The sequence below is a fragment of the Arachis hypogaea genome, chromosome 9 (genome assembly GCF_003086295.3).
Source record: "Arachis hypogaea cultivar Tifrunner chromosome 9, arahy.Tifrunner.gnm2.J5K5, whole genome shotgun sequence".
NCBI lineage: Eukaryota > Viridiplantae > Streptophyta > Magnoliopsida > Fabales > Fabaceae > Arachis > Arachis hypogaea.
The window spans coordinates 59,046,842-59,118,930 of NC_092044.1; the positions used below are offsets into that span (position 1 = coordinate 59,046,842).

General features: G+C 37.0%; 2 protein-coding genes across 3 annotated transcripts; one reads left to right on the plus strand and one right to left on the minus strand.

Moving 5' to 3' along the window:
• The first annotated feature begins 27,912 nt into the window (after window positions 1–27,912).
• Window positions 27,913–41,742, plus strand: LOC112710977 (myosin-11). Of its 2 annotated transcripts, XM_025763481.3 has the most exons (38): window positions 27,913–28,453; window positions 29,288–29,416; window positions 29,926–30,069; window positions 30,157–30,302; window positions 30,387–30,543; window positions 30,659–30,717; window positions 31,299–31,458; window positions 31,534–31,683; window positions 31,782–31,918; window positions 31,998–32,144; window positions 32,259–32,360; window positions 32,504–32,561; window positions 32,646–32,747; window positions 33,060–33,097; window positions 33,324–33,450; window positions 33,533–33,703; window positions 33,824–33,955; window positions 34,072–34,181; window positions 34,307–34,367; window positions 34,575–34,752; window positions 34,859–35,064; window positions 35,151–35,270; window positions 36,040–36,138; window positions 36,334–36,555; window positions 37,406–37,545; window positions 37,799–37,901; window positions 38,008–38,067; window positions 38,151–38,417; window positions 38,513–38,668; window positions 38,746–38,952; window positions 39,033–39,176; window positions 39,529–39,599; window positions 39,699–39,798; window positions 39,903–39,959; window positions 40,064–40,120; window positions 40,219–40,299; window positions 40,370–40,452; window positions 41,201–41,742. In XM_025763481.3, the coding sequence occupies exons 1-38, from the start codon at window positions 28,451–28,453 to the stop codon at window positions 41,322–41,324; spliced, it is 4,608 nt and encodes a 1,535-aa protein (XP_025619266.2). In that variant the 5' UTR covers window positions 27,913–28,450; the 3' UTR covers window positions 41,325–41,742. The 2 variants fall into 2 exon arrangements, 1 of the variants encoding a protein (XP_025619266.2); XR_011865764.1 differs by lacking the exons at window positions 27,913–28,453; window positions 29,288–29,416; window positions 29,926–30,069 and having other exon boundaries at window positions 30,143–30,302; window positions 40,205–40,299.
• Window positions 41,743–43,357: 1,615 nt separating this feature from the next.
• On the minus strand, window positions 43,358–44,607 carry LOC112709162 (uncharacterized mitochondrial protein AtMg00810-like). The gene is made up of 2 exons (XM_025761057.1): window positions 44,593–44,607; window positions 43,358–44,068 (listed from the first exon to the last, which is right to left on the minus strand). The coding sequence occupies exons 1-2, from the start codon at window positions 44,605–44,607 to the stop codon at window positions 43,358–43,360; spliced, it is 726 nt and encodes a 241-aa protein (XP_025616842.1).
• Between the last annotated feature and the right edge of the window lie 27,482 nt (window positions 44,608–72,089).

Genomic DNA, 72,089 nt, shown 5'->3' on the forward strand with positions numbered 1-72,089 from the left:
CCATAGCGTGCTTCATACCAACAATCTCTGTGGGATCGACCCTTACTTACGTAAGGTATTACTTGGACGACCCAGTACACTTGCTGGTTAGTTGTGCGGAGTTGTGACAAAGTGAGATTCACGTTTGAGAGCACCAAATATTTGGAGCCATTGTTGATGATTACAATTTCGTCCACCAAGTTTTTGGCACCATTGCCGGGGATTGTTCGAGTATGGACAACTGACGGTTCATCTTGTTGCTCAGATTAGGTAATTTTCTTTTTATTTTCCTTTCAAAAAAGCTTTCAAAAATCTTTCAAAAATTTTTTCTTTATTTTCGTTTTTCAAAAATATAATTTTTGTGAAAATTCTGTATAGCATTATGAATTTTTAATTATTCTATCCTTTCACTCTAATGCCTGTTTTTCACAAAACCCTTCCAAAATTTTATTAATTAAATATAATTGTCAATACAAATGTTATTGTTAGTTTGTTACGACTGATAATACATTTTAGCTTTTAATGCTTGATCAATGCTACACATGCCTTTGTCAGCATGCCAATAAACATCTTGCATTTAATTGCCTCAATATATCATGCTATATTTCCGTTGATGTGCTAATTACATGGAGTCGCGACCATGTGTTAATGACATTCTTCTTTACCTTGGCATGATTATCACTCGTACTGCCCTCTTCATTGCTCTATCCCTTTGAATTCATGTCCCTTTCTCTTCCCCCTTTTCAGGATGGCCACTAGGAAGGGTAAAGAGAGAGCCTCTAACAAGTCACCAGCAAGGAAAAGAACAAAAAGCACAAGCACCTTCAACAAATCAGCTGCTCCTTCAGATACTTCAGAGGTTGGACCGAATGGACCGGCAGGCGAAACGAATGGAGCTCCGTAACAAGCGCCAATTTACATACCTCAAGGAGCTGATTGTTGGCAACCACCCACCTGAGGAAGACCACAGGACACTCCGGACTCCACCTTACCTACCAACATCGGGAGCTGTGACGGTCCCAATTGTGGAGATGATGCTATCAGCCCCCCTTTGTTCCTGACTAATGGCACCGAGGACGGTACCAAGCTTTAAGTGTGGAGAGGTCGGTCAGTACTTGACTTCCGGAGGTAACTTTTCTCTCTTAACACCAACATTTTTAGTTTTTCTTTTGTTAGTTAGGATAGATTGCATGTTAATAACTGCTTGCATGCATGTTTTGCTTGGTTAAAGTAATGAGTTTCTTTTCAAGACCTTTTTTATAGTATTTCACAAATTTAAATTAAAAATTTTTTTGTTAAACTTGTTGAAAGTTGTATTTGGAACATGGTTTAGAGCTAAAGAACACACAACCCGTGAGATTTGAGCTTAATTACATGGTTACATTATTTAACCATAATATTTTATTCTTGTGTGTTTCCTTCTCCATGATTGTAATCTTTGCTTTGTTCCATTCTATATGTCCATTGTTTAGTGTATTTACATGCTTTCATATGATTGAGGCCATCATTTGTTATTAGCTCACTTATCCCAAATAGCCTACCATTCCACTTACCTTTGTTAGCCACTTTGAGCTTTTTAATCCCCATTTGTTCTGTATTTTACCACATCACTAGCCTTAAGCAGAAAAAAATTAATTATCCCATTGAATCTTTGGTTAGCTTAAGATATAGATTGTGTGTCAACTAAGTGTGGGGAAACTGTGGGAAACCTGGGTTAATAGGGAATGTGTTATGTTTCTACTTTATTTAAATATTGGAAATTTGGGTGCCTACTCATGTGAGATCAGAAAAATCCAAAAAAAAAATCCATATGCATTGATATGTTATGTTTGCTTATATATTTTCAAAAAAAGAGAAAAAGAAAAAGAAAAAAATATATATATATATATATGGGACAAAATTACCCCAATGTTAAGTTTAATGAAAGGTCAATGCATATGTGATAAAATTAAAAGAAATATTTGGTACATGAGTATGTGATACAAAAATGGCAATTATAGGTAGCTAGGCATGATTTTAGAGTTACATAGAATATGTGTGTGTGTTAGGTGAGAACTTAGGTTAATCAAAGATTCATATTATAGCTCACTTAGCCATACATATATCATCACCCTTACCTTAGCCCCATTACAACCCTAAAAAGACCTCATGATGTTTGCATTGGTACATTAAATACTTGTTGATTGGTTAGGTGAAGAACAAACTTTATAAAGCATGACTAGAGAAGACTAGAGTGGATTACCCTATACACTTGATTAGAATTAGTGAAATTTGAATTTATGTTTGTCTTAAAGAATTTATTTACTTTTAACCAAGTAGGTAGAATCATATACTTGCATTCATACATAGGTTGCATTGCATGAGTCTTACTTTTCCCTACTCATTTATTTTATCTCCATGAGCTAAGCATGAGGACATGCTAATGTTTAAGTGTGGGGAGTTTGATAAACCACTATTTTATGGTTTATCTTGTGTTTAATTGAGTGGCTTTTACCAAGTCTTTACCCACTAATTCAAATGATTTGCATGGCTTTACAACTCCTTCCTATTCTTGATCTATGGTTGAAAACTTGCTTCCTAGAAGTCTTTAATTTATGTATTTTAATTCTCCTTTATACCATTCGATGCCGTGATCCGTGTGTTAAGTGTTTCAGGCTTTATAGGGTAGGAATGGCTTAGAGGATAGAGAGAAAGCTTGCAAAAAATGGAAGGAACACAAGAAACTAAGGAGATAATTAGAGAGCAGAGACGCACACGCATGGCTGACGCGTGCGCGCGACATGGAGAAAATTGCAGTGACGCGTGCGCATGCCTGACGCATACGTGTGGATTAGAGTTCTGCAATATGACGCGAGCGCGTGCTTGACGCGAACGCGTGACACACCAAAACGACCAGCGACGCGAACGCGTGACTAACGCGTACGCATGACATGCGCGATCTGTAGAATTAACAGAAAATGCTGGGGCGATTTCGGGCCGTGTTTTGACCCAGTTTTTGGCCCAGAAACACAGACTAAAGTAAGGGAACATGCAGAGACTCAAGAGAAAATTCATTATTCACAATTTAGGTTTTAGATGTAGTTTTCTAGAGAGAGAGAGGCTCTCTCCTCTCTCTTAGGTTTTAGGATTTAGGATTTCTCTTCTACCTTTAATTCTTCTAGTACTCTAGTTTATTGATTTTCCCTTGTTGATTATCTGATATTGCTACTTGGTTTACGAATTCTCATGTTAGATTTGATTTCTCTATTTAATGCAATTTGAGGTATTTCATATTGATGATTTTAATTTAGCTTTTAACATTCTTAGCTTGTGTTGAGTAATTGGAGACACTTGAGTTATTAAATACCTTGTTGATTGAAAATTGATATTCTTTGCTAATTGATTTGAATTCCCCTAACTCTAGTCTTTTCTTAGGAATTAACTAGGACCTGAGGAACCAAATTGATTTATCCACTTAACAGACCTTCATAGTTAGAGGTTGACCAAGTGGGAGCAAAAGCCAATTCTCATCACAATTGATAAGGATAACTAGGATAGGACATCCAATTCTCATACCTTGCCATGAACTTTTCTAGTTATTAGTCTACTTCTTTTACCATTTACATTCCTTGTTCAAACCTTTCAAAAACCCAAAAAGATACTTTTCTCATAACCAATAATAAACACACCTCCCTGCAATTCCTTGAGAGACGACCCGAGGTTTAAATACTTCGGTTATTACTTTTATTGGGTTTGCTTTAGTGACAAACAAGTTTTTTGTATGAAAGGATTTTTGTTGGTTTAGAAGCTATACTTTCAATGAGAGCTTTTATTTGTGAATTCTAAACCGTCAAGAATGTGTTCATCATGCATGCAAGGACACTTTGAATGTCAAGATGAACACCAAGAACACTTTGAAGATCATGATGAACATCAAGGACATATTTTTGAATTTTTTTTTAAGAAAAGAAAGACATGCAAGACACCAAACTTAGAAATTTTGAATGTTCAATGGTGCACGAAATTGCAATAACACTTTTTGCAATCCGCACAACTAACCAGCAAGTGCACTGGGTCGTCCAAGTAATACCTTACGTGAGTAAGGGTCGATCCCACGGAGATTATTGGTTTGAAGCAGACTATGTTTATTTTATTAATCTTAGTCAGGATGTCAATAAGATTAATTGGATTTAATTGTAAGAAGTCAAAGTTTTTGGAATAAGAAATTGTTACTTTGTTAATAGAGAATCTGTTGGAGTTTTGGAGATGCTTTGTCTTCTGAATTCCTGCAATGTAGTATTCAACTCAATTGTTTGTAAAGTTCCATCCATGGCAAGCTGTATGTAGGGTGTCACCATTGTCAGTGGCTACTTCCCATCCTCTCAGTGAAAACGGTCCAGATGCTCTGTCACAGCACGGCTAATCAGCTGTCGGTTCTCGATCATGTTGGAATAGGATCCATTGATCCTTTTGCGTTTGTCATCACGCCCAGCAATCGCGAGTTTGAAGCTCGTCACAGCCATTCAATCCTTGAATCCTACTCGGAATACCACAGACAAGGTTTAGACTTTTCGGATCCTCAAGAATGGCCGCCATCAGTTCTAGCTTATACCACGAAGATTCTGATTAAGGAAGCTAAGAGATGCTCATCCAATCTAATGTAGAACGGAGGTGTTTGTCAGGCACACGTTCATGGATTGAGGAAGGTGATGAGTGTCACGGATCATCACCTCCTTCACAACTAAGCGCGAATGAACATCTTAGATAGGAATACACACACGTTTGAATGAAATAGAAATAATTGCATTAATTCATTGTGACGCTGCAGAGCTCCTCACCCCCAACAATGGAGTTTAGAGACTCATGCTGCCAAAAGGTACAATTTTCAGATCTAAAAATGTCATGAGGTACAAGATAAGTCTCTAAAAGTTGTTTAAATAGTAAACTAGTAACCTAGGTTTATAGAATATGAGTAAACTAAGATGATTGGTGCAGAAATCCACTTCTGGGGCCCACTTGGTGTGTGCTGGGGCTGAGACTAAAGCTATCCACGAGCCGAGGCTTTTCTTGGAGTTGAACTCCAAGTTATAACGTGTTTTGGGCGTTCAACTCCGGATCATGACGTGTTTCTGGCGTTTAACTCCAGACAGCAGCATGTACTTGGCGTTCAACGCCAAGTTACGTCGTCTATATTCGCGCAAAGTATGGACTATTATATATTGCTGGAAAGCCCTGGATGTCTACTTTCCAACGCCGTTGAGAGCTCGCCAATTGGACTCATGTAGCTCCAAAAAATCTATTCTAAGTGCAGGGAGGTCAAGATCCAACAGCATCAGCAGTCCTTTTTCAGCCTAACTCAGATTTTTGCTCAGCTCCCTCAATTTCAGCCAGAAATTACCTGAAATCACAAAAAAACACACAAACTCATAGTAAAGTCCAGAAATATGATTTTTGCCTAAAAAATAATAATATTCTACTAAAAACTAATTAAAACATACTAAAATCCACATGAAATTACCCCCAAAAAGCGTATAAAATATCCGCTCATCACAACACCAAACTTAAACTGTTGCTTGTCCTCAAGCAACTAGATGAATAAAATAGGATTAAAAGAAATTAAGAAGTAATAATATTTTAGAGTTTTTAAGTGGAGCTCAGATTCTTATTAGATGAGCGGGGCTTGTAGCTTTTTGTTTCTGAACAGTTTTGGCATCTCCCTTTATCCTTTGAAATTCAGAATGATTGGCATCCATAGGAACTCAGAATTCAGATAGTATTATTGATTCTCCTAGTGTAGTATGTTGATTCTTGAACACAGTTACTTTATGAGTCTTGGCCGTGGCCCTAAGCACTTTGTTTTCCAGTATTACCACCGGATACATAAATGCGACAGACACATGACTGGGTGAACCTTTTCAGATTATGACTCAGCTTTGCTAAAGTCCCAGTTAGAGGTGTCCAGAGCTCTTAAGCACACTCTTTTTGCTTTGGATCACGACTTTAACCACTCAGTCTCAAGCTTTTCACTTGGACCTGCATGCCACAAGCACATGGTTAGGGACAGCTTGATTTAGCCGCTTAGGCCTGGAATTACTTCCTTGGGCCCTCCTATCCACTGATGCTCAAAGCCTTGGATCCTTTTCACCCTTGCCTTTTGGTTTTAAGGGCTGTTGGCTTTTATTCCTTTTCTTGATCCAATGATTTCTTGTAAAAAATATTTTTTTTTGCTGCTTTTTCTTGCTTCAAGAATCAATTTCATGATTTTTCAGATCTTCAATAATATTTTTCGTGTTCCTCATTCTTTCAGGAGCCAACAATTTTAACATTCATAAAATTCAATATAAAAAATATGCACTGTTCAGGCAATCATTCAGAAGACAAAAAGTATTGCCACCACATATAAATAATTAGAATTTTCCTTATTAAGAACTCGAAAAAATATTGCCTCTTTATTCTAAGAATCTACTAATTTATTCATGTTTGATAATGATGAGAAAAATAAATTATAGCTTAATTGGAGATAAAATCAAAATAGAGAGACTAATTATTACTACTCCTATATAACTTCTAAGGTAAATTTCTATAAAAATACTATCACAGAGTTAAAGCTTAAAATTAGAACTTAACAACCTGTATTTTGGGAAGTGGATGTTCCTCTAGTCTGTGGGGTGCTTGGTCCTTCAAGGAATAGCTTCTGACGCTTTAGTTCCTTCAATTCACATCCTTGCTCTTCCTGTTCCCTTAGGTGCCATGATCTTGATGAGTTTTAGCTCAGTGATCATGGTAAATCACACCAAACTTAGAGGTTTGCTTGTCCTCAAGCAAAAGAAAGGGAGAGGCAATTTCGAAATCCAAAAGATATGATGAGTTGAAAAAGATTTGAAAAAGATTTGGATTAGAAAAAGATTTGTGTTTATGAATTAAGATACATTTGATATTTTTGAAAAAGGGATTTTAGAAATTAGGGTTTTTAGAAATTAGGATTAAAACTTTTGGAATTGAAGGATGATATTTTGAAACATGTTTATGCAAGAAATCATGAATTGAAACATAAAAATTAAAAAATTTGTGAAGAAAAACGAATTTTACCTCCTCCCCACCATCCTGGCGTTAAACGCCCAACTGCTGCATGTTTTGGCGTTTAACACCCAATTGTTGCTTCTCCTGGGCGTTTAACGCCCAGCTGTTGCTTCTTTCTGGCGTTGAACGCCAGGAAGTCCTTTGTCACTGGGCGTTTTTCTGAATGCCCAGGACACTGTCAATCTGGCGTTAAACGCCCAGAAGGTGCTTCTTTCTGGCGTTCAACGCCCAGAAGATGCTCCTTTCTGGCGTTTAACGCCCAGATGGCTACCCTTACTGGCGTTGAACGCCCAGTGGGTGCTTCTTTTGGGCGTTCAACGCCCAAAACGTTTCTTACTGGCTTTTTCAAGCCAGTGAGCTTCCAAATTTCCCTGTAACTATGGGAATTCAATCAATTGCTATTTTACCTTTGAAGATACTTCGACATATACCTGTAAAAATCAATTAATTAGCAGAAACAAATAAAATTAAATTTTGTGAATGGCTGGGTTGCCTCCCAACAAGCGCTTCTTTAATGTCATTAGCTGGACTATTACTGAGCTTTTAATCAAGTCTCAGTTTTGAGCTTTCTTGCTCAAAATTGCTTTCAAGATAATGTTTAACTCTCTGTCCATTAACAATGAACTTTTTGTTAGATTCATTATCCTGAAGCTCTACGTATCCATATGGTGATACACTTGTAATCACATATGGACCTCTCCACCGAGATTTTAATTTCCTAGGGAATAATTTGAGCCTAGAATTAAATATCAGAACTTTCGCCCCGGCTCAAAGACTCTGGATGACAATTTCTTATCATGCCATCTTTTCGCTTTCTCTTTGTAAATTTTTGCATTCTCGAAAGCGTTGAGTCTAAATTCCTCTAGCTCATTTAACTGGAGCAATCATTTTTCTCCAGCTAACTTGGCATCAAGGTTCAGGAATCTGGTTGCCCAGTAGGCCTTGTGTTCCAGTTCCACTGGCAAGTGACATGCCTTTCCATACACAAGCTGGTACGGAGAGGTCCCTATAGGGGTCTTGAATGCTGTTCTGTATGCCCACAGAGCATCATCCAAGCTTCTTGCCCAATCCTTTCTACGGTTAATTACAGTCTGTTCCAGGATTCTTTTGAGTTCTCTATTTGAGACTTCAGCTTGCCCATTAGTCTGTGGGTGATATGGAGTAGCTACCCTGTGGCTAACTCCATAACGAACCAAAGCAGAGTGAAGCTGTTTATTGCAGAAATGAGTGCCCCCATCACTGATTAATACTCTAGGGGTACCAAATCTACTGAAGATGTGTTTCTGGAGGAATTTTAACACTGTTTTAGTGTCATTAGTGGGTGTTGCAATAGCCTCTACCCATTTGGATACATAATCCACTGCCACCAGGATGTAAGTGCTTGAGTATGATGGTGGGAAAGGTCCCATGAAGTCAATACCCCATATATCAAACAACTCAATCTCCAAGATCCCTTGTTGAGGCATGGCATAACTGTGAGGCAGATTGCCAGATCTTTGGCAACTATCACAATTAAGTACAAACACTCGGGAATCTTTATAGAGAGTAGGCCAGTAGAAGCCACATTGGAGGACTCTTGTGGCTGTTCGCTCACTTCCAAAGTGTCCTCCATACTGTGATCCATGGCAGTGCCATAGGATCTTCTGCGCTTCTTCTTTAGGCACACATCTATGGATTACTCCGTCTGCACATCTCTTGAAGAGATATGGTTCATCCCAAAGATAGTACTTTGCATCCATGATCAATTTCTTTGATTGCTGCCTACTGTACTCTTTGGGTATAATCTCACTGCCTTGTAGTTTGCAATGTCTACAAACCATGGCACTTCCTGAATGGCAAAGAGTTGCTCATCCGGAAAGGTTTTAGAGATCTTAGTGAGAGGGAAGGACACCCCTTCTACTGGTTCTATTCGGGACAGGTGATCTGCTACTTGATTCTCTGTTCCTTTTCTGTCTCTTATTTCTATATCAAACTCTTGCAGAAGCAACACCCATCTGATGAGTCTGGGTTTTGAATCCTGCTTTGTGAGTAGATATTTAAGAGCAGCATGATCAGTGTACACAATCACTTTTGATCCTACCAAATATGATCTGAACTTGTCAATGGCGTAAACCACTGCAAGCAGCTCTTTTTCTGTGGTTGTGTAATTTTTCTGTGCGTCATTTAAAACACGACTGGCATAGTAAATAACATGCAGAAGCTTGTCATGCCTCTGTCCCAATACTGCACCAATGGCATGGTCACTGGCATTACACATCAATTCAAATGGTAATGTCCAGTCTGGTGCAAAGATGATTGGTGCTGTGACCAATTTAGCTTTCAGAGTCTCAAATGCCTACAGACACTCTTTATCAAAGATAAATAGCGTGTCAGTAGCTAGCAGGTTGCTCAGAGGTTTGGCAATTTTTGAAAAATCCTTTATAAACCTCCTATAGAATCCTGCATGCCCCAGAAAGCTTCTGATTGCCTTAACATTGGCAGGTGGTGGTAATTTTTCAATTACCTCTACCTTAGCTTGATCCACCTCTATTCCCTTGTTCGAGATTTTGTGCCCAAGGACAATTCCTTCAGTTACCATAAAGTGACATTTTTCCCAGTTTAAAACTAGGTTAGTCTCTTGGCATCTCTTTAGAACAAGTGCTAGATGGTCAAGACAGGAGCTGAATGAGTCTCCAAATACTGAAAAGTCATCCATGAAGACTTCTAGAAATTTTTCCACCATATCAGAGAAAATTGAGAGCATGCACCTCTGAAAGGTTGCAGGTGCATTGCACAGGCCAAATGGCATCCTTCTGTATGCAAATACTCCAGATGGACATGTGAATGCCGTTTTCTCTTGATCTTTTGGATCTACTGCAATTTGATTATAACCTGAATATCCATCCAGGAAGCAGTAGTATTCATGACCTGCCAGTCGTTCTAGCATCTGGTCTATGAATGGTAAAGGAAAATAATCCTTTCTGGTAGCTGTATTGAGCCTTCTATAATCAATACACATACGCCACCCAGTAACTGTTCTTGTAGGAACCAGTTCATTTTTTTCATTATGAACCACTGTCATGCCACCTTTCTTAGGGACGACTTGGACAGGGCTCACCCAGGGGCTGTCAGAAATAGGATAAATAATCCCAGCCTCTAGTAATTTAGTGACCTCCTTCTGCATCACTTCCTTCATGGCTGGATTCAGCCGACTTTGTGGTTGAACCACTGGCTTGGCGTCACCCTCCAATAGGATCTTGTGCATGCATCTGGCTGGGCTAATGCCCTTAAGATCACTGATGGACGACCCAAGAGTTGTCTTGTGTGTCCTTAGGACTTGAATTAGTGCTTCCTCTTCCTGTGTCTCTAAGGTAGAGCTTATGATTACAGAAAAGGTCTCACCTTCTCCCAGGAATGCATATTTTAGGGATGGTGGTAATGGTTTGAGCTCGGGTTTAGGAGGTTTCTCCTCTTCTTAAGGGATTTTCAGAGGTTCTACTATTCTCTCTGATTCCTCCAGATCAGGCTGAACATCTTTAAAGATGTCCTCTAGCTCTGATTCGAGACTCTCAGCCATATTGACCTCTCTTACCAGAGAGTCAATAATATCAACACTCATGCAGTCATTTGGGGTGTCTGGATGTTGCATGGCTTTGACAACATTCAACTTGAACTCCTCCTCATTGACTCTCAAGGTTACTTTCCCTTTTTGGACGTCAATGAGGGTTCGGCCAGTTGCTAGGAAAGGTCTTCCTAGAATGAGAGTTGCACTCTTGTGCTCCTCCATTTCTAGCACCACAAAGTCAGTAGGAAAGGCAAATGCCCCAACCTTGACAATCATGTCTTCAATCACGCCTAATGGGTATTTAATGGAGCCATCAGCAAGTTGAAGACATATCCTGGTTGGTTTGATTTCTTCAGTCAAACCAAGCTTTCTGATAGTAGATGCAGGTATTAGGTTGATACTTGCCCCAAGATCACATAAAGCTTGCTTGGTACAAGTACCCTCTAATGTGCATGGTATCATAAAGCACCCGGGATCTTTAAGCTTCTCAGGTAAGCTTTTCAGAATGACTGCACTGCATTCTTCAGTGAGGTAAACTTTTTCAGTCTCCCTCCAATCCTTCTTATGACTTAAGATCTCTTTCATGAACTTAGCATAAGAGGGTATTTGCTCAAGTGCTTCTGCAAACGGAATCTTTATTTCAAGAGTCCTGAGATAGTCTGCAAAGCGGGCAAATTGCTTATCCTGTTCCGCTTGGCGGAGTTTTTGAGGATAAGACATTTTGGCTTTGTATTCCTCAACCTTAGTTGCTGCAGGTTTATTACCTGTAGAAGTGGGTTGGGAAGCACTTTTAGAAGGGTTGTTATCAGCACTTGTATGTGACTGATCTCCCACTGGCGTTTGAATGCCAGGGGTGGAAGCTGGAGTGGCGTTAGACGCCAACTCCTTATCTGTTACTGGCGTCTGAACGCCAGAACTATGCTTCCCTTGGGCGTTCAACGCCGGATTCATGCTTGTTTCTGGCGTTGAACGCCAGAAATGAGCATGGTATGGGCGTTCAGCGCCAGCCTTATTCCTCTCTGGGCTCTGATTGTCCTCAGAGGGATTTTGGGTAGCCATTTGTTCATTTCTTGGCTTCCTGCTGCTTTGAAGTGAGGTATTTAATGTTTTCCCACTTCTTAATTGAACTGCTTGGCATTCTTCTGCTATTTGTTTTGACAGTTGCCTTTCTGTTTGCTTTAACTGTACTTCCATATTCCTGTTAGCCATTCTTGTTTCCTGTAGTATTTCCTTGAATTCGGCTAGCTGCTGGGTTAGAAAGTCTAATTGCTGATTGAATTCATTAGCCTGATCCACAGGACTGAGTTCAGCAGTTACTGTTTTAGCTTCTTCTTTCATGGAGGATTCACTGCTTAGGTACATATGCTGATTTCTGGCAACTGTATCAATAAGCTCTTGAGCTTCTTCAATTGTTTTTCTCATATGTATAGATCCACCGGCTGAGTGATCTAGAGAAATCTGAGCTTTTTCTATAAGCCCATAGTAGAAGATGTCTAATTGCACCCACTCTGAAAACATCTCAGAGGGGCATTTTCTTAGCATCTCTCTGTATCTCTCCCAGGCATCATAAAGGGATTCATTATCTCCTTGTTTGAAGCCTTGGATGCTTAGCCTTAGCTGTGTCATCCGTTTTGGAGGGAAATAGTGATTCAGGAATTTTTCTGACAGCTGTTTCCATGTTTTTATGCTGTTCTTAGGCTGGTTATTTAACCACCTCTTAGCTTGATCTTTTACAGCAAATGGAAACAGTAATAATCTGTAGACATCCTGATCTACTTCCTTATCATGCACTGTGTCAGCAATTTGTAAAAATTGTGCCAGAAACTCTATAGAGGTTCTTCATGTGGAAGACCAGAATACTTGCAGTTTTGCTGCACCATGGTAATGAGCTGAGGATTCAACTCAAAGCTACTAACTCCAATGGAGGGTATACAGATACTACTCACATATGAAGCAGTAGTGGGGTTAGCATATGACCCCAGAGTCCTCCTGGACTATTCATTCCCACTTAGTTCCATGATGGAATAAAGGAGATGATATGTATGTTGATATTATTTATTTTATAAAAATTTATTTTATAAAATAAAATAAAAATGAAATAAATAAAAAAAATTGAAAATATTTTGAAATTGAAATCTGAATTTTTATATAAAATTTTCAAAAATGTAGTTCAAAATTAGTTAGAAAAGATATTTTTTTTTGAATTTTGAATTTTATGATGAAAGAGGAAAACACACAAAAGACACAAGACTTAAAATTTTTAGATCCAATGCTCCTTATTTTCGAAAATTTTGGAGGAAAAACACCAAGGAACACCAAACTTAAAAATTTTAAGATCAAAACACAGGAAAGACTCAAGAACACCTTGAAGATTCACAAGAATACCAAGAACAAAAGAAAGAACACCAAACTTAAAATTTTTAGAAAACCAAGACAAATTTTCGAAAATTAAAGAAAAATTAACAAGGAAACACCAAACTTAGAGTTTGGCACAAGATTCAATCAAAGAAAAATTATTTTTGAAAAAGATTCCAAAGAAGATACCCAATTATCAAGAACAACTACTAATGCTCCAGCCAATTGGGCAGTAACTTCAGTGTTGATTTTAAAGATGTATTATATTTATGGATAAAAGTATAAATTTTTGAAAGTTAATGTTTTGAAAAAGCACAAGAAAAACAAGAAAGACACAAAACAAGAAAAACTCAAGATCAAACAAGAAAAATTAACAAGAACAACTTGAAGATCAATGAAGAACAAAGAACACAATTTCGAAAATTTAAAGAAAAATATAAAATATGCAATTAACACCAAACTTTGAACAGGACACTAAACTCACGAAAAAAAATTAAAAATTGATAAAGAAAAATAATATTTTTGAAAAAATTTTTAAAAAGGGATAATAAAAGATGCAATTCTAGTAAAAAAAAGAGGATAAATTCTTCCTAATCTAAGCAACAAAATAAACCTTTAGTTGTTCAAACTCGAACAATTCCCCGGCAACGGCTCCAAAAACTTGGTGCACGAAATTGCAATAACACTTTTTGCAATCCGCACAACTAACCAGCAAGTGCACTGGGTCGTCCAAGTAATACCTTACGTGAGTAAGGGTCGATCCCACGGAGATTATTGGTTTGAAGCAGACTATGTTTATTTTATTAATCTTAGTCAAGATGTCAATAAGATTAATTGGATTTAATTATAAGAAGTCAAAGTATTTGGAATAAGAAATTGTTACTTTGTTAATGGAGAATCTGTTGGAGTTTTGGAGATGCTTTGTCCTCTGAATTCCTGCAATATAGTATTCAACTCAATTGTTTGTAAAGTTCCATCCATGGCAAGCTGTATGTAGGGTGTCACCATTGTCAGTGGCTACTTCCCATCCTCTTAGTGAAAACGGTCCAGATGCTCTGTCACAGCACGGCTAATCAGCTGTGGGTTCTCGATCATGTTGGAATAGGATCCATTGATCCTTTTGCGTTTGTCATCACGCCCAGCAATCGCGAGTTTGAAGCTCGTCACAGCCATTCAATCCTTGAATCCTACTCGGAATACCACAGACAAGGTTTAGACTTTCCGGATCCTCAAGAATGGCCGCCATCAGTTCTAGCTTATACCACGAAGATTCTGATTAAGGAAGCTAAGAGATGCTCATCCAATCTGATGTAGAACGGAGGTGTTTGTCAGGCACACGTTCATGGATTGAGGAAGGTCATGAGTGTCACGGATCATCACCTCCTTCATAATTAAGCGCGAATGAACATCTTAGATAGGAACACACACACGTTTGAATGAAATAGAAACAATTGCATTAATTCATTGAGACGCTGCAGAGCTCCTCACACCCAACAATGGAGTTTAGAGACTCATGCTACCAAGAGGTACAATTTTCAGATCTAAAAATGTCATGAGGTACAAGATAAGTCTCTAAAAGTTGTTTAAATAGTAAACTAGTAACCTAGGTTTACAGAATATGAGTAAACTAAGATGATTGGTGCATAAATCCACTTCTGGGGCACACATGGTGTGTGTTGGGGCTGAGAATAAAGCTATCCACGAGCTGAGGCTTTTCTTGGAGTTGAACTCCAAGTTATAACGTGTTTTGGGCTTTCAACTCCGGATCATGACGTGTTTCTGGCGTTTAACTCCAGACAGCAGCATGTACTTGGCGTTCAATGCCAAGTTACGTCATCTATCTTTGTGCAAAGTATGGACTATTATATATTTCTGGAAAGCCCGGGATGTCTACTTTCCAACGCCGTTGAGAGTGCGCCAATTGGACTCCTGTAGCTCCAAAAAATCCATTCTGAGTGCAGGGAGGTCAGGATCCAACAGCATCAACAGTCCTTTTTCAGCCTAACTCAGATTTTTGCTCAGCTCCCTCAATTTCAGCTAGAAATTACCTGAAATCACAGAAAAACACACAAACTTAAGTAAAGTCCAGAAATATGATTTTTGCCTAAAAACTAATAATATTCTACTAAAAACTAATTAAAACATACTAAAATCCACATGAAATTACCCTCAAAAAGCGTATAAAATATCCGCTCATCATTCAAACACTATGATTTTGAAAATACATATGAAAAACAACATAAAACACAAAAACAGAAATATCATGAGATTGAACAAAGAAATTGTGAAGAACAACTTGAAGATCACAGAAGAACACAATGCATATTTTTTTTGGTTTTTTAAATTTTTTTTTTATCTGTCGAGAATAAAAATAAAAAGCTTAAACATAAAATAAAATTACCCAATCTAAGCAACAAGATGAACTGTTAGTTGTCCAAACTCGAGCAATCCCTAGCAACAGTGCCAAAAACTTGGTGCACGAAATTGTGATCACACTTTTCAAAACTCCGCACAACTAACTAGCAAGTGCATTGGGTCGTCCAAATAATACCTTACGTGAGTAAGGGTCGATCCCGCGGAGATTGACGGCTTGAAGCAAGCTATGGCCATCTTGTAAATCTCAATTAGGCGGATTCAAATGGTTATGAGGATTTGATAATTAAAAGATAAATAAAAAGGAAAATAACATAAAGATACTTATGTAATTCATTGGTGGGAATTTCAGATAAGCGTTTGGAGATGCTTTGTTGCTTCTGAACCTCTGCTTTCCTATTGTCTTCATCCAATCATGCGTCCTCCCTTCCATGGCAAGCTGTATGATCCTCTCAGTGAAAATGGTCCGGCTACGATTTCTGTACGGCTAATCAATTGTCAGATTTCTCGTCTCGGATGAAAAATACCAGGCACAGCTACCGCAGGGCTAATCATCTGTCGGTTCTCACTTGTGTCGGAATAGGATCCCTTAATCCTTTTGCACACTATCACTGCGCCCAACAGTCGCGAGTTTGAAGCTCGTCACAGTCATCCCTTCCCAGATCCTACTCGAAATACCACAGACAAGGTTTAAACTTTCCGGATCTCAGGAATGCTGTCTATTAGTTCTAGCGTATACCACGAAGGTTTTAATCACAAATTTGGATGCTTTGTTGTCAGGAGAGGCAATGCGAATCCATGGATCAGAGACCCAAGAGAATATACGCCAGCTGTCGTCCAATGACTACGTTGAATATCATGTAGACCGCTTGTGGTTGTCAAGCACGCGGATCTTGGCTAAGCGAGTAACGAAGATAGTGGGTGATTGTCACGGGTCACCCCCTTCATTCTGAATTAACTGAATTAAGTACGAGAGTATATCTTGGAGAAGAAGTAGGCGTGGATTGAAAGAAAAACAATAGTACTTGCATTAATTCATGAAGAACAGTAGAGCTCCTCACCTTAATCTATAAGGTGTAAAAACTCCACCGTTGGAAAATACATAAGAGAAGAAGGTCTAGGCATGGCCGAATGGCCAGCCTTCCAAATATGATCAAAAGATCAAAAGATGTTCCAAAGATGTTCCAAAAGAAAATAGACCACCGATATAATAGTCAAAAGTGCTATTTATACTAGACTAGTAACCTAGGTTTACAGAAAATGAGTAGATAGTGCAGAAATCTACTTCCGAGGCCCACTTGGTGTGTGTTTGGGCTGAGCTTTGAAGCTTTCACATGCATAGGCCATCCTTGGAGTTAAACGCCAGCTTGGATGCCAGTTCGGGCGTTTAACTCCAGTTCTGGTGCCAATTCCGGCATTTAATGCAAGAAAAAGGTCTCTGATGGGCGTTTGGACGCCAGTTTAGCCATCAAATATCGGGCAAAGTATAAACTATTACACATTGATGGAAAGCCCAAGTTGTCTACTTTCCAACGAAATTGAGAGTACACCAATTGGGTTTCTGTAGCTCCAGAAAATCCACTTCAAGTGCAGGAGGGTCAAAATCCACCAACATCTGCAGTCCTTTCTCAGCCTCTGAATCAGATTTTTGCTCAGGTCCCTCAACTTCATCTAGAAAATACCTGAAATCACAGATAAACACACAAACTCATAGTAAAGTCCAGAAATGTGATTTTTGCATAAAAACTAATAAAAATATACTAAAAAGTAACTAAAACATACTAAAAATACCTAAAAATAATGCCAAAAAGCGTATAAATTATCCGCTCATCACTAGTATATATTAATGACTTGGTTTTAACTGGGAATAACATTGGAAAAACCAATTCCATCAAACAAATTTTGGATGACAAATTCAAAATAAAGGATCTTGGTGATCTCAAGTACTTCTTGAAAATGGAAGTAGCATGCTCTAACTCTGGAATTCACATTTATCAACGGAAGTATGCCATGGACCTTCTCAAGGATTTTGGTTATCTAGATTGCAAGCCTCTCTCCATTCTTTTTGAGTATTGTCATAAACTCTCGAAGGAATCCGGTACCATTTTAATAGACAATACTACTTACAGATAGCTCATCGGACGACTCCTTTACCTCACTAACACTAGACTCAATATCCCTTATGCTGTGGGACTTTTGAGCCAATTTTTGGGCTCTGCAACCACTTTTCATTTACAGGCTTCTTTTCGTGTACTCCAATATTTAAATGGCAGACCTGCAACTGGTCTATTCTTCTCCTCTACTTCTAATCTGTATCTCACTGGATTTGTCGACACTGACTGGACTACCTGTGCCGATACTCATCGTTCTGTTTTCAGTTATTACTTCATGCTTGGGAACTCTCTCGATAGCTGGAAGAGTAAGATGCAAACTGATGAGCGGATATTTTATACACTTTTTAGCACTATTTTCTTATTGTTTTTGGTTATGTTTTGTTAAGTTTTATCTAGTTTTAGTAGGTTTTAGTGTAAAAATCACTTTTTGGATGCTACTTTGAGTTTTTGTGGTTTTTCTATGTTTTTAGGTGATTTTTGGGTGATTCTGGCAAGTTTTGGAAAAGTCTGATTCAGAGGTTGAGAAAGGACTGCAGATGCTGTCAGATTCTGAACTCCATGTATTCAAATGAGTATTTCTGGAGCTATAGAGGTCTAAATGGCGCGCTCTCAACGGCATTGAAAAGCTAACATTCAGGGGTTTCCAGAAATATATAATAGTTCCTACTTGTTTTTGGAAATGAGGGCCCAAAACGGGCATTGAACGCTCAACTATCACCCCCTTTTTGGCGATCAACGCCCAAAAGGGAGTAGCTTGGTGTTTGGACGCCCATAAAGGATCAAGGCTGGTGTTCAATGCCCCAAGGGGAGTCCCAGCTCCTGATTACACCCCAAACTCAGCCCAAACACTCACCAAGTGAGCCCAAGAAGTGGATTTTAGCACTAAGAGTCCAGTCTATCTTAATTTTGTAATTCCAAATTATTAGTTTAGTATTTAAAGGAGAAGATCACCCTTGTTTAGGATCTTCTTCCCCTACTTTTACTTTCATACATTATTGTACAGTATGAGTCACTAACCTCCTAGGTTAAGGTTAGGAGCTCTGCTGATTCTTATGGATTAATAATATCATTGTTCTATTTCAATCTATGCTTGATTCCATTCTAAGATGTATCTTCGTTCTTCATCCTAGTGAATTGGGAGTGTAACTTGACCGTCATCCCTATTCTACATGGGTTCTTGTGAGTTCTTGACGGGATAGTACTGAACCACAAGCTTAATTATACATCTCTTAGATGATTAATCCATGACTTCGTTGGGGACTTGGAGACATCAGTTCAGTCGAGGTACGGGTCGATTAGGGCCTTTGTGGTATTGGCCGGAATCGTGAACTAAAATTCTCTGATCTGGAAGATCCGACCTTGTCTGTGGAGTTTTGAGTAGGATCACCAAGGGAATGGATTGCTAGAGCTTCACCCCTATTCAGATTGGATGACCACTAACATGGCGTTTGATCTGAAGTAGAGGAGATTAATGACCACTGAATTGGCGTTAGTCACTTACAACCTGCCATGGAATGAATCATTAGAAGTTGAAGTAGAGAGTGAGAAAAGTTGATCTAGAAGGAGGAAGCATCTCGGAAGCCTCAATCGTTCTCTTATCAATTGATTTCACATCTATCTAGTAATACTTTATTTATTCTGTTTTTATGCGTTTTTCCACAATAACTATATTTTCTATCCGCCTGAGTAAGATCTACAAGATAGCCATTGCTTGTTCAAACAAACCATCTCCGTGAGATCGACCCTCACTCACCTGATGTATTACTTGGAGGACCTGGTGCCCTTGCCGGTCTATCTGTGCAAATATTGTGGAGTCAATTTCGTGCACCACAAACCAGTTGCCAAGTCATTTGTAGAAACTGAATATAGGTCTCTTGCTATTGTGACTTGTAAAGCCAGTTGGTTATCTTTCTTTATGAATTTCATTGATTCGCCGCTTCAAAAGTTTATCACTCTATTCTGTGACAAGCCATTCACATTGCCAATAATCCCATCTTTCATGAAAGAACTAAACACATTGAAGTGAACTGCCACATTGTTCGTGAAAAATATTTGTCTGGTCTCATTCACAATTCGTTCCAAAGACCAAATTGCTCATTTTCTTACCAAAACTCTGTGGTCCTTTTTTTTTTACTAATTTTTTTAAGCTAGGATTGTTAGATTTATACGATTCTAACTTGTGGGAGGGTGTGATAAACCACTATTTTATAGTTTATATTGTATTTAATGGAGTGGTTTTATCAAGCTTTTCACCCACTTATTCATATGATTTGCATGATTTTACAATTCCGTCCTAGTTTAGTTTTATGATTGAAAACATGCTTCTTTGGTCTTAATTTAGCTAATTTTAATCCTCTCTTATTACCATTCGATGCCTTGATATGTGTGTTAGGTGTTTCAGGCTTCATAAGGGTAGGAAAGGCTTAGAGAATGAAGAGGAAGCATGCAAAAATGGAAGGAACACAAGGAATTGAGGAGATGACCAGCGAGAAGTCATGCGGTCGCATGGCTCACGCGACCGCGCGAAATGGAAGAAATCAGAGTGACGCGTTCGCGTGCCTGACGCAACCGCGCAGACTGGAAGCTGCACGAATGACGCGAATGCATGGACGACGCACACGCGTGGTACAAAAAATGCTGAGTGACGCGATCGCGTGGTCGACGCGGCCGCGTGACGTGCGCATTCTGCAGAATTACAAAAGTTGCTGGCAGAGATTCTGTGCCGCATTTCAACCCAGTTTTTGGCCCAGAAACACAGATTAAAGTCAGGGAACATGCAGAGACTCAAGGAGGGAATTCATATCAGATCATAATTCAATTTTAGGTTTTAGATGTAATTTTTAGAGAGAGAGGTTCTCTCCTTTCTCTTAAGATTTAGGATTAGGATTTCTATTAGGATCAGGATTGTTTCTTCATACCAGGTTCAATAATTTATGTTTCTCTTCTATTTTTGTTTACTCTGAAGCTTTTATTTGTGTTTGATTTATGTTGCCCAATTGGCTTATGAATATTGTCCATGTTAGAATTGACATCTTCATTCAATATAATTTGAGGTATTTCGGATATTTATGATTTCAATTTAGCTTTTTATATTCTTGGCTCTAATTGATTAATTGGTAACTCTTGAGTTGTCAAACTCATTGTCAACTGAAAACTGGAATTCTTCAATAATTAACTCGAGTTCCACTAACTCTAGCCTTTTCCAAGGAAAGACTAGGACCTGAGGAACCAAACTTATTCCATCCACTTGACTTACCTTCATAGTTAGAGGTTAACTTAGTGGGAGAAAAATCCAATTCTCATCACAATTGATAAGGATAACTGGGATAGGACTTCCAATTTTCATACCTTGCCAAGAGTTTTATTAGTTATTAATTTATTAATTCTTGCAATCTATTTCTCTTGCTTAAAACCTTTTTCAAACCCAAACACTATTTTTCCATAACCAATAATAAATCATACTTCCCTGCAATTCCTTGAGAAGACGACCCGAGGTTTGAATGCTTCGGTTTATAAATTTATTGGGTTTAGTTACTTGTGACAACCAAAACATTTGTACGAAGGGATTTTCTGTTGGTTTATAATCTATACTCACAACGCGACTATATTTTTATAAAATTCTTTACTAGAAAAAAATCCTAACGTCAAAATGGCGCCGTTTCTGGGGAATTGCAGACGTGTGCCTTATTATTGGTTATTGTAAATAATTTTTTTCTTTTACTTGTCTCATTGTTTCTTCTCTTCCCTTCTTATTTCTGATAACTACTATGAATTCTCACCCCTCTCGCTTTGAGTTTGGTTCTACTTTTGTTGCAAGGAATGAAAGCTATAACAGGACTATGCATCAAGGTCTAAGCAATCAAAGATGGATGGAGCCAAGAGGATTTAATCACCCCTTTAGGCAACAACACCCTCCTAGATACCATGGACGGAGACCATTCTACAATGCATACCCAACTGATAGATTTGGTGGACCCCTTTGTAGCTATCAACAAACCCCACCCTATATATGCTCAGAGACCATCCTTTCAACACAACCTCAACCCACCAAACTCACAAGCTTCTTTTCGCCATTCGCCACCATATGATCCTTATCCGCCCCAATGCCAATCCAATTACTCCCAAGAACCACCACTCCCCTATGCACCATGTCTATATCCATCAAGCCAAGAATCATAGGTTCGCTTCGAAGAATCAGTAGACCAATTTAATGCAACCCTTCATCAACTGGAGCAAGCAATAAATCAATTATCTTCCAGATGTTCGGACACTCAAGGAACTCCTATGGCTTCATGGGGAGAATCTAATGAAGAACGTAGTGTGAAGAAGACACAAGAAGCTCCAGTGGACAGCATAGAGTATAACTTCATACTGGAACAAGTAGAGGACACTATCATTGTAGAAGAAGAAGAGTTGGTTGAAGATTTAGGAGATGCTGAACCTCCGCTCAAAGAAATTATAGCTGATGCTAAGGAGGATAGTGCACAACCCCCGAAGCAGATATCTTATGAAGAACTGGATGGAATAACTCAAGACGCATGCTTTCTTGATGATGATCACAAGTCAAGTTCTCTTAGTATTGAACTTGCATCCGCAAGTGAATTCCTTGAGACAAAAGAATCTTCCCCAAGTGAATACGAATATGATACAGAGGTTGACTTTTCTCAACCTCCCTCAGTGACTTTGATTAAGGCATGGTTGGAATGGAAAAAGTTTTCAAAGAAGTGGAAGAATTCACAGAAGACCACAAGGGAGTAGAGCTTGCAGAACCACTGAAAACACCTATCCCAAGGCCATTACCGCCCAACACAAACTTCAAGTGGGTAAAATCCTTGACCTCTATCTTCAATTTTCCACCTGAATATGGTTTGCTTGAGACAGATGGCCAGCTTAGAGCTCTCTGGGGCTTTAAGAGAAAAAGGAAAATGACTCGCACTCAGCGCTGGTATGCAAGATTCAATGAGGTTTCGCACTTCAATTTAAGGTGCAAGAATTGGTGTCAAGCTCAATTGGAAGGATCTCGGAAGCTGTTTGGTTACTGCAGTGAGAATTCAGATTACTTATCATCCGGCTGGAAAAATGCAGATCAATACAAAGACGGGTGTACAAGTAGAGTTTGGGATCCTGGAATCTATTCTACCATTCAACACTCCGGGAGCCTGCAAGCCTGTTTGAACTCACCTAAGGGCTTTACGTACCTTGTTTGGGACCCCGGAGGATGTTGGCATTCCAAACACTGGTGAAAATTTCTGGACGAATTCAAGCACAAGCCACCATAGCAGAAAGCTCGTCAAATGTCCAACTTAAGGACTTTAACTAAAAGTGCTGGGTGGGAGACAACCCACCATGGTATGATCGTTCCTTTTTCAATTCAGTTTTGTTTGTTTTTGAGTTTTATTTTCTCTTATTGAACCTGGAATTGTTCATAACATTTGCATCTGCATCTGCATACTACATTTTGCATCTTGCATATTAAAAAAAACGCACGCGACGCGTAAGCGTTGCCGACGCGTCCGCGTCATAGGTGCGTTGGGAATAAAAGAAAAGTGAACAGAGAGTCACGCGAAAGCGTGGCTGGAGGCGAGCCTTTGGCACAAATTGGTCCACGCGACCGCATCGCTGACGCGTCCGCGTCATGTGAAAAAAATGCCTCCCACGTGTCCGTGTCACCCACGCGAACGCGTGCCTCAAAATCGACGTAAAAAGGGTGTATGGCCGAAAGTTGAGCTGGAATTGGGCTGGACTCGTACTAGAAGCACAAGCCCTACCATGCGAACGCGTGCCCCACGCGTTCGCGCCGTCTTCATAATTTGGTCATCCACGCGATCGCGTCAACCACGCGAACGCGTCACCCTGAAAAGTGGCAATATGATTTTTGAACAGGGAGTCGTGCGAGCGCATGTTACGCATCCGCGTGGCCGACGCTTCCGCGTCACCTCACTTACGTGCTACCCGCGCGAACACGTGCCCCACGCGTCTGCGTCCCCTGCGCCGCACAGCCTTTCCATCCCAGTGCCAACTGTCTTATCTTTTCTTAATCTTTTTCTTTCCCCTTTCTTAATTCTTTCTTCTTCCTTCTTTACTTTCTTCTATTATCTCTATTCTTCATCTTATTCATTCTTTTTCTTCTTCTCTCTTTACTCTCTTCTTTCTCTTTTTCTCCCTTTCTTTTCTATATTTGTTGTTTTACATTGGTGTTACAATCTTTTTACTCATCTGTTGCATATCTTCTGCACTGTTTTAGGTGCTTCTTAACTTGTTTGCTATTTAGTTGACATGCCATGTGCTTCTATTGTTTTCTCACTTGCATGTTGTAGCTACCATATAATTGAGACCCTCATTATTTGGCATTAACCCACCCAGACTTTATTTATATTCTGATTTTTATTTCTGGGTCACTTTTTCTTCTTTTTCCTCTTCTTTCAGGATGGCCACCGAGGAAGGGAAAGGAAAAGCTTCTAACTGGAGAGACAGGCAAGTCAATCTGCACAATCTATAGAGAAAGACATCAGTTGGAGCAGCCCGTCCACTTGTACATCTTAGCATGCACCGAGGACGGTGCAATCTTTAAGTGTGGGGAGATCGATACCGATCTCCATGGGTTAGCTATTTCTATCTCAACACCAATGTTTAATTTTCTTTGTTTGTTCATTGTTGCATTTGCATATTTGATTGCATGTTTGTTTGATTTTATGCATTTAGTCACTACTTGGTTGAAGTAATATTTTCTTTTTCAAGGAATTTTTATAGTATTTCACTAATTTAAATTATAAAAAAATTAAAAATTAAAATTTTCTATGTGTTAAAATTGTTTGAAGATTGTAAATTAGAACATGGTTTTTGAGCTAAAGAACACACACCCTGTGAGAATTTGAACTTATTTACATGGTTACATTATTTAACCATAAATATTTTATTCTTGTGTGTTTTCTTCTCTATGATTGTAATCTTTATTTTGTTCCAATCTATATGTCCAATATTTAGTGTATTTACATGCTTGCATATGATTGAGGCCATTACTTGTTTTAGCTCACTTATCCCAAAAAGCCAACCCTTTTATGTCACCCTTGTTAGCCACTTTGAGCTTTTTAATCCCCTTCTGTTCTATAACCACATCACTAGCCTTAAGCAGAAAAACAAATTAAATATCCCAATTGAATCTTTCGTTAACTTAAGATAGAGGTTGTGCACCAACTAAGTGTGGAAAAACTGTGGGAACATGGGTTAATAAGGGAACGTATCAAGTTTCTACTTCTGAATATTGGAAAATTTGGGTATCTACTCATGTAAAATAAAAAATAAAAAATTTCATATGCATTGATATGTTATTTTAGTTTTTATGTTTCTATAAAAAAAAGAAAAAAAAGAAAAAAATATAATATAAATAAATAAATAAGGGAACAAAATTATCCCAATGTTAAGCTAATAAAAGATCAATGCATATGTGACACAAATCAAAAGAAAAGTTGACACATGACTATGTGATATAAAAGTGGGAATTATGGGTAGCTAGGCATGACTTTAGAAATTATATAGAATATATGTATGTTAGGTGATAGCTCATGTTACTCAAAGATTCAATTTATAGCTCACTTAGCCATACATATATCTTTACCCTTGCCTTGGACCCCATTACAACCTTGAAAAGACCTCATGATATGTGCATGGGTATACTAAATATTTGTTGATGGGTTAGATGAAGAACGAAGTTTAGAAAGCATGATTAGAGAAGAATAGAGTGATTGACCCTAGACACTTGAGAGATTAGAGTGATATACACTACCAGTGAGGGTTCAATGCTTGATTATATGTTTCCTGCTTTCATGAGCTATCTTCTTCTTGAAAGTTATTTATATTGTATTTTGTGATTTGAATTAGTGAAATCCAGTTCATATTTATTCTTGAAGGATTTATTTACTTTCTCACCAAGTAGATAGAATCATTTTAGCATGTAGTTGTGTTCACATTCATAGGTTGCATTGCATGAGTCCTGCTTTTCCTTACTCATTTATTTTGTCTCCTTGAGCTTAGCATGAGGACATGCTAATGATTAAGTGTGGGGAGGTTGATAAACCACTATTTTATGGTTTATATTGTATTTAATTGAGTGGTTTTATCAAGCTTTTCACCCACTTATTCATATGATTTGCATGATTTTACAATTCCGTCCTAGTTTAGTTCTATGATTGAAAACATGCTTCCTTGGTCTTAATTTAGCTAATCTTAATCCTCTCTTATTACCATTCGATGCCTTGATCTCTGTGTTAAGTGTTTCAGACTTCATAAGGGTAGGAATGGCTTAGATAATGAAGAGGAAGCGTGCGAAAATGGAAGGAACACAAGGAATTGAGGAGATGACCAGCAAGAAGTCACGCGGTCGCATGGCTCACGTGACCGCGCAAAATGGAAGAAATCAGAGTGACGCGTTTGTGTGCCTGACGCGACTGCGCGGACTGGAAGCTGCACGAATGATGCGAATGCGTGGACGACGCACACGCGTGGTACGAAAAACGCTGAGTGACGCGATTGCGTGGTCGACGCAGCCGCGTGACGTGCGCGTTCTGCAGAATTACAAAAGTCGCTAGCAGAGATTCTAGGCCGCATTTCAACCCAGTTTTTGGCCTAGAAACACAAATTAAAGTCAGGAAACATACAGAGACTCAAGGAGGGAATTTATATCAGATCATAATTCAATTTTAGGTTTTAGATGTAGTTTTTAGAGAGAGAAGTTCTCTCCTCTCTCTTAAGATTTAGGATTAGGATTTCTATTAGGATCAGGATTGTTTCTTTATACCAGGTTCAATAGTTTATGTTTCTCTTCTGTTTTTGTTTACTCTGAAGCTTTTATTTGTGTTTGATTTATGTTGCCCAATTGGCTTATGAATATTATCCATGTTAGAATTGACATCTTCATTCAATATAATTTGAGATATTCCGGATATTTATGATTTGAATTTATCTTTTTATATTCTTGGCTCTAATTGATTAATTGGTAACTCTTGAGTTGTCAAACTCATTGTCAACTGAAAATTGAAATTCTTCAAGAATTAACTCGAGTTCCACTAACTCTAGCCTTTTTCAAGGAAAGACTAGGACCTGAAGAACCAAACTTATTCCATCCACTTGACTTACTTTCATAGTTAGAGGTTAACTTAGTGGGAGAAAAATCCAATTCTCATCACAATTGAAAAGGATAACTGGGATAAGACTTCTAATTTTCATACCTTGCCAAGAGTTTTATTAGTTATTAATTTATTAATTCTTGCAATCTATTTCTCTTGCTTAAAACCTTTTTCAAACCCAAACAATGTTTTTTCCATAACCAATAATAAATCATACTTCCCTGCAATTCCTTGAGAAGACAACCTGAGGTTTGAATACTTCGGTTTATAAATTTATTGGGTTTTGTTACTTGTGACAACCAAAACGTTTGTACGAAGGGATTTTCTGTTGGTTTAGAATCTATACTCACAACGCGACTATATTTTTACAAAATTCTTTACTAGCAAAAATCCTAATGTCAGGGTGTTACCTAGATTAATTTTTTTTATCAATAACATATGTAGGCTTGTTTGTTGTAACTTTTTTTAGTGGGAGTATATAACGAGTATATAGTATATAAAGTGTAATAACTCAATAGATATTTTTTAAGAGATTTTTCATTTTTTGAACTTATTTTTCTCCATCTCTTAATCCCTTTTAGTTCATCAAACCATCAACATCACAACTTGATTTTTTCATCACCTAACAATTTGCAATCCGCTTATTATTTTTTCTTTGTTGTATTTGAGTAGTATCACCAATGTTGTTTAACTTTCTTGAAAGGAATGACAAATCAATTGTGCCATTTTTGTTTTTGAAAATTAAAAAAACTTTATCATCAAAATCAGATTCTCGGATTTTTGTTTTTAAAATAAAAAAAATTAAATTTAAAATAAGATCCTTCAATTTATAGTTTATTTTACCTCTTCAAATATATTTTACTATCCGATTTGATTAATTAAAAAAAAATAATTCCATATAAAAAAATACTTAGACTTTCAATAATAACATATTATACATATATTTAATCCACATAACAAAAATTAGCCTTTACAAACTCTTAATTAAAAAAAAAAAAACCCAGAAATTGGATCATCCAATGTTTATTCCCCGAAACTTCAATTTTCGGACGTAAAACAAATTGGACCATTCCATTACTCTTTCTCTTTGCATGTTGCCAATGAACAAATTGTTGGATATGATTTGTTGAATTATAATTTTTTAAAGGTGGAAACCAAGTGCGTGAAATTAATATCTGAGAGCTGTTAGATGATTTAATTGATTTGACTAAATTTTCATCTAACGACTCTCAAATATCAATTTTACGTAAAGGCGACTTCACCTGAATTTTCACATTTTTTTAAAATATTGCTCCATATCAGGGTAATACAGGATACAATATCAGGGAATACATAACTTGCACCCATTACTAAAAATTGAGCCCTCGTATCGTATGTTTGTTAATGGAAACAAAATATTTTATTAATATTAATATATTGACGGATAATATATGTGGGTAATAATATTGGCAGGCACTCCCCCGGAGTGTTTATTAATTATCATTGACATAGTTGGAGAGACAGAGAGAGAAGTTGATGAATGATGATTAGTGGTAGCCACGAGTTGGCGCGAAAGAAGAAGGTGCCGAAGTTACAGCTCCTCTCTCTCTCCGTTGTTGAATCAACAATGTCGCTCACAGCCACTCGATCCACTCTTTCTTCCTCTTTCTCTCTCCTTTCACTCTCTCACTCTCACATTTCAATTTCACTTTCTCCACCAAAAAACCATGCCGTTTCTCTTTCTTCTTCTTCTTCTTCACTTCTTCCGACACTCATAACACGTTTCCGTTTCACACCTAAAAAAAGAAGAAGCAAAAAAACAAAACTGATGCGATTCGATCAATCGCTCATTGTTCGCTTGCTTGGTTTCTCTTCATGAACAACAACGCGCTTCTCGCAGCATCTCCGATTCAAGACCTCAAATAATGGTGCGTTCTCTAGTTGTCAGTTTTCGTAATGTGCTTTTGTTCCTCGCGTAATGCACTTCTCGGTTTCGTTCTTCATTTCTTTCCTTCTGTTATTCTGTAGCAGTTGCCATTACAATTTTTAATTAAAGTTTATTATTATTGTTTTTTTTTTAAATTGTTGTATGTCTTGTTTGTCACGTATTGTGTTTTGGGGAATAATCGTTCTTATCAGAGTTATATTCAAAAGGTCTTTTTTTTTATTGTAAGGTGACTTATAATAAGCTAATCCAAACACGGAATAAGATATGATAAGAATGAGAACGATTCTCTTTCGTGCTTTGGAGGTGGAAATGATTATGTGAATGGAAATGGCAATGATCGAATGGAACTATGAACTGGCTGATCAAGAAAGAAGTCTTTCATGAACTGGTTTCTTTCAGTTTTTTGTTGCAATGCAAATTGCAAAACTAAGCTTAAAAAGTTCAAGGAATCTTTGTATTTGGATACAGTGGTTCTCCATGATCAATTCATTGCGTATTGTTTGCAATTGTGGAAGAGTGTCGGGGGAAATGATTGGAGATGGTTTTAGAAGCAAAATGATCAATCTTCGGTGATCAAGGTGTGGAACTTAGGCAGCAGTGCTGGAGGATCAAGCAATGGAACTTACAGCACGCATATTAGTTCATTTTGTAATTTATAGTTCTTCTGGATGCCATTATGGTACAAATATGAACAAGACTTTTGTTGTCTTTTCTGGCAAGCAGGATAATATGAAAACAGTTACTTAACCTTACTGAACTCTTAAATAAACTGTTTTATTTAACAGAAATGATGAATTTGTACGTCCATGTGCAGGGGACTCCAGTGAATATTATTGTGGGTTCTCATGTCTGGATTGAAGATCCAGATATCTGTTGGATTGATGGACAGGTATCAAAAATCACCGGAAAGGATGCTGAAATTGAAACTACCAATGGAAAAAAGGTTTGTACTCTGCACATTCTTTTCTTCCTTCCGTTTTTCCTTTGTGTTATATATATATATATATATATATATATATATATATATATATATATATACCGGTGTATACTATATTGGATATATTATAACTCTTCATTGGATATATATTTTATCAATCCAACTGTAGTCACAAAAGTCTATGATCTATACTAGATTTCACAAAATTCGAACACCAATAAGCATGTAATGAACAACTCTTGATTTCAACTCTTATTTATGATTTTCAAAATATATTATTGAGTGTTTCTGTTGCATTCCTGTCATTTCTTCACTAACTAAATTCTAAGAAAATTCGGCAGATCTGTTATAATTATTTTCGTACATCTGGAGGCATTTTAATGCGTTTCTTGGGGCAGCATTCATGTTTTCTCATACCGATACTGCTAAATGGAAATGACAAAATATTTCATAACTTAGTTAAGTAAAACATTACATCTGAATTATTGGCTTACTTCTATTTTGGCTATTACAAGGTGGTTGCAAATTTATCAAAAATATATCCCAAAGATATGGAAGCTCCTCCTGGTGGAGTGGATGATATGACTAAGTTGTCCTATTTACATGAACCTGGAGTCCTGCAGAACTTGAAAGCTAGATATGAATTGAATGAAATATATGTAAGGCTTTCTACCTTTAATTTTATAAGATTTAGCTATGTTTGTTATAGGAAAAGTCGTTAACTATATTCTTGATTGCCATCACAGACATATACTGGAAATATTCTGATTGCAATAAATCCATTCCAAAAACTACCACATATCTATGGTGCACACATGATGCAACAATACAAGGGAGCACCATTTGGAGAATTAAGCCCTCATGTATTTGCAGTTGCTGATGTTGCATATAGGTAAGCAGTAAATTGCTTCTTATTATCTAAATGTCATTCCTATCATTGAAGGAAATATTAAAATGGATATTTTGTTTTTATTAGGGCAATGATAAATGAAGGGAAAAGCAATTCAATTCTGGTCAGTGGGGAAAGTGGAGCTGGCAAAACTGAAACCACAAAAATGCTTATGCAATTCCTTGCTTATCTAGGTGGTAGGGCTGGCACTGAAGGCCGAACAGTTGAACAACAAGTTCTTGAGGTATGATTAATTCATAACACTCATTTTTAAACTTGATCATTATTCTCATTCTTATCTTTTTGCTGCTAACGTCTGATCTTATTTGAGATTTCTATACTAACTAATCCGAATGCAGTCAAATCCAGTTCTAGAAGCATTTGGCAATGCAAAAACTGTCAGGAATAACAATTCTAGGTGAGTCTTTCTTATACCTGGATAATAACGGACACTTTGGTTTTAGTCTCCATTAATGTCTGCTTGATTACTTACCTTTTATGTCAGTCTTCTGAGATGCAGGCAAACAAGGATTCCTTATGTTTCATTCTCCTTCTTAGTCTGATATTTTAAAGTACTTATATTGTAGGTTTTGTTTCATTTCATATTCATAATTAATTTCTAGTCACAAGGCCAAAAGTGAAGAGTAAATTGACGTTAATGAATAGTTAATGATTTTATTTTGCATATTATTCTTTCAAAAGGAAGGCGAGCCTTGGAGCAACAGTTGAGTTGTCTCCGTGTGACCTCAAAGTCACGGGTTCAAGCCATGAAAACAGCCACTGATGTAATTATCAGGTTAGGCTGCGTATATTACACCTTTTGTATGCAGCCCTTCCCTAGAGCCTGCGTTAATGTAGGATGCTCGTGCACCAGGCTGCCGTTTTTATTCTTCTTTCAAAAAGAAGCATTTTTGCTAACATAGTCTGGTAGGTGATAGATAACTTCTAAAGCTATTACTAATGGTTGGCTTCCAATTCTCTTTTGTATTAATGGTGCAGTCGGTTTGGTAAATTTGTGGAGATCCAATTTGATAAAAGTGGAAGAATCTCAGGAGCAGCCATCAGAACATACCTTCTAGAGAGATCTCGGGTTTGCCAAGTTAATGATCCTGAACGCAACTATCACTGCTTTTATCTTCTTTGTGCTGCACCACAGGAGGTATGTTTCTGTCAAGCAATCTGCTTCTTATTGATTCTTTTTACCATATAAACACATTGGAAATTTTTCTGGCAGGAAATTGAGAGATACAAATTAGGAAGTCCTAAAACTTTTCACTACCTTAACCAGTCAAAATGCTATGAACTGGCTGACGTAAGTGATGCTCGTGAGTTTCTTGCCACCCGTAGAGCTATGGATATTGTTGGAATCAGCCAAAAGGATCAGGTATTTTGTTTCATGAGTGTGAATTGGCTTCTTTCTTTCTAGCATATAGGATAATTAGCTTCTTAAGTTTGTGCTTTCCTCTGTTACCTATTTCTCAGGAAGCCATTTTTAGAGTTGTTGCTTCAATTCTCCATCTTGGTAATATTGACTTTACCAAAGGAAAAGAAGTTGACTCATCAGTTCCGAAAGATGACAAAGCCAAATTCCACCTTCAAACTACTGCTGAGCTTCTAATGTATGGATGTTGTATTATTACTTCCTCCCTCGATATGATTTTTAATTACCTTTAAGATGATTCTCAAATTTCAAATCAGGTGTGATGCCAATGCTTTGCAAGATGCATTATGTAAGCGTGTCATGATCACCCCTGAAGAAGTTATAAAACGGAGCCTTGATCCCCAAAGTGCAACAGTGAGTAGAGATGGACTGGCAAAAACAATTTATTCTCGGCTGTTCGACTGGTATAATACTGAAAATGGACAAATATGACCTATATAGTGTTTAGTAACTTAGATACTGAGGATAATGATATGGGGTTCTGATTTTGATTCATGATGTATTTATGTGTTTAACAGGTTGGTGGACAAGATTAATAGTTCAATTGGACAAGACCCCAATTCTAAAACTTTGATTGGAGTCCTTGACATATATGGTTTTGAAAGTTTTAAAACTAACAGGTAATATATAGTTTTGGAGAATAGGCATGCCTTCATGTACATGTTATGTATTTCCAAATATTGTACTGATTAGTGATGTTGAAAGAAAACACCTCTGGAATTCAGTCCTTTTTAACTTACTATCAACCTGTTATCCTCTGCAGTTTTGAACAGTTTTGCATTAATTTCACAAATGAGAAGTTGCAACAGCATTTCAATCAGGCAATGTCTCAGGCTACACTGCACTTCAAGTTTTCTTGTAAATGTTATTCCTATATTTAATATGATTTCGATGATGGATTTCAGCACGTTTTTAAAATGGAACAAGAAGAATATACAAAGGAGCAAATTAATTGGAGCTACATTGAATTTGTTGATAACCAAGATGTTTTAGACCTTATTGAAAAGGTTTTGTTTCTCCTATCCCACTTTGTTTAACCAACTGAGGTTTCTTTGTTTGTTCTGGGTGTGAAAGCATTCAACATGTATGTTCTGGAATTATATGAATACAAAGCTCATGCTTTTGATATGCTTGATGATGATATTTACAATGCTTCCTTTTTAATTATACTATTGTAGTTTATCCCAGAGTCCATAATTTAATTTGACTATAATGAAGAAGTTAGTCACCAGTTCAGCTTTTCCTTTCCTTTGGTTTATCCTTTCTCTCCCATCCTTTTTATTTTATTTTATTTTTTTAACATCGTTTTTCTTCTGCAGAAACCTGGAGGAATCATTGCTCTCCTAGATGAAGCTTGGTAAAACATTGTTAATTTTTCCTATGAAGAACTTCTTTTTCATTGGTTATTAGATGATTTTAACTTTAACTTTTTTGGTTAGTAAAACTGGACATGAACTACTTCCTTAATAGCTTGCTAGATCCAGACTTTCTCTGGCTGCTTTGATGCTACTGCTCCTTCTTGCATAACATACACAATCTACTTACTTAATTCTTAATTTTTCCCTGCCTTTCTTGTCTTTCAGCATGTTTCCAAAGTCTACGCATGAAACTTTTGCAAACAAGCTTTATCAAACATTTAAGAACCACAGGCGCTTTATTAAGCCAAAATTGTCTCGAACAGATTTCACGATTGCTCACTATGCTGGGGAGGTATGACTTAATTCTTATAACATTAGCTGCTGAAAATATGACATATTTGTTTAGTTGTTTTTTCCCTCAAAAAATTCTGCAGGTTTTATACCAGTCTGATCAATTTCTAGACAAAAACAAGGATTATGTGGTTCCTGAACATCAAGATTTGTTGAGTGCTTCCAAATGTCCTTTTGTAGCTGGCCTTTTTCCACCACTTCCAGAAGAGACATCAAAATCTTCCAAATTTTCTTCAATTGGTTCTCGTTTTAAGGTATCATGTTTTCTAGTCTTTGGTTCAATAATCACAATATATATATGTACAAGCCCATGCTTATGAAAAATAGACCACTTTCCTATTATCTGGAAGCTAACAATATTCTAAATGGTGCAGCTACAACTACAAAGTCTAATGGACACATTAAATTCTACAGAACCCCATTACATCAGATGTGTGAAACCAAATAACCTCTTGAAGCCTGCTATTTTTGAGAATGCCAACATTATGCAACAACTTCGCTGTGGTGTGAGTATAATGTTACTTTTGTTTTCATTTCATCTTTGGATGATATTTATGTAAATGATATATATAGTTCTTTATGTTTTCAACCATTCTGCTATCCCTAACCCTTGCCACTATAGGGTGTTTTAGAGGCAATCAGAATCAGTTGTGCTGGCTATCCTACTCGCCGCGCTTTTTTTGAATTTGTGAACAGATTTGGCCTTCTTGCTCCAGAGGCCACAGAAGCAAAGTGAGTATTTTTTTAAGCATGCTTTTTATGTGAGGTGGTAGAAATTTGTTGCTTGAGGTGTTAAAGTATTTTTGTACCAAACTTAGGTTTTGTGCTAATTGTCAGTTTGTTTCACTTATGAGCAGCTATGATGAAAAGACTGCTTGCCAAAAGATTCTGGAAAAGATGGGGCTTAGTGGATATCAGGTATCTTAAAATATTTCTCTATACTATCATAAAGATCTTGGACTTAGCTCCAACTATAATTCATGCACCTTCAACCTCTTCCTATGTCAATTCTCATTGTCTAATGTCAAATAAATCCAGAATGGTTTTAGAAAATGCTTCTTTGTATAATACATTCCTCTCTCGTATGATCACAAAGTTCGTTTGATTGGCCGCCAAATGTTATAGATTGGAAAGACAAAGGTATTTCTAAGAGCAGGTCAGATGGCTGAACTAGATGCACGTAGAGCTCAAGTACTCAGTAATGCAGCAAAAAGTATCCAGCGGCGCATAAGAACTCATCAAGCACGTAATCATTATCTTGCGCTTCGAAAGAAGACCATATATCTGCAGTCTCAGTGGAGAGGTGAAATAACCTTACTAATTTGTTAGGTTAAATGCAATCCTTTTACATTGCTTGGTCAATCTCCTTTATCTATATATATTTACTATGTATAATATATTATTTGTAGGAAGACTTGCATGCAAACTATATGAAAACATGAGAAAGGAGGCTGCTGCTGTGAAAATCCAAAAGAACACACGCAGATATCAAGCTCGGAGAGCCTACAAGAAACTTCATATGTCAGCATTGACAGTTCAAACAGCTTTAAGGGCAACAGCTGCTCGCAAGGAGTTCAGATTTAGGAAGCAGACCAAAGCCTCCATTATTATTCAGGTTTTAGTCAAGTTCAATTTGATTTAGATCATCAACTTGGGCAATCAATATGCAATTTTTAAATCTGTTCTCTGAAAAAATTGCAGGCTCGGTGGCGGTGCCACAAAGCTGCATTATATTATAAGAGGCTCAAGAAAGGGACCATAGTTACACAATGCAGATGGAGGGGACGTGTAGCCAGAAGAGAACTTAGGAAACTAAAAATGGTAAATTACTAGGTTTGCCATGATTCTTATATAACTGGTTTTAGAGATTCCATCAAGACGTAGAACCTTCAGGAACATGTGACTAAATGTTTTAGTAAATGACTAAATGTTTAACTGCAAAATGATGCTTCATATTAAGCAGGTTTATCCAACCTGTATTATTATTCTTCTGTATCATTGTCATGATCACTCTATTGTAATGAAGTGTAAAACATGAAAACAAACAGCTACACCTTGTCTTAGGTGGGTTGGTTACATGGATTAGGCATTGCCATAGTTTGGTATAGCAATCGTGCTTACATTTAAACTATTAAAATCTAAACCGTACCTGAAATATAAAACAACCTAAGGGGGAAAACAAATTCTTAGGATCTTCAAAATTGAAATTTCTTTAACTTTAGACTTAAGCTTTTAGAACTAGAAATATATTTGTTCTCTTTCTGTCATTTTTTTTTGTATTTCTTCAAATATTATCCTACATTTATTATTAAAAAAGTGAAACAGACACAATCCTTAAGGATAACTATTTTGACTCTGAAATGAAAGCCTTGCAACTATATTTCTCTATATTTGTAATTTTCAATTTCTTTTTGCTGGTTTTGCGAAGGATGGGATCCAAATCTGACTCCACCTTCTTGTAATGAATTAAGCCACTTCTACAAGACTCATTCTGTAATATTCAAGTCAAATAAACATCATTTTTTATTATTTTCCTGTTTATTGATATCTTTTTCTTGCCTAACTTGATGTCCTGTTCCACTTTCTTTAGGCTGCAAGAGAAACTGGTGCACTTCAAGAAGCGAAGGATAAGCTTGAGAAACGTGTGGAGGAACTCACTTGGCGTCTCCAGCTAGAAAAAGGATTAAGGGTGAGATATATATTTTGCAGATAAATACGACTTGGATGACTGTTATGTTTTTTGATCACTTAGACAATTGTGCATGTTGAAATAACACTTTTACACTAATGGAAAATAAAGGAAGTGCAAAAGACCAACCTTAGTAGTTCCTAAACATTTACTTCATTCGCAAGCTCTAAACTAAATATGTGGAATCATGTGCAGACGAATCTAGAAGAATCCAAATCTCAAGAGATAGCAAAACTGCAGAATCAATTGCAGGAGATGCAGAGCAAATTTGAGGAGACCAATGCTCTGCTTTCCAAGGAGCGTGAGAATGCAAAGAAAATTAGTATAGAAGCAGTTCCTGTTATTCAAGAGAAACAGGTTATCGTTGAAGATACACAGAAGATTGACGCACTGACGGCAGAAATTGAGAGCCTAAAGGTAAGAAAATTCAGTCTTATTGGATATGATCCCTTGTTTTCAATGATGCATATCTTTCTGTGTATACTCTTTCCTTTAACATCAAAGATTGTGACAATATATATGTCAATTAGACATGGGATACATAATTCTTAGACAGGTTTACATAACTCTTAGGTTTACATTAAAGATGCTATTTTAATAGTAATTATTTTGTTCTAGACATCATATATTAATTGATGTCATGTAGATTGCAAACAGAGCTAAGTCATGCACTTCATCAGATATTTTCGGAATTCTATGATATGATATAGTAAATATAAGATGCTTTCTCTCTTTATAGATCCTGGATACAATGGGATGTCAAATGAAATGTTTTCCTCCTGCTGATTTCTGAAATAATACAGTACAAAGGTATTCATAGTTGATATAAGCTGACACCCAATGAAGTCTCTCCTTCACCAAACAGCCCTTTCAACTTTAAGTGCATAAAATGTACAAGTACACTTCAACTTTTGCTGAAAAAGATTTTCTTAGGTATCTTTGATGAGGTTGGTGAGGATCAAGGTTTAATTAGTAATCACTTGGCCATGGATTTCTTGTTTGATCTTGTTCTTGTAAAGGGGCTGTCTTATCCTCCTATATATTTGTATATGCCTTCTTTTTATCTTAACGATTCTTCCTTTTTCCATAACGAAGAATTAAAAAAAAAGCCTTGGGCATAGTGTCTCTGACACAATTTATGTGTGTCAAAGACAAATCCCTGAATTAATAAGGGGCACAGTCTCTGTATGCTGATGTTGTTATCTTTTTGTCAGCACTTAGCAGCTTATCATATTTAAATGATTGCCTTGGCTTTTTCTTCACACAGACGTCACTCGAGTCAGAGAAACAGAAATCTAATGACTTTGAACAAAAATATAATGAAGCCCAAGCTAGCAGTGAAGAAAGAGGTAAAAAGTTAGAAGACACAGAGAAGAAGGTTCGTCAACTCCAAGAATCATTGAAGGGGTAAATAAACAAATCATCGAAACAAGCCATGTTGCAACTTTTTTACATTTGATTTCCAAAGACCAAAATCCCTGTGGAGAATTTATTTTGAAAAGTTCAATAATATCATGGACTAAAGTGGTCAGAAATTTATCTTTTCTTATATTCACATCTCACACGAATCTTTGGTTAATTCCAAGTTTCATCTTCACAATAGATGTCATGCACCTCATTCACTTAACTGGTTGACTGAAATCTTATAATATATGATCAGGCTAGAAGAGAAGATTAATAATGTAGAATCAGAGAATCAGGTTCTGCGTCAACAAGCTGTATCGACTAAGTTCCTTCATAGACGCCAGAGCTCACTTGCCCAGGTTCTCTTCATAATGGACTTTTAAGCATGAAAAGAATATAAACCTTGATGGTTGTTTGAAAAAGTTTTTTTTTTATTTTTTATTTTTTATTTTTTTCTATCGACAGAGAGAGAGGGCTGCTGAAAGTGCTCATAATAGTATTGCAGTGGAGGGGAAGCCACAAGTGGTAACTAAATCCATTTTAAATGTTCATCTTTAGGTTATGTGTATGTATGTATGGACTTGATTTGTTTCTATGTCTCCTGATAGACTAATCAGGAACTTCAAACTAGCCCATCAATGAACCTGAGGGAATCCTCTGAAGTGGATGATAAACCACAGAAGTCACTAAATGAGAAACAACAAGAGAATCAAGAATTACTCATTAGATGCATTGCACAACATCTAGGATTTGCTGGAAACAGACCAATTGCTGCCTGTATCATATATAAGTGCCTCTTGCATTGGAGATCATTTGAAGTTGAGCGCACTAGCGTTTTCGATAGAATCATCCAGACTATTGGCCATGCAATTGAGGTGTATAAAGTGCAACTTTCAGATGCTTGTGTTCTCTTATTGTTGCTTTGTCACTTTCAACTCAATTAACTAAAATATTTCCATTTGTACTTTAGACCCAGGATAATAATGATGTCTTAGCTTACTGGTTATCCAATGCCTCGACACTTCTCTTGTTACTCCAACGCACACTCAAGGCAAGTGGTGCTGCTGGAATGGCTCCACAACGCCGTCGTTCTCAATCAGCAACCCTATTTGGGAGGATGACTCAGGTAAACACAACTTCATTTTAAACTAAAAATTTCCATAGTAAAGCTTTCATTTCTAAGATAAGTATACTCTTTGTCAGAGTTTCCGTGGAAGTCCAGCAGGAGTCAATCTGTCCTTAATTAATGGTAGTTCAAGTAGAGGAGTAGATACATTAAGACAAGTTGAAGCCAAGTACCCAGCTTTGCTTTTCAAACAGCAGCTTACAGCATATGTGGAAAAGATATATGGAATGATTCGTGATAACTTGAAGAAAGAAATTTCTCCCTTGCTTGGATTGTGCATTCAGGTATGACAATTCCTTCAGTACTCTAGTAACTGATTTATTGTGGATGCTTGTTATAAATGACACTGACTGTGATGCTGTAGGCACCAAGAACATCCAGAGCAAGCTTGGTTAAGGGATCGTCACGTTCTGTTGCAAACACTGAAGCCCAGCGAGCTTTGATTGCTCATTGGCAGGGGATCGTTAAGAGCCTAGGGAACTTTTTAAATACATTGAAAGCAAATCATGTTAGTAAAATCTCTGACATCATTCTCTGTTTCTCTTTATACTACTTACATATGCATTATTGTTATAACAAAACCGCATGATTCTCTTGAAATTCTACAAAATTAAATAGCTTGCATATATTCTTCATTTTATTTTTTAATTAGGCGAGATTTTGAGAAAAAATTAATTTGGGAGGTTTACAGAAATTTAAGAGTGAATGACAGAGAGATTTATATATTTATGTATCTATCTTATTCTTATTGTTATTGTTATTGCTATTATCACTGCCTTTTGCTTCTTTGGTAAGTTGCTATATTTGCATTTGTTTAGTGTTCTTATGTTCTCTGAACACTCCCACTTCTAACCCGGCAGGTTCCACCATTTTTGGTTCGTAAGGTGTTCACGCAAATTTTTTCTTTCATCAATGTACAACTATTCAATAGGTCAGTTTGTTCTTCTCCTCTGTTTTCCTGGTTCGTCTCTACTTTGTGAATGGAGTTCTCTTTTTTATTGTTTTACATATTCATTTTTTTTCACTACAGTCTTCTTCTTAGACGAGAGTGTTGCTCATTTAGTAATGGAGAATATGTAAAAGCTGGTTTGGCTGAACTAGAGCATTGGTGTTATAAGGCAACGGATGAGGTGCATTAATTTTATGATATTATCGTTCTCCATTACTAATAAAGTAAAAGACATGTACTAACCTCACATCCTTGTGTCCAAACCCCACCACAAAAAAATTGCAGTATGCAGGTTCCGCTTGGGATGAGCTCAAACATATTAGACAAGCCATTGGATTTCTGGTATATGCCTTATCTATTCTTGGTTACATGTCATGAGCATGGTGCTTTTTTTGATGGTCAGATTGGAAAATTAGGTAAACTAATCTTTCCTGACCTCAATTTAGGTTATACATCAAAAACCGAAGAAGACACTGGATGAAATAAGTCATGACCTGTGCCCAGTAAGTGCAAGATATTCTTTGTCAGAAGGTTAACTTTCCAGAATAGTTACGCTTCTCACTTGCCAGAACAGTTACCATTCTCAGTTCCCTATTTACAGGTCCTCAGTATACAGCAGTTATATCGGATTAGCACCATGTATTGGGATGACAAATATGGCACGCATAGTGTGTCACCTGAAGTAAGTTCGTTGCTAACTATGTTTAAAGTTGTCTATGCATGAGACTCTTCCTTATTAATGTTTTTTCCAGGTCATATCCAATATGAGAGTGTTGATGACTGAAGATTCAAATAATGCAGTTAGTAATTCTTTCCTGTTGGATGATGATTCAAGGTACCTGATATGATTGTTTCGGTTTTCCTTCTGTGTTAAAACTGTCACTAGTAGTTGTTTTACTCACATTTTGGTACTCCTACCAAATGGTTCTTACTTTAAGCTATGCTGCATGCCAATCAAATAGAAAACTGAAATAAACCTGCGAAACAGGACTGTTTCCAACAGCAATCCCGTGATCCCTGACTGCACATTAATTATTTCTTTCTTTAATAAATTGTCTTGTACATGTTCCCGGGAAAAAAGAGTATTGATAGGTAGTGAACCCATAAAAGTGGGTCAGAGAGAAAGAAAGTACGAAGAGAGAAAGAATGAAAAAGAAGCGGAGAGAGATAGAAAGAAAAAGTGGGTTAACCTTCTTTTATGGATTTAAGAAATACTTCTCGCAAAAAAAAAAAAATAAAAAAAATAAAAATAAAATAAACACACTGGATGAATAGGTTTCATGATTCATGTTCATGAGGCCTTCCCCAAATTTTACAGACACAATCTAGATAAATTTGCCATGCTGCTATATAAACTACTTAGCTCATAAGTCTTAACCACACATTCATTAGGTAAAACTCATTTTGAAACGAACCCATTTTATGTATACAATATTGTTTTATGCCAAAGTTGTTTCATACTAAGTGATATGTAAAAGTTAAAATAAGGACTAGTTTGACAGGCTTCTAGTTGTTAACTCGTCCTTTTGCACATCTAACCGTGAAATTATATGGAATGTTAACCATTTCAATCTATTTTGCAGCATTCCATTTTCTGTTGATGACATTTCAAAGTCAATGGAACAAATAGATATCTCTGATATAGATCCACCGCCACTTATACGGGAAAACTCCGGGTTTAGCTTTTTATTACCACGCCCAGCTTGACAGTTTTGACTGTAGAATTGGTCGACTGGTGTTTATACCCACCCACCAACAAGATATCAAGTCACATTCGGGTATATAAATTATATATAGTAATTTGTTGACTTTGGTTGTCTAAGAGACTAGTCATTGTATTTAACACACGAAATTTACTTCTTAGTAGTTTCAACAGTGGATGACATAAAAAGCATATGCTACTACCTTTTTGGGGTGGAAGCTTGAAAAAAAATGGCCAACAGCCTTTTTTCCATAGAATTTTCATTCTTTTTTTCTTTTCTCATTTCACCTTGTCACTTCTCAGCACCTTCCTTTGCTTAGAATAAGATTTTGTACGTAGAAGTTATAGGAATTTCATCTAATTATAGTTGTGAATGGAGAACATTGCTCAGGATATGCGGTAACAAAGTTAACTGTTTATAGAGACCTGTCTGTCATATTTTTTCCCTTTTCTTGGCTGTGTTCCAAATAATTAAGAATTGGTTTAGATTTTCAGCCACCTCCTACAATATCTTAACTACGCATTCAGATTTGTTGATTTTAATTCCAAGTTTTGAGGCGAGATAGATATTGTGGAATGGATGGAGTAATCTTTTTGTTTTGAAATTTGCATTACCTCAATTTCGATGCTGTTTCAGGTTTCTCTACTTAATTGAGCTACCAGCATACTTGAAAGAAATAAAAAGGAAAGAAATCTCAAAAATAAATAAATAAAAAACATAGAAAAGTTAGATAATCTAGTTGAATCGTAGTTCAAGTAGAATTAGATCTTCCTTTTTTAAACAGTTTTTGAATTTGAGCCTCTTTGATATATATATATATATATATATATATATATAGGGAATATAAAGAGAAATAATTGTTAAAAATTTTTAAAGAGAATAAAAAAGGTAATTCAACTGTGAAAATTTGTAACTTCCAATTTTTGCACGGAATACTCAATGAGGTTGGGTTGGCTAGCCTCATTGATGAGGTTCTCAAAAAAAAAAAAAAGGCAGAAAGACCACTTGTTAAAAATTTCTTTTGCAAATTGGTAGCTATTCTTGAAGAGATTGTATAAATAATTGTTAAGAATTTTCACTCCCAATTCTTTTTATTTACAAAATGAAGGCCGGTCATAGGTAAATTGCACTCACTAAACCGTGTTAAGAACCAAACTAAATAAACATTGAAATCATAAACTCATAATCTATCTATTTATTTAATTTTTTATTTTTGTGAGTCATCTTATTATCTACATGCTAAACTTGTTTTACTCTCCTCTTTCTTTCAAATCGAATCTCGAAAAATCGATTGCATTTATTTTGAGATACTGATACTGCATTTATTTTGAGATACTGATACTGAGATTAAGTATTGTTGTTGACAATCAGAAATTAAAATTATTTGAAGATGCAATTTTCATCTTTTTAATACCTCTCGAGAAAATAGGAACACAGGAACGAAAATTTCTAAAGACAATGACTGAAACTTTAATAACATGTCTTTTTAAAATTACCCTTATTCAACTTTGATGATTTTCAGTGTTCCCTTTCAGCCATCGTCTGATTTTCCTCCCTCGTCAAAAACTAAAACCCTGCAAAGCAAATGTTAGAAGAGAGAATTTTATAAAAAAAAATAAATTTAGAAAAAATGAGATTAGAGATTCTGATATGTACATGATATATATATATATAAGAGTAGAGAGAGTACTTTGGAATACATAATAAATATGCTATCTATATGCTAATATCTCCCCTCAAAGTGGAGCATATATGTCGTATATGTCTGGTTTGGTCATAAGGAATCGAAATTGAGGAGGAAGTGCCTTTGTGAGCATGTCTACACAATTGATACTTGCTAGGGATGTGCACTAGTTTAATGGTTTCACTACCACCTTTTTTTCGAATGAAATGATAGTCTATTTCGATGTGTTTAGATCACTCATGTAAGACAGGATTGGTTGCCATGCGGATTACTGAGATGTAGTCACAGAACAACATAGCTAAATCAATGTGAATGCCCAAAAACCTGAGTAACCCAATCAACCACACAATTTCTCATGCTACATTTGCAACAGCTTTGTATTCTACCTTAGTAGAGCTTCTTGAAACTGCTGTTTGCTTGTTGTTTTTCCATGAAATCAGTAAATCTCCAAGGAAAGCACAATATCCAATAGTTGATCTCCTTGTATCTAAACAATTTTTCCAATCCGCATCAGCATAGACTGAGAGATTGAATTTATTTATTGTTGAGAATAAGATGCCTTGGCTAGGAGCTGCTTTGAGGTAGCGAAGGATATGGTGTACAGCGTTGAGTTGGGGCACACGAGGATCAGCCATGAATTGAGCTAATTTTGTGACTGCAAATGTGATGTCTAGTTTGGATATTATGAGGTACATTAGCCTTCCTATGAGTTTGCGATAAGTAGAAGGATCAGCTAATATCTCTCCTTCAGAGGCACGTAGTTTAGAATTAACATCCATTGGAGAAGGAGCAAGCTTGTAACCCACCAAGGATAATGCACATTTGCACTGAGAGAAGAAGATACCTTCGCTAGATTTTGCAAGCTCTAATTCAAGAAAGAATTTTAGATCCCCAAGAAACTTAAGCTTAAAAACTGTGCTGGGCTTGTCTTCAACTCTCTTGATCATGGTATTATCTGGTCCAACTATGATGATATCATCAACATAGACTAAGAGGAATGTCGCTGTGGTTCCTTCACCGAAGACAAACAATGAATAGTCACTCTTGCATTGTTTGAAACCATGCTAAATTGATGTTGCACAGAATTTATTGAACCATCAGCATGAGGCTTGTCTTAAACCGTATAAGGATTTGGTTAATTTGCATACCAATCCTTAATTTCTCAGTGGATGTCCAAGCGGTACTTCCATATGTACTTCTTCGAATAACTCACAAGTTAAGAATGCATTGTTAATGTCCAATTGCAAAAGATTCTAGTTCTTGGTAATAGCTAGGCCTAATAGTACTCTCATTGTAGAAATCTTTTGCAATGGGGCTAAATGTGTCTTTAAAGTCAATCCCAACTTGTTGTGTTTATCATTTCACAACTAAGCGAGCTTTATGTCTGTCTAGAATGCCATCAACTTTGAGTTTGGCTTTGTATACCCATTTACATCTAATTGAGTGTTTGTTGGGTGGTAGATGAACTAATTGCTAAGTGTTGTTTGCCTCCAAGGCCTTGAGCTCTTTATTCATGGTCTGTTTCCACTCTTCATGTCTGAATGCATGGTGAAAGAATTTTAGTTCAGGGAATTTAGAGAATCCTTACCATAGCAATAGACATTTGGGACAAGACCCAACAAGTTCACAAAGCTAATTTGATCCTAAACACCAAAATTCAACAAAATCTCAACATATTTACTCAAAGTTTTTGAAACTGGGGAAGCAAGAACTGGGTGTGAAATTGAGATTTCCTTACCAAATTGTTTGATGGGGTTTTTAGAGAATTCCAAGGCGAACTCGTGGCCATTGAAAGCTCGTCAATCGGAGCTCCATGTTGAAAGTTACGGAAGATTAAAGTTTTGGAGGTGAGCGTTACATCTTTGCTTTCTTCCTCTCCCACTACTTCAGTGTGCTTCAATTGAAATAATGGGAATACTAATATGTGAGCATCTTATACCCTTTTTCATAGCATTTTCTAGTTATTTTTAGTTAGATTTTATTAATTTTTACCATGTTTTAGTGCAAAATTCATCTTTAGATGCCACTTTAAGTTTTTGTATTATTTTTATGATTTTAGGTAAATTTTGGGCGAGTTTGGCAGAATCTTGTTTAGAGACAAAGAAAGGATAGCAGATGCTATCAATCCTGACCTCCGTTCATTCGAATGAGCATATCTTATGCTATAGAGATCCAATTGACACGGTCTTAATGGCGTTGAAAATCTAACTTCTAGAGCTTTCCAGCAATATATAATAGTTTATAGTTTTTTTATATAATTATTTCCAAAACATGCATTAAATGCCAAGCTTGGGCATTTAACGCCCAAGAAGGACCAACCTCCCAATTTTAACGACCAAAACTGGGGTTCAACACCAGCCAGGGATTAGAAGCCAGCGCATTCACCCCTCTCTCCAAGTTGAACGCCTAGAACCTGAGTTGAACGCGAGGCATCTGCCTAAACACTCACCAAGTGGGTCCCAAAGTGTATTTTAGCACTCCTTAGGCTTTTCTTATTTTGTTTTTGTAATTATTAAATTAAATTAACATCTTTTTAGGGTTAGTATTTACTATCTAAAGGGGAGATCACTTAGGATTACATCATCATCAGACACATTACTTTACATCTTCTTCTCTGTTTTCTCTGTAAAGCATGAGTAACTAAACCTCTTGGTTAAGGTTAGGAGCTCTGCTTATTCCTATAGATTAATATTATTACTCTTTTCTTTTAATTAATATTTTATTCAATTCTAAGGTGTTTTTTTTTGTTCTTAATCCTATGAATCTGGGGTGGAAAGAAGTATGACCCCTGATTCAACATGAGCTCTTTGTGATACTCTGACCAAGGTCGCTTGAGCTACAACTTGAAAACACTCCTTTTAAACTGAGTGTTACCTACGACTAATTGGGATATGTGACATGAAATCCTGTCAGTTTTGGGTAATTAAAGTTTTTGTGGCGCTAAACTAGAATGCTGAGCTTCACCCTCGTTTGAATCGAACAACCACTGACCCCGGCTTTTGATGAGAATCAAAGAAGATGAAATTGCCACGGAATTGGGGTTTAATCATTTATAGTTTGTCATGTAATGAATCATTCATTGTTAAAATAGTCAGTAAGAAGTATTAATCCAGAAAGATAAGCTTCTCCGAACCCTTAACTACTTCCATATATTCTCACTTTTTCAATCTTTAATTGCTTTTCTTTACTTTCTTGTTTTATGCGCCTACAACAACTACAATTTTCTTTACTTTTTGCCTGACTAAGTCCAGCAAGATAACTGCTGCCTGCTCAATCCAACAGTTCTCGTGAGATCGACCTTTACTCACTTGAGGTATTACTTGTTCTGTAAATCATGTTGCTTGTATGCGAAGTTTGTATTCGTAGGTTTTGATGAATGACAAACCAACAAACAACTTGAATGAACAAGCATGTTGAAAGATCAACCAACATTCAACGTTGAGGAATGAAGAGTTGAAAGCAACACAACAACAACAAGAAACTCAAGTCCACAACATTTGAAGACAAGTATAGTGTCTTAGGACTTAGGTAACTTCTTGTTAAGAACCAATTGCTAAATCTCTCAACACACACTCACAAAATGTTTTGATTATCATATCATATGCACATCTTGCAATTCGATGCTAGCCAAATGGTTTAAAACTTGTTTTCAAAGGTACAAAAGCATAGGAATTGACTCCAACAAGTTTGAGATCAATCCTAAGTATTTTGAAGTGATTTTAAGCCATTCTTTAAGGTTTGCATCGATGCACACTCATCTTGCATCGATGCAAAGCATGCAACGGCTTGTTGCATCGATGCAAAGATGTTTGCATCGATGCAACCTAGCTGAAAATTCAAATTTCAGCTTCAAAGACACATTTGCATCGATGCAAAGTGTTATGCATCGATGCAAATGATTCAAAAACATAAAAAAAACGGCTAGTTTTGACAAAAAGGCTCCATCCCACTAACTCCCCAACGTTTCTAAGGTTTGGGGAGTCTATAAATAGATGGATTGAAGCCTTATTTCATATACTTGAGTATTTGCAAACTATCTTGTTCATATTCTTTCATTCTACACATTTTTTTAAGGTGTTATAATACACAATTTGAGAGAGCAATATCAATTGGTTCAATAGTGCTAAACTTGTAATCATACACTCTTCTAGAGAGTACTCATTTCATCTCAACAATTCTTTGAGAATTGTTTTCTTGTACACTTTGTAAATTGGAGTGTGATCTCCAAGGTTGAGTCAAGAGTTATAAACACTATAGTCGGTGAGGATACCAAAGAGGTATACTAAGTACTCAAGGCAAATCTTAGAGAAGGTATCTCTAACTGGAGTGGGTTAGTATACGAGTGGTGATCATATACCGTGAGGTGTTAGAAACTAAGGACTCGGATTGTAAAAGGTTTTGCGCGAGCACCTTGAAGCTTGGCAATAGTGGAACTTCTCAATTGCGATTGAGAAAGAAAGTGGACGTAGGACAAGGATTGTGCCGAACCACTCTAAATAGCGTTTGCATCTCTCCAAACTCATCTCTTCAATATTATTGTCTTTTACCTTTGAGCAAATAAATTGTGATCGAAAAGTAGCTTCGTAAGTACTTAAGGAGTAGCTTAAGTCCGATTGGTGAAAAGCTTGATCAATTTATTTGAGTTGGTGTCTATTGGAAAGTAAAAGCTCCTTATAAATGCTTAGCAATTGAGTTAAGCTCTTGGAAAAATACTAGTACAATAACACTTTTGTATATTGTCTTTAACTTTCGCAAAAAGATTCATTGTTGTTGCAATACTCAATTCACCCCCCCTCTTGAGTAATTGTGCATAGGTTCTACAAGTGGTATCAGAGCTTAACCCTTTGAAAGACTTAACCGTTTAAGGGAAAAGATCATGGCAAGCACAAGCTTTAACAACAACAACACTAGCGAAGGTAACTCAACCGCTAGACCTCCTCTTTTTAGCGGAACAAATTACTCTTATTGGAAAAATAAGATGAGAATTTGGATCCGTTCTCAAGATGTGAGAATTTGGAATGTGATTGAGAATGGAAATCACATTCCAACAAAGACAACAAGCGCTAAAGAAGGAGAAGTCTCCGTCTCAAAGCAAGTACCGAAAGGAGAAGATGAATATAGTGACGATGATTGGAAGAAAGTGGCAATGAATGATAAAGCCATCAACTTCATTCATTGTGCACTTAACGAGCATGATTATATGAAGATCTCTACATGTGAAACCGCTAAAGAGATTTGGGATAAACTCCAAATCACTTACGAAGGAACCGACCACGTTAAAGAATCAAAGATATTTATGTTGGTTCATGAATGGGAAAATTTTAAAATGAAAGATGAAGAGAGCATTGAAGAAGCTCTTGAAAGACTCTCCAAGATCTTCAACAATCTAAGCATGCTTGGCACAAAATACAATGATAAACAAATTGTGACCAAGGTGCTTACAAGCCTTACACCAAAATGGAACTCCAAAGTGAACGCCATTGTGGAAGGAAGGCTCTATGATCAACTTACATTCGATCAACTACGAGGTAATCTTCTCACCTATGAAATGACTATGCTAAATAGACAAAAAGGTGAAGAAAGCAAGAAGAAAAGTCTCGCCCTTAAAACAACATCACTACAAGAAGAGAGTGATGATAATGAAGAAGAAGGAGATGAAGAATTTGCACTCTTATTGAAAAGATTCAATAAGTTTGCAATGAAGAAAAACTTCAAGAGCAAAACAAAGGTACCAAAATGCTATGAGTGTGGAGAAGTTGGACACATCAAACCCAATTGTCCAAAACTTCAAAAGGAGGACAAAAACAAGAAATTTAAGAAGAAGGAGAAAGCATACATATCATGGGAGAACGAGGATGAATCCGACTCCGATGACGACGAGGTTGCAAATCTTTGCTTAATGGCAAGCGAAGAAAAGGTTAGTGATGACAACTCCACTTCTTTTAATTTACAAGATGAATATGATGCCTTACTTGAAGTGTACACAAAACTTACCCAAGATTATTCTCTCCTAAAGAAAAAGAATATGGATCTTTTAAAATAAAATGAGATGTTGAAAAACGAGAATATCAATCTTGGAAAAGATAAGTGTAGCACAAGTAGTGATCCATACAAATCTTGTAAAATGCATGAAAATGAAATTACAAATCTTAAGAACACTTTAGCTAAGTTCAATGAATCTTCAAAGAACTTAGATAAAATGTTGAAAAACCAAAAGCATGTTCATAATAAGGAAGGTTTAGGTTTTGAAAAAGGAAAATTTAAAAATGCTAAAACTCCTATTAGGCAACCGCAAGCCCAAAAGGCAAGCATGCCTAAAAGGAATGAAGCCTTTAAACATCCTCCTCAACATGCTTCATTTAGAAATTATAATCACAATGCATATAGATCAAAAGATGTTGCATTTAGGAAACAACCTAGGCAACCATTTAGAAACATGCATAGGATGCATAATCCAAATGTCATATGTCATTATTGTAATAAAGTAGGTCATATAGCACCCGTATGCTTTACTAGAATTAAACATATAAACTTTCGTAGTCAAGATACGAGATGGGCACCTTATGGGCATTATGCTCATACTAACCATCAAGGACCCAAATTCACTTGGGTACCTAAATCCCAATTTTAATTGTTTTGTAGGTACGTGTTGGAGCTAAGGATACAAATTGGTATGTTGATAGTGGATGCTCCAAACACATGACCGGCGATGAATCAAAGTTTACCGCAATAGAGCCTACAAACGGAGGAAACGTGATCTATGGAGACAACAACACCGGCAAAGTAATCGGCGTTGGAAAAGTTGGTAAAAATTCTTCTACCTCCATAGATAATGTTATACTTGTCAAAGGTCTCAAACATAATCTCATTAGTGTTAGCCAACTTTGTGACAAAGGAAACTTAGTCACCTTTGATTCAAAATGTTGTTTGATAAAAAGGCAAGACACTAATGAAATTGTGCTAATTGGGCACCGTGTTGACAATGTATACATGATTAATCTAAATGAAGTTTCCTCAAATGATGTGAAATGCCTTGTTAGTAAAAATGATGAAACTTGGTTATGGCATCGTAGAGTAGCTCATGCTAACATGGACCATCTTAGCAAGTTGGTCTCTAAAGAGTTAGTAATTGGCTTACCAAAGCTACGTTTTGAAAAAGACGTCCTTTGCAACGCATGTCAAAAGGGAAAACAAGTAAAGGCCTCTTTTAAATCCAAAAACATTGTTTCAACAACAAGGCCATTACAACTTTTGCTCATGGATTTATTTGGTCCTTCTAGGACTATGAGCTTTGGTGGCAATTACTATGCTTTAGTTATTGTTGATGATTACTCTCGATTTACATGGACCTTGTTCCTAGCAAACAAGAGTGATGCATTTCGAGCATTCAAAAGATTAGCCAAAGTTATTCAAAATGAAAAGAATTTGCATATATCATCTATTAGAAGTGATCATGGTGGAGAATTTGAAAATAATCTTTTTGAAACTTTTTGTGAAGAAAATGGCATTGAGCATAATTTTTCCTCTCCTAGAACACCACAACAAAATGGTGTGGTTGAAAGGAAAAATCGTCATTTAGAAGAAATGGCGAGAACTATGCTCAATGAGGCTAATATTCCTAAGTACTTTTGGGCGGATGCGGTTAGTACCGCGTGTTATGTTATGAATAGGATTATCATTCGACCTATTCTTAAGAAAACGCCGTACGAATTGTACAAAGGAAGAAAGCCAAATATTTCCCACCTTCACGTCTTTGGTTGTAAATGCTTTATTCTAAATAATGGAAAAGATAACTTAGGCAAATTTGATGCTAAGGCTGATGAAGGAATCTTCTTAGGCTACTCTTTAACTAGCAAAGCTTTTAGAGTATATAATAAACGCATCATGACTATGGAAGAAAGTATTCATGTCGCTTTTGATGAAACTAACCGTTGTTGTGCTAGAAAAGATTTTGATGAAAATGTAGAAAACTTTGATTCACTAAATTTGAATGGTGAAGACAAAGAAAAAGATTTAAATAAAGCCTCTACAAGCTCAACAAAGGATAGTGTTCAAGTTGAAGAAATTGAACCATCACAAGCACAAATAAATGCACTTCCAAAGGATTGGCATACTTCAAAGGATCATCCTCTAGACAACGTCATTGGTGATGTTTCGAAAGGGGTAACAACTCGATCCACTTTTAGAAATTTATTTGCATATAGTGCTTTTGTTTCTCAAATTGAACCATCTACCATTGAGTCCGCAATTGATGATGAACATTGGGCTATGGCAATGCAAGAGGAGCTTAACCAATTCAAACGAAATGACGTTTGGGAATTGGTGCCTAAACCAAGTAATCAAACAATTGTAGGAACAAAATGGGTTTTTAGAAATAAACTCGATGAAAATGGTACAATTGTTAGAAACAAAGCTAGATTAGTAGCTAAAGGTTATAATCAAGAGGAAGGCATTGATTATGACGAAACTTATGCTCCCGTAGCTAGATTAGAAGCAATTAGGATGTTACTTGCTTTTGCATCCTCTTATAACTTCAAACTTTATCAAATGGATGTTAAGAGTGCCTTTCTTAATGGTTTCATTCAAGAAGAAGTATATGTTGAACAACCTCCCGGTTTTGAGGATTATGAAAATCCTAATCATGTTTTTAAACTCAAGAAAGCTCTTTATGGTCTTAAACAAGCTCCAAGAGCTTGGTATGAACGTTTGAGCAAGTTTTTAATAGAAAAAGGTTTTAGAAGAGGGAAGGTTGATACAACTTTATTTATCTTGATTGAAAACAAAAATATCCTTTTGGTACAAGTTTACGTCGATGACATAATATTTGGTTCAACTAACGAATCACTTTGCAAGTTTTTCTCAAACCTCATGCAAAGTGAATTTGAAATGTCCATGATGGGCGAACTCAACTTCTTCCTTGGTCTTCAAATCAAACAAGGAAAAGAAGGAACTTTCGTTATCCAAACCAAATATTGCAAGGAATTGCTCAAAAGATTTGGAATGGACAATGCTAAGGCAATGGAAACACCAATGAGCACTACTTGCTACCTTGACAAAGATGAACAAGGTAAAATCATAGATGTAAAGAAGTATAGAGGCATGATAGGATCATTACTTTATCTAACGGCAAGTAAGCCAGATATCATGTTTAGTGTATGCATGTGTGCGAGATACCAAGCTAATCCTAAGGAATCTCACTTAAGTGCGGTGAAAAGGATTATGAAGTATCTCATAGGAACATTAAATGTTGGATTGTGGTATCCGAAAGGATCCACTTGTGATTTGATTGGTTATTCCGATTCCGATTTTGCCGGTTGCAAATTGGATAGGAAAAGCACTAGCGGCACTTGTCACTTGCTAGGAAACTCTCTTGTTTCATGGCATAGTAAGAAACAAGTAAGTGTAGCCTTGTCTACCGCCGAAGCCGAGTATGTAGCCGCCGGTAGTTGTTGCGCCCAAATTTTATGGATGAAACAACAACTTGTGGACTATGGACTCATGCTTGATCACATTCCTATCAAATGTGATAATACTAGTGCAATAAATTTAACCAAGAATCCGGTTCAACATTCAAGAACCAAGCATATTGAGATTAGACATCACTTCATAAGAGACCATGTTCAAAAGGGTGATGTGGTTATTGAATTTGTCGAAACTAGTAAACAACTAGCGGACATCTTCACTAAACCTTTATGTAAAGAAAGTTTTTTTAACATCCGAAATGAACTTGGTATCTTGGATTCTAATCTAATATGATTTGTTTGAATTCATTGTATTTATATTGCTATTTTTGTATCTCTTACTAACTTAAGCATTGGAGATATCCAATTAGCCATTGTTTTGTAGGTTTATGAGTTGATGAATGAGTGATTAATCTTGAGGTAGATTGAAGAATTTGAAGATTATAAACAATGGAGGATCAACAAATTGAAGTTTATAATGGTTTAAGTGAGTATATACATGATAGAACTCAAAGGATTGAAGAAAGAACCACCAAAGGATGAAAATTTGGTGATTTTGGGCAAAATGATGCATGTTGCATCGATGCAACCAAGCTTTGCATCGATGCAAAGCACACAACGTGCTATGTGCATCGATGCAAAGCCTATTGCATCGATGCAAACACGACCAAATTGCACAAAAACACGTGAATTTGGCATTTTTGAACAACAAAACCCCACTTTTTCATCATCTTCAACCTCACAACTCATATCCCCACATTCAAACCTCTATAACCTCCAAAACAAGCTCACATATAGCTTCATACAACTCACAAAACTTTGATACCCACTACAAACAAATTACATATTTGAAGTCCCCACATTCTCCTCTACAAAACCCATAAAACAAAATCATCCACAATGCCTAGAATCAAGAGAACCATCAAGAAGTCAAAAGGCTCTTCAAGTGTGGTTCCACCTCCAAATGATCATCCTTTGGCAAGGTACTTTGCCTCTAATGAAGATCTTCAATTCTATGAGGCAAGGCTCGCTGGAAGAAAGGAAATTCCTCCGAGGTATTTGGATCCGACCCTTCTTGTCATTCCTAAGTTTGATACTCTTAAGGCTATTCTAGTTCATCAAGGCCTCATGGATTTTGTTCAAATTAAGAGTAAATATTATCCGGATTTAGTTGCCATAGCCTATAGTACACTCATGATTGAGATTGATGAGGAAGATGAATCAAATTTCACATTATTCTTCAAGATAGGAAGAAAGGATTATAGGCTAGATGGTGATGAGTTAGCCACCATTTGGGAGTTGCCAAATCAAGGTGACTTGTTTCAAGGTGGTAAAACCCCAATTGATGAATGGGGTTATTCAAAGGACAATGCCATGCATTTGTTCAACCTTGTACAAAGAGCTCACTCCAAAATTAGTTGCAATTCAATGAGTGCGGAACATAGAACTTTGTTATATCTAGTCACCTATGTATTGCAACCTAGAATATCCGGGCATGCGAATGTAAATGATGAAGATTTGATTATCATATGGGCTATGATGAATGGGATTAAGATTAATTGGCCATACTTTATAGTACAACATATGATTAGGCTCAAGATGAAGGATAGGAATGGTGGATTAGGATTCCTTTGCCTATGGTCTAAAGTCTTTGATTATGTTGGTATTGATGTATCAAATGAGATTGCCAAAGAAGTACCACCTCAATCTTGTATCAACACTCATCTTCTCAACAAAATGGGAAGAAGAAATGTTGATGAATAAGGTCCTCAAGAGCAAGCTCCTCCACAAGCACCTCAAGCTCAAGAACCACCCTCCTTGGTTGATGTAATGAGAGAATTACAATCCATCAACCAAAACATCCAAAGGATTGAAGTAGAGCATGGTAGGCAACTTGAAGCACTTAATCGTCGTGTGTCTCGTGTAGATCATCGCACGGGTCGCTTGGATCGTCGTATTGATGACTTATATGAGCATTTCGGCATCCACCTACCGTATGAAGAGGATAATGATGATGATGAAGACCAAGATTGATTGTCTCCTCTTCATCAAGTCACTTTTTATTGCTTTATGTTTATTTGATTATATGAATTTTTAAACTAACTCCTAGTAAACTAAGGATTTCTATTATGGTTTAAATACTTTGATATTTCCTTCATAATTTTTGTTTAATGATTAATGCTTGTATGCTTATTTGGTGAATAACTCAAAATAGGCTTGGTACCCCTATTTTAAGTTAATGTGCATGCTTTGATATATTTCACTTCTTTAGGGGGAATTATGCATGCTTGTTATATATAAAAAGAGGAAATCAAATTCTTTTTGAAAGGGGGAATATCTCATCCTTGAGATTAATAGAGAAATTGAACTTAAAAAAAAAATTTTCATTGTTTTATGCATGCTTCTATGACACATTTCAAACTCCTTTCTTTTTGATAATGTCAAAAGGGGGAAGAGAAGTTTGAGGATATTTGAAGTTTTGAACTTTTGAAAAAGAAGAAGTTTGAGGATTTGAAAAGAAGAAATAAGTTTGCGAAACAATGATTTCAAAAAGACTTCCGCTAAGCAAAAACTTTGATATCTAAATCGTTTTCTTTGATAAACGCCCTTTAAGAGAACAAATGCACATATTTAGGGGGAACTCCTGCAAAAATTTTTTTGTGAAGTCTTCTCCAAAGCTTTCTATAAAACAAAGTGCATTATTGTTGCTTTCAAAATCATTTATAAATGCATATCCTCAAAATTGGTTTGTCATTATCAAAAAGGGGGAAATTGTAAATCATGTTGCTTGTATGCGAAGTTTGTATTCGTAGGTTTTGATGAATGACAAACCAACAAACAACTTGAATGAACAAGCATGTTGAAAGATCAACCAACATTCAACGTTGAGGAATGAAGAGTTGAAAGCAACACAACAACAACAAGAAACTCAAGTCCACAACATTTGAAGACAAGTATAGTGTCTTAGGACTTAGGTAACTTCTTGTTAAGAACCAATTGCTAAATCTCTCAACACACACTCACAAAATGTTTTGATTATCATATCATATGCACATCTTGCAATTCGATGCTAGCCAAATGGTTTAAAACTTGTTTTCAAAGGTACAAAAGCATAGGAATTGACTCCAACAAGTTTGAGATCAATCCTAAGTATTTTAAAGTGATTTTAAGCCATTCTTTAAGGTTTGCATCGATGCACACTCATCTTGCATCGATGCAAAGCATGCAACGACTTGTTGCATCGATGCAAAGATGTTTGCATCGATGCAACCTAGCTGAAAATTCAAATTTCAGCTTCAAAGACACATTTGCATCGATGCAAAGTGTTATGCATCGATGCAAATGATTCAAAAACATAAAAAAAAACGGCTAGTTTTGACAAAATGGCTCCATCCCACTAACTCCCCAACGTTTCTAAGGTTTGGGGAGTCTATAAATAGATGGATTGAAGCCTTATTTCATATACTTGAGTATTTGCAAACTATCTTGTTCATATTCTTTCATTCTACACATTTTTTTAAGGTGTTATAATACACAATTTGAGAGAGCAATATCAATTGGTTCAATAGTGCTAAACTTGTAATCATACACTCTTCTAGAGAGTACTCATTTCATCTCAACAATTCTTTGAGAATTGTTTTCTTGTACACTTTGTAAATTGGAGTGTGATCTCCAAGGTTGAGTCAAGAGTTATAAACACTATAGTCGGTGAGGATACCAAAGAGGTATACTAAGTACTCAAGGCAAATCTTAGAGAAGGTATCTCTAAGTGGAGTGGGTTAGTATACGAGTGGTGATCATATACCGTGAGGTGTTAGAAACTAAGGACTCGGATTGTAAAAGGTTTTGCGCGAGCACCTTGAAGCTTGGCAATAGTGGAACTTCTCAATTGCGATTGAGAAAGAAAGTGGACGTAGGACAAGGATTGTGCCGAACCACTCTAAATAGCGTTTGCATCTCTCCAAACTCATATCTTCAATATTATTGTCTTTTACCTTTGAGCAAATAAATTGTGATCGAAAAGTAGCTTCGTAAGTACTTAAGGAGTAGCTTAAGTCCGATTGGTGAAAAGCTTGATCAATTTATTTGAGTTGGTGTCTATTGGAAAGTAAAAGCTCCTTATAAATGCTTAGCAATTGAGTTAAGCTCTTGGAAAAATACTAGTACAATAACACTTTTGTATATTGTCTTTAACTTTCGCAAAAAGATTCATTGTTGTTGCAATACTCAATTCACCCCCCCTCTTGAGTAATTGTGCATAGGTTCTACAAGTGGTATCAGAGCTTAACCCTTTGAAAGGTTTTCGAAAATTAATCTTGTTTGCTTTCTTTTTGTTCGAATTTTTTTAGTTATTTTCTGTTATTTGTTTAAAAATTTTTAAGTTTGGTGTTCTTTTAGTGTTTTTTCTTTAAATTTTTAAAATTAATATTGTTTATCTTTCCTTTTTTAATTTTCGAATTTTTCTTGTTATTTTATTTTGATTTAATTTTAACTCTTAGGTTTGATGTCTTTTAATATTTTCTTTTTCTTTTAAAAATAAAAAAATTTCAAATCTTTTCTTTTTCTTTTTAATTAATTTCCTTTTTAAATTTTGAAATCATATCTTATTTACCCCTCTTGGTTCTCAATCTTTATCTTATTTATCTTTTCCTTGATTATAGTTATTTGATTTTTTCATTTAAATTCAAATTTTAAAATTCAAATTTTAAGTTTAGTGTTTCTTTAGTTTATCTTTTTCTCTCTTTTTAAAATTTGAAAACTTTTAAAACCCTTTCTTTTTAAATTTTGAATTCTATCTTGTTTATCTTTCTTAAATTTCAAAATTTTGTCTTACTTATCCTCCCTTAATTTTTGAATTCTGTTCTAGTTATCTTATTTTTATCTTTCTTTTTTATTTTCAAATTCTATCTTATTTTTCATGATTTTCAATCTTTATATTATTTATCTTTCCCTTGATTTTCAATTCTTGTTATCTTATATTATTCATTTAAATTCAAAATTTAAATTTGGTGTTTCTTTATTATTTTCTCTTTCTTTTTGAATTTCAAAATTTTTTAAACCCCTTAGTATTTTCTCTTTCTTTTTGAATTTCAAAATTCTTTAGTATCTTTCTCTTTCTTTTTTGAATTTGCTACTCTTCCCATTTGCTGTAAAAGACCAAGCAAAGAGATTGTTGGATGCTCAATGCAAAGTAAGCCTAAACACATGGACTAATGTAGTGAACAAGTTTTTGAATCAATACTTTCCTCTAAGGTAGCTAAGTAAGTTGAGAATGGATATTCAGACCTTTAAACAAGGAGAGATCGAGTCTCTTCATGATTCTTGGGAGAGATACAAGCAGATGCTCAGACGATGTCCCACTGAAATGTTCTCAGACTGGGTTAAGTTGGATATTTTCTATTATGGACTATTGGACATGGCCAAAATGTCCCTGGATAACTCTTCAGGTGGTTTAATACACACGAGGAAGACGACCGAAGAAGCGGATGAAGTCATTGAGATGGTCGCCAACAATTAATATTTATACTCATCCAGTGAAACCTCAATGAAGGGGGACGTCAAGGTCGTATCCACTGAACCCACCATTCTTGAGAAAAATGAATCTTTAACCTAGCAGCTGAGCTTTCTCACACAATAAGTCCTGAGCCTGCAAGAAGTGTTACAAGAGACCCGAGCCTCTAGCAAGAATATGGAAGCATAGTTGAACCAGGCCAAATAGCAGATATCTAAACAGATAAGGAAGGAGTGCCAGGCAATTCAACTAAGAAGTGGTAGAACCCTGAACACCCTACCTCATAATAAAAGGGCTCAGGATGCAGCGGAGACACCAGGGCATGAAAACACCACAACCCAGAGCACCAATGGGAGCGCTGAACATATAGGAGGGTGCAGCTCAGGCATTCGACGCCTACAGAGGGGAGGAGCTATAAACGCCAATCCAAGGGATGTTTCCCCCAAACACCCTGATAACCCCTTTCCAGTTACCCTAAATACTCATCCTGCACTACCAGAAGCCCCAAAATATCAGGGCAAGCTACCATACCCTCAGAAACTCCAAAAGGCAGAAAAGGACAAGCAATTTGCCAAATTCTTGGTTGGTTTCAAGAAACTTGAGATCAAAATTCCATTTGCAGAGGGTCTGGAACAAATGCCTTCCTATGCTAATTTTATGAAGGACATATTGAGTAACAAAAGGGACTGGAAAGAGGCAAAAACAGTTGTGCTCACCAAGGAGTGTAGTACAGTCATTTAAAGGAATCTACCGGAGAAACTTCAAGATTCGGAGAGCTTCATAATTCCCTGCACCATTGGAAACACCTGTATAAAGAAGGCGTTATGCGATCTTGGAGCAAGCATCAACTTGATGCCATTGTCATTAATGCAAAAACTCTAATTTCAAAAAATTAAGCCCACCCATATTTGACTTCAACTTGCTGATCGCTCAGTCAAGTTTCCAATGGGGATGGTGGAATATATGATTGTGAGAGTAGGACCCTTTAACTTTCCTGTGGATTTCATGATAATGGATATGGAGGAGGACAAGAATGAATCCATCATTCTAGGAAGACCTTTTCTCGCCACAGGACGAACCATCGTTGACGTCCAGAAGGGGGAAGTGACACTAAGAGTCAATGATGAGGAGGTTGTACTGAATGCAGTCGAGGCTATGCAACATCCAGATCTCTTGGAGGAATGCAGGAGGATAAATGCCATAGAGCCACTGGTTGAAGAAGTGTTTGAGGCTGAAACACCTGAAGATGATTTGGACACGATTCTTGAAAATATTCTACCTAAACTGGATGAGTCGGGACTTCAAAAGGAGACACTAAACACACTTTGAGAAAAAATGGGCCTCCTAAACTCGAGCTCAAGCCCTTACCTCCATCCTTGAAGTACGTGTTCCTAGGAGATGGCGACACTTATCTAGTGATTATAAGCTCTCGCCTACAACAGCAAGAAGAAAAGGCGTTGATTGAAGTGCTCAGAACCCACAAAATAGCTCTCGGATGGACCATAAGTGACTTAAAAGGAATCAGTCCTACTCGGTGTATGCACAAGATTCGACTTGAAGATGAGGCTAAACCGGATGTGCAACCGTAGAGGCAGCTGAATCCAGCTATGAAAGAGGTGGTCCAAAAGGAGGTTACAAAACTTTGGGAGGCTGGAATCGTATATTCTATTTCGGATAGTCCCTGGGTAAGCCCTGTGCAGGTGGTACCAAAAAGAGGGGGTATGACAGTGATCCACAATGAAAATAATGAGCTGATCCCTACAAGAACTGTCACGGGATGGTGCATGTGCATCAACTACAGGAGGCTCAATAATGCCACAAGAAAGGATCACTTTCGCCTACCTTTCATAAATCAGATGTTGGAGAGGCTGGCTGGCCATGCGTTTTTATTGCTTTCTGGACGGCTAATCAGGGTACAATCAGATTACAGTAGATTCTTAGGACCAAGAATAGACAGTATTTACATGCCTATATGGAGTATTCGCCTACAGGAGGATGCCGTTTGGTCTCTACAATGCCCCAACAACCTTTCAAAGGTGTATGCTCTCCATGTTCTCAGATATGGTTGAAAAATTCCTTAAAGTATTCATGGATGACTTCTCTGTCTTTGGTGATTCCTTTGACTCCTGCCTTAACCATCTAGCCTTGGTTCTGAAATGATGCCAAGAAACAAACCCAGTTTTAAATTTGAAAAAATGTCACTTTATGGTAAATGAAGGAATTGTTCTTGGGCATCGGATTTCAAACTAGGGAATAGAGGTTGATCAAGCTAAGGTGGAAGTAATTGAAAAATTACATCCACCTACCAATGTTAAGGCAATTCGAAGTTTCTTGGGATATGCAAGATTCTACAAGAGGTTTATAAAAGATTTTTCCAAAATTGCAAAACCCCTGTGCAATCTTCTAGTTATTGACACTCATTTTGTTTTTAACAAGGATTGCCTGCATGCCTTTGAAACTGTAAAAGCAAAGCTTGTCTCTACACCTATCATTTTTGCACCCAATTGGTCCCTACCATTTGAACTAATGTGCGATGCTAGTGACTTTACCATTAGAGCAGTTCTAGGATAGAGACATGATAAGCCCAAAAGAACTACACCACCACGGAGAATGAGTTACTTGCAGTTATCTATGCCATTGATAAGTTTATATCCTATTTAATTGGTTCCAAGGTTATCATTTATACTGACCATGCTGCTCTTAAGTACCTTCTAACCAAGCAAGATTCTAAACCAAGGTTGATTAGATGGGTGCTGTTCCTTCAAGAATTCCACATTGAGATCAGGGACAGAAAGGGATCAGAGAACCAGGTGGCTAATCATCTATTAAGGATTGAGCCTGAAGAGGGAATGCCACCTCCCACTACTGCCGTGACTGAGACCTTCCCAGATGAGCAAATTTTTGCAATCCACAGGGCACCATAGTTTGCAGACGTTGCAAACTATAAGGCTATGAGGTTCATCTCCAAGGAGTTCACCAAATAGTAAGTTCGGAAGCTTCTGCAACACGCTAAATACTACTTGTGGGATGAACCATATCTCTTTAAAAGATGCTCAGATGGCATAATTCAGCGTTATGCTGAAATTTCTTCAGAAATACATATTCTGTACATTTGACATCCCAAGAACACTGATCAGTGACAGAGGCAGTCACTTCTGTAATAGAGAGCTCGACTCAATTCTGTAGAGATACGGCGTCCGTCATAAAATGGCAACCCCCTACCATCAGCAGACAAGTGGACAAGCTAAGGTCTCCAACAGGGAACTCAAGAGGATCTTAGAGAAGATAGTGAACACCTTCAGGAGGGATTGGGCAAGGAATCTTGATGATGCTTTCTAGGAATACCGGACTGCATTCAAAACCCCTATTGGAATGTCCCCCTATCAGCTAGTCTATGGTAAAGCATGTCATTCACCAGTGGAATTGGAGCACAGAGCTTACTGGAAAAGAAGTTTCCTAAACTTTGATGCCAAGGTGGCAAGAGAGAAGAGAGTTACTCCAATTCAACGAACTGGATGATTTCCGGCATGCTGTGTTTGAGAATGCTCAAATCTACAAGGAAAGATCCAAGAAACGGCATGATAGGAAGTTATCTTCCAAAGTTTTTAAGTCTGACCAGAAGGTTTTACTCTTCAATTCTAAGCTCAAGCTCTTCCCTGGGAAGCTCAAGTCACGATGGATAGGACCTTTTGTGATCACTAGAGTATCTCCTTATAGTCATGTAGAACTCCATAATAGATATTTTGATAAAAGATTCATCGTCAATGGCCAGAGAGTCAAACACTACCTACGGGATGAAATCGAGCAAGGGGATTCCACCTTCTTATTGACATGACAAAGGTGAACGTCAAGCTAATGACGATAAAGAAGCGCTTGTTTGGAGGCAACCCAGCCATATCTTCATTTTACTTATTATCTTTCTTTTGTTTCATTTTACTTATTCGAGTTTGATTTCATATGATGGTATTTTCTATTTATTTTCATAGTTTTTCTCCTTTTACTAACGTTTGTGATCATGTGTAGTACTTAGAACTGAAACAGGAATGCGAGACAGGAAAATAGAACACCTTGGAGGGTGTCCCTTGCTGGCGTTCAACGCCAGACGGGAGAAGAGAGCATGGGTGTTCAACGCCCATCATGGAGTAGAGAGAACCTTCTGGCGTTCAATCACTAATCCTGGGGTTGAACGCCCAGAAGGGAGAAGAGCAGTCTTGGCGTTTAATGCCTATACAGGACCAAGTTTTCTTTGCTTGGGGACAAACAAAATTTTTAAGTTTGGTATTGCAGAGTGAGCTCTAGGTGTATATTATCATCATTGGCACCAAAGGGAGATGAATCATCTTCACAGAAGAGCACAGCCTGAGCAACTATCAATACTGAGGTGGTTGAGTTTTTTCCCCCTTTCTTCCTGTTTTTTAGTACTTTATTCTATTTTCTGTTTTCTATTCTAGCTTTTGCTTGATCACTCTTAGGATTTTGCTTTAGTAGTTTATTTTAGAAATTTTTATGGTTAGAAGATGTCTCATGAATTACCCACTAAGCTTAAAAAGAAAATTTTTGAAAAAGAAGTAGTAAAATGCATGAGAGTTTAAGTTATATACTATGAGTTATTCTAGTTACTTTGTTGTGGTGGCCTTATCTTTATTTTTTGAATGTATAAATTAACTGTACATATTTGATATTGAAGTTGAGCATATTGGTTCTTGAAGAATAGTGAATTTAGAGAAGTATTATTTATTCTCTGAAAAATAAAAAATGATTCTTGCAGTAAAAGAAACAGCAAAAAAAATGTAAAATAAAAAAAAGAAAAACCAAAAGAACAAGAGTCCAAGGCTTTGAGCATAAATGGTTAGGAGGGTCAAAATTGGCCTAAAAACCTCAAAAGAGTTGCTATCGCTAACTATATGCTTGTGGTGTGAAGGTGTCAAGAAAATCTTGAGACTGAGAATTTAAAGTCGTGATCCAAAGCTATAAAGATTACACTTAAGAACTCTGAGCACCACTGTCTGGGAGTTTAAGCAAAGCTAAATTCGAATCCAAGGGTTCCCCCAGTTAAGTGCTTGTGGCGTTTATGTATCAGGTGGTAATACTTGAAAACAAAATGCTAAGAGTCACGACTAGGCTCAAAAGTGTAAATCACCAAAAGAAAAAGCTGTGATCAAGAATCAAGAAAAACTAAAAGAAGGGAATCAATAATATCATCCGGATTCTAATGCTAAAGAGTGCCAATATTTCTAAGCTTCAAAGGAAAGTGAGATGCCAAAGCTGGTCAGAAATAAAGAGCTAATAGCCCCATTCAGTAATTAGAACTGAGCTCATTGACAACTCTAAAACCTGATGTATTTTTCTCTTCCAATTAGTCCTATCTTATTTTTGGTTGCTTGAGGGCAAGCAACAGTTTAAGTTTGCTGTTGTGATGCGTGAGCATCTTATTCCCTTTTTCATAGCATTTTCTGGTTGTTTTTTTGTTAGATTTTATTAATTTTACCATGTTTTAGTGAAAAATTCATCTTTGGATGCTACTTTGCGTTTTTGTGTTATTTTTATGATTTTAGGTGAATTTTGAGCAAGTTTGGTAGAATCTTGTTCAGAGACAAAGAAAGGATAACAGATGCTGTCATTCCTGACCTTTGTGCATTCGAAAGAGCATATCTTGAGCTATAGAGATCCAATTGACGTGATCTTAATGATGTTGGAAAGCTAACTTTCAGAGCTTTCCAACAATATATCATAGTTTATACTTTTTTTTTTCCAGAATGATTGCCAAAACTGGCCTTAAACGCTAAGCCTGTGCATTTAACGCCCAAGAAGCACCAACCTCCCAAGTTGAACACCCAAAACTGGTGTTCAACGTTAGCCAGGGATTAGACGCCAGCGAAGTCACCCCTCTCTCCAAGTGGAATGCCTAGAACCTAAGTTGAACGCCAAGCATCAGCCCAAACGCTCACCAAGTGGGCCCCAAAGTGGATTTTAGCACTCCTTAGGCTTTTCTTATTTTATTTTTGTAATTCTTAAATTACATTAACATCTTTTAGGGTTAGTATTTTCTATTTAAAGGGAATATCACTAAGGATTACATCATTATCAGACATATTACTTTACATCTTTTTCTCTGTTTTTTCTATAAAGTATGAGTAACTAAACCTCTTGGTTAAGGTTAGGAGCTCTGCTTATTCCTATGGATTAATATTATTATTCTTCTCTTTTACTTAATGTTTGATTCAATTTTCAGGTGTTGTTTTTGTTCTTAATCCTATGAATCTAGGGTGGAACAGAAGTATGACCCCTGATTCGACATGAGCTCTTTGTGATACTCTGACCAAGGTTGCTTGAGCTACAGCTTGAAAACACTCCTCCTAAACTGAGGGTTACCTGCGCTATTGGGATATGTGACATGAAATCCTATCAGTTTTGGGTAATTAAAGTTTTTGTAGTGCTAAACTAGAATGCTGAGCTTCACCCTCGTTCGAATCGAATGAGCACTGACCCCGACTTCTAATGAGAATCAGATAAGATTAAATTGTGAAGGAATTGGGGTTTAATCATTTATAGTTTGTCATGGAATGAATCATTCATTGTTAAAAAAGTCAGTAAGAAGTATTGTTTCAGAAATATAAGCATCTCCGAACCCTTAGCTACTTCCATATATTCTCTCTTTATCAATCTTTAATTGCTTTTCTTTACTTTCTTGTTTTATGTGCCTACAACAACAACAATTCTCTTTACCTTTTCGCCTAACTAAGTCCAGCAAGATAGCTGCTACTTGCTCAATCCAACAATCCTCGCGAGATCGACCCTCACTCACCTGAGGTATTACTTAGATGACCTGGTGTACTTGCCGGTGAAGTTGTGCAAGTTCTAATTTTGTGCACCAAATAAAAGGCTGGATCTTCATATAAATATTGGATCTTGGGCTCGGTTTGGGTCTGATCCAACTAGTTTGGCCCGTTATCCCGGTTTTGGTTTGAAATCTTTAAAATATGTGTCCAAATTCGTCTTTTTAATATTTCTATCTTTCCAATTATAAAAGTTTAATCTTCTTAATTTTTTTAAATAATAATTTATTTATTGGTTAATTATTTACTAATTACCTGGGGTTTACATCCAACCCCCTAACATAAATTTTTGCCCCTCAAAAATTTTGATCACTTAAAGTAAGTTAGAACAACTCCTCGTTATTTTCATAACACCTCGCTCGCATCCATGAAATGCCTTTGGGTCTTGTCCACACCGAATAATCAATAATATGGTGATCAGTTTTAATATATCAAGTTTAGAGCTTCGAATTGGCAAAAATATACTCATGAACATTTATGCCATATATGTCAAGTAGATGTAACACCTTAATTATCCTAGGCCTTACCTCATGCCATAAAGCCAAGGTTAGTCAAAGGTTATGATAATTCTAAGGTTTATACATTAATCTATATAGAAAAAGATAGTAATACTGGAAGCCCGATGAAGAAATAGGCTCAAAAATAGTGTTACAAAAGCACGAAATGTTCACACGAAGCTAGAAGCAATAAGGCACAAGATATAGATACTGAATGATAAAGAATCGGTAGATGTAAGAGTATAATAATCATAAGATACTAGTGTCAGCACATAGAGTTTAAGCCGACTAGTTATATACAGACATACAGAGTTTTGAAAGTTGAAATAAGTTATACAATATATCTCTCAAGTAAGCCTCTAAGGCAAATAAAATACAAAAGTGAGAGTACTAAACAAAAGTGATCAAAAGACTCCAAAAGATAATCAAGATCCTCCGCTCTGTCACCATCTCACAACTTACCGAGGTGGGTTATGACCTACATCTGAAAAATAACAACAGAGTATGGTATAAGAACCGGAGGTTCTTAGTATGGTAACAGTGTCCTATAATGTAAGATATAAGACTCCTGGATGCCAGAGGCAATCCTAGAGCTTCATATCAATCATGAGATTCAACTTAAAGCATAACTAGATTTAAAATCATCACTTTAAAATTCCATAATGAAACGGGGTATTCTATCTTAAGGAATTTCTAAACTAACATTCACACCGCTGTCCCACAGCCTTCGCCAACCTAACCGCCATGCAATTCCATCGCCACCGCCTACCGATCCTCCTCAATCTTAGTAGAAAACACAAGTAATTCATACAAGTAAAGAACAAGTAATTATCAAGTATAGCAAGTAAATCAAGAAGCACTTAAGCATGTTATACAATTAGGCATAAAGCACAAGTAAACAAAGCAAGCAAGCATATAGAAGATGCACATGATGAATGCCTGCTCTATTGGCTATGATATCACATTGTCGGTTCAACTATCAACACGATACATCCCCCTCGGGATGTTACCTTTTGATCATGAATAAATTGGGTACCCCCAGGGATATTGTGCCTGGTACATGGTCTAGGGATATAGTGCCCATACACACTTTTGATTCCAAAAGGATGCGAGCGGGATACTCTGCCACAGGATAAACCAACCATCCTTACGCTGCCGCCGTGACTTCGATAAGCGGGATTAACCAACCGTCCTTGCCAGGCGTATAGCATCTCAACAATCTCAGTATAAAATAGTATATCAATGGTTTTTAGAATTCATTTTCAGTATTTAGTAAGAACCTCATTTCACTCCGAGTCCTAGACTCATCTCAAGCATCATCAAATCCATAACTCCACAATTTAATCATACCCATCGTCTTTACAGTACACTACCACTTCACTCAACCAATCCATCCTCGGTACTCCAAAATCCTATGGCTGCGTCTTCTAAGCTTTTTTTACCTGAAATTATATAGTAAACTTACTTATGGTATTCTCTATGTTTCAAAGCTTAAAAACGAGTTAAGATACCTAATGACAAGTCATCATATACCCATTTCTCAAGCTAATTTCACTTATTTCACTAGTTTTTATGCGCTTTCTTGCACCATAAGTAAGCAATTTAGAGTGGAATTGCATGTTTTATTTGAATCAATCAACCACCACTTAATTGATGCTAAATCATGAGGTTTTAGCTAAATTTAATTAAATTTTAATTGATTTATGAACCTTGTGAATTTAGTGATACTTTGATTAGTTGATTTGATTATTTGTAGGTGAAGAAAAGAAGAAAAGAAGGAAGCGTGGCTTAAGAAAGTGTGGCCCAAGGAAGAAAAGAATGTAGCGCATGGAAGGGAGGAAGCCGCATTGCCCTCCACGAGAGCACACTGCCCTCCAAGGGAGCACAACAATGAACCAAGCATTCAAGGCTTCACTGCCCTGCTCTCCTTGAGGGCAGAGCACAATTCTAGGCCAAGAAATGAGAGAAGGAAAATCTCTACCCTGCCCTCCTCAAGAGCAATATCGGGCTCCTCATGGAAATAAATCAAAGGAAATTATCTCCAAGTGCCACCCATGGGTTTCGAACCCAAGAACAAGAAGGAAAGAAGTAGCGCTCAAATACAAGGAAAACAAGCAAAAATTGGTTTGTTTTCAACCTCCAAGGATCGAACATAGCACCTTGAGGAAGCAAAGAACTAGGCGCTACTTTGGTGCCAAGGAACCCAAGGAAGAAATACAACAAAAAGCCATCCAGCAAGTTTCGAACCTGGGACCTCACCCAAGAGCAAGGAAAGCTTGCGCTGCCCACAAGGAGGGCAGGGCAGCATTCTGTGGTGCATGGCACGCACATCCTTGGCACGGCCAGCACGCACAATTGATGCTCACCAAGGGAGCTTCGGCCAGCAGCAAGCACGCACGGGCAGGGAGGCAAGGCGCACCATGGCAATATTGCCCTGCCCTCCACAAGGGCAGGGCAGCATCCTGATGCCTCTCCCACGCACGCAACATGCTTCCTCACACAACTTCCTTGCTCTGCCCTCCACAAGGGCAGGGCAGCTTCCTGGGAGCAAGATGGGCTGAATTTCACTAAAAAATCCAACTTAATTCATTTCTTCACCAAATCAAAATGCTCACTCAAATTTCTTAGATCCAAAATAGAAAGTGTATAAATAGGTGTTAGTTAGGATTAGAAAAGGAGGGTTGTTTTTGGAGAGCTTATTTTCATTTTGAATTTTCATCCTTAGTCACTGGAGAGCACTTTCCATTTTCTGTTTTTTTTTTCTGTAAACTTGTCTTGAGAATTGGAGGAGGGAATTCACTTCTTCTTCCTCTGCTCATTTTGTTTTCTTTACTGGGTTTTGTTGAGTCTTGAGTGTGAAGAATTGAGGAACTTCTGTCTCAATCTCCATTCAAGATCTCTTTGATTTCTCTTACTGCATAATTGAGTTAAATTCCATTTCCTTCACTGCTTCAATTTTCAATTTCTCTTTACTGGCTTTGTGAACTTGGATCTAGGAAGGCAATTGAGATCTAGACTCTGCTATCTAGTCTCTGAAGTCCTGAGATCTGATTTTCTTTATGGTTCTTCTGCTGAACCACTGCTGCATTCAAATTTCCATTTCTGTTTGAGATCTAGCCAATTTCGATTCTTCTCTTGCTTTGATAATTGTTGCAATTTAGTTTCCCTTGCTTAAATTCTGAATTCCCAGTCCTCAAATCCCTTTTTCATTCAAGCAATTTATATTTCTTGCACTTTAAGTTACTACAATTTACATTCCTTGCGTTTTAAGTTTCAGTCATTTAGTTTCTTGTTCTTTAAGATTCAGTGCCTTTACTTTCAAGTCTCTTTAATTTCTGCAAATTATCCCTCTCCCTTTACATTTCCTGCTATTTACTTACTGTTGGATACAAAATCACTCAACCAATACTTGATTCGCTTGACTAAATCAACCACTAAACTAAAATTGCTCAATCCCTCAATCCCTGTGGGATCGACCTCACTCCCGTGAGTTTTATTACTTGATGCGACCCGGTACACTTGCCGGTGAATTTTGTGTTGGATCGTTTTCCACACATCAAGTTTTTGGCGCCGTTGCGAGGGATTGAAATAGATTGACAATGATTAAGTGAAGTGGAGGTCTAGATCAAGAACTTTTTCTTTTTTGTTTCTTTAATTTTTAATTAACCACTAACTGTTTGAATTTTTGCTTAAGTCAACTAAAACTTTACTCTAGCAATAGATTAAAGTTTTACTGGTTTTCTGGTTTTGTGTGTTTCTTGTGTTTTGTTTATATGACAGATACAAGAAGAGCTATACCCAGCTTTCATGAACAAGATGAACGAACCATCAGGAGATTAAGAAGAGCTGAAAGAGGGAAAAACATTGTTGGAGAGGAAGAATCTGAGGAGGAATTCCAAGAGATGGAAGGAGATCCATTTAATCTCAATCAGCCAGAAGGTGGAGCCAACAATAACCCACAACAGAGGAGAGTACTAGCCTCCTATACATTTGCAAATGCTAGACATTGTGGGAGTAGCATTCTTACCCCCAATGTCAATGCAAACAACTTTGAACTAAAACCACAACTCATCACATTGGTCCAAAACAACTGCTCTTTTGGAGGAGGGCCATTGGAGGACCCGAACCAACATCTATCTACTTTCTTGAGGATCTGTGACACAGTTAAAAGCAATGGAGTGCACCCTGACATATACAAGCTGCTGTTATTCCCATTTTCTCTCAGGGACAAAGCCACTCAATGGCTAGAAACATTTCCAAAGGAGAGCATCAACACTTGGGATGATTTGGTGAGAAAGTTTCTTGCCAAATTTTATCCCCCTAAAAGGATCATAAGGTTGAAGACTGAGGTGCGGACATTCACCCAAATGGATGCTGAAAATCTATATGAAGCATGGGAAAGATATAAGGCTCTGTTGAGGAAATGTCCACCAGAGATGTTCACTGAGTGGGACAAGCTGTAGAACTTCTATGAAGGACTTACTCTGAAGGCTCAAGAGGCACTTGATCACTCAGCTGGAGGATCATTGCAATTGATGAAAACTGCAGAGGAAGCTCAAAACCTCATTGATATGGTGGCCAACAACCAATACTTCTTTGCTCACCAAACGTAACGCCAACCATCATAGAGGAAAGGAGTGTTAGAATTGGAAGGAATGGATACAATTCTGGCTCAACACAAAGTGATGCAGCAGCAGATTCAGCAACAATTTGAGCAAATGGCCAAGAGAATTGATAGCCTTCAGATTGCATCAGTAAGTGCCACAAGCCAACCATCGACTCCTTCGGGGCAAAATGAAGAGAACCAAGAAGAACAGCAACAAGAGCAAGTGCACTATATGCAGAACAAAATTCTGGATCAAATGAGGTGTATGGTGACACCTACTATCCATCTTGGAAGAACCACCCAAACCTTAGGTGGGGAGACAATCATAATCAAAACCAACAACCATGGCAAAGGAACTCATCTCAAAACAATCCAAGAAGCAACCAAAATCACAACCAGCAGCTAACTAACCAAAATTCTTACAGAAAACCCCAAAATAATTACCCCAACTCCAACCATTATCCATCCAATAACCAATCAACTAACCAAAACACTTACCATCATCCATCTACACCCCAAAACCAACCAACCTCACAAGATGCTCAGAGAATTACTAATCTAGAGATGCTCATGGAAAAGATGATGAAGAACCAAGAAATGACAACAAAGAACCAAAAAGCATCCATGAAGAGCCTAGAGAGGCAAATTGGGCAAATCTCCAAGCAGATTTCTATTGAGAGACCTTCAAGCTCACTACCAAGCGACACCATTCCTAATCCAAAAGAAGAATGCAAAGCTGTACAACTAAGGAGTGGAAAGACATTGGTAGATAGTAACAAAGGGGCAACCAAGAAGCTCATGAAGAATGACAAAGAACCAACAGAGAAAGATGGAGTTAACAACAAGGACATAACAAGTAAGAATGTCCCAAAAGCGCTCACAGAAGAGAACAACCAACCACAGAATGTAAAGAAGGGAAAGCAGATCATGGAAGAACCAAGTCCAAGATAGCAGCAAGTGGAGAAGAGTCTTATACCTCCACTACCCTATCCACAGAGATTCCACAAAGAAGCAAAAGATCAACATTTCCACAAATTCCTTGAGACTTTCAAGAAGCTAGAGATCAACATACCCTTGGCTGAGGCATTGGAGCAAATGCCTCTGTATGCCAAGTTCTTAAAGGAGCTCATCAACAAGAAAAGGAGTTGGAATGAGAAAGAGACTATAATGCTCACTGAAGAATGCAGTGCACTAATCAGAAAAGGACTTCCTCCCAAACTTGAAGATCCTGGAGGTTTCTTCCTACCTTGCACCATTGCAAGTCTATTCATCAACAAGGGGATGTGTGACTTAGGAGCAAGCATAATTTAATTCCATCCTCTTTAGTAAAAAAGCTTGGCATAGGAGAGGTGAAACCAATACAGATGTCCTTGGAATTGGTGGAGCGATCAGTGGTATATCCTAAAGGGGTGATTGAAAACCTTTTAGTTAAGGTTGACAAGTTAATCTTTCCTGCAGACTTTGTGATCCTAGATTCAGCAGAAAATGAGAATGACTCCATAATACTTGGTCGACCATTTTTGGCCACTGCTAGAGCCATCATAGATATAGAGCAGGGAGAGCTAACTCTCAGGATGTATGAGGAAAGCATTACCTTAAAAGTGTTTCCAGAAAACAAATTAATGAAGAAACAAGCAAGACAAGTAATGATTGTCTTCCAAGGCAAGCAACCAACAACACAGTAGAACAGAAGAATGAGCAGATACAAGGAGGAGAAGAAATACAAAAAGAAGCCGGGATGATAGACAAAAAGGGAGGTATCACAACTCAAGTCACTGTCAAGGGAGAAAGATCAACAAAAAAAAAGAAGAAAAACAAGAAGAAGGCTTACAAAGGGTGGAAGAATAAAAAAATCCCAATTGAAGGATTTTCCAAAGGTGACAAGGTGCAATTAGTATATCAACAGCTGGGAACAGAAGATGATTACACTGTCAACCAAGTACTCTCTCTCGAGCACATTGAAATTGAGCATCAAGGCACACAGAGAAAGCTTACAGTGAGAGAGGACAAGTTGAGACATCACCAGCATCAACCACCCTAAAGGGAGTTTAATGTCAAGCTAGTGACAATAAAAGAGCGCTCCATGGGAGACAACCCATGATTTAAGATTCCTATCTTTTTTTTATTCAATAAGCTATGATTACCTGAGCATGATTTTGAACTTTCATACTTG

Excerpts from the sequence above, each read along its gene's own strand:
- LOC112710977 (XM_025763481.3), top strand. Across the intron at positions 34,182-34,306 it reads CCAGAGGCCACAGAAGCAAA|CTATGATGAAAAGACTGCTT; the intron begins GTGAGTATTTTT and ends ACTTATGAGCAG. Across the intron at positions 36,556-37,405 it reads CAGAAATTGAGAGCCTAAAG|ACGTCACTCGAGTCAGAGAA; the intron begins GTAAGAAAATTC and ends TTCTTCACACAG.